The sequence below is a fragment of the Anolis sagrei genome, chromosome 6 (assembly GCF_037176765.1).
Source record: "Anolis sagrei isolate rAnoSag1 chromosome 6, rAnoSag1.mat, whole genome shotgun sequence".
Classification (NCBI taxonomy): Eukaryota; Metazoa; Chordata; class Lepidosauria; order Squamata; family Dactyloidae; genus Anolis; species Anolis sagrei.
Genome location: NC_090026.1, coordinates 28229390 through 28300514, shown reverse-complemented (window position 1 = coordinate 28300514; position 71125 = coordinate 28229390). Strand labels below are relative to the sequence as shown.

The following is a 71125-nucleotide window of genomic DNA, read 5'->3' as shown; positions in this document are numbered from 1 at the left end:
TCCGCTTGAGCCAAGGCCAGGGACCAGTAGTGGGGAAACGCTGAATCATTGTCGACCCACTTATTGCTTCGGAACAGAAATGGCAGAAAAAGCTTTGGAAGGGCAAAGGGACTTCCGATTACCTTAAAAACTTCAAAGAAGAATCCGCCATTAAGACTAAAAATACAGTGGAAACTGACCTTGAAGCGAAATTTGTTTTGGCTAGAACGAGGCTTCTCTATAAACAAATGGCTGAGTTGAGCGGAAAGATGGAGGAGATGGAAGTGCAGCAGAGAAGGGCAAAAGGAAGCCAAGAGAGCTAAGGGCGAGATTTCAAAGAGATCTCGCGAGAATACCCCCGCTCACAGCAGGATTTAAGACAAAGGAAAAGAAGAAACTGTAGAGCTAAGTAGAAGTTGAAGAGGAAATTCAATATGACGGAGTTTAAATGCCTGGTGAACAACATAAATGGCCTGAACTCTCCCCATAAAGGAAAGAAATTATTCACACAGATTAGGAAAGGAAGATACACTATTGTAGCTCTTCAAGAAATCCATATACTTGACAGACACAATGCCTATCTGATACAAAAAGAAATAGGTAAAGAATTTGTTGCATCCTCTAACGAAAAAAAAAGAGGGGTTGTGACGTACATTGATTCAAGGATTCCAGCGGAAGTCGCCTTTAAAGACCCGGAGGGTGGATTCATAGGAGTAGTAATTACAGTCAACTACCAGAAAATTTTAGAGGGCAATATTTACGCTCCTAACGGCCCCAAAGCCAAATTTGCAAAGACACTAGAGGAAAAAATTCAGGAACATGAATTCGATGAAATTATTCTGTTGGGAGATTTTAATGGGGTGTTGGATGAAAACTTGGATAAAAAAACTACAATAAAAAAACAAAGAGAAAAATGCAGGCAGATTTCCCAAAACATTTCTAAATCTCGCTAAAGAATTCAACCTTCAAGATGTATGGAGAACCCGAAATCCGAAAGAAAAAGACTATACCTTCTATTCAGATCGACACAAATCATGGTCAAGAATTGACATGGTATGGGCCACAAATAGATTATCAACAAAAAATCAGAAAATTTAGATTCTACCAACGACAATTTCTGATCACTGCCCGATAGAGTTCAAATTCACCACGGGAGACCGCACAAGAAGATGGAGACTCAACAATAATCTCCTAAGAACGGAAGAGGACATAAATAAAAATAAAGAACTCTTAAAGGAATACTTTGAATTAAATACTTCTGAAGAGGTCTCCCAGCAGACCATCTGGGATACAAGTAAGGCTGTAATGCACGACCTCCTAATTCAACAAAACTCAATTAAAAAGAAGGCTAAAAACAAGGAATTTCAACAAATAATCTCGGCAATAGACACAGCGGAAAAAGAACTGACAGCTGATATTATGAATATGGACAGATTGACCCACCTGATGAAGGCGAACCAAAAGATGAAGACAACATGAACAGACTGGTCCCCAGTAAGAGACCATTTAATTAAAAAAAAACTATAAATGGATTATAAAAATAGAATAACAAACCAAACATATAACAACATCACAACAAGATAAGATGCAAGCGGGTCCACCACATACTATTCGAATATCCAAACAAAGAGACCAGAAGCCAAAGATGGAGATGACTGTAAACCACCTACCCCCACCTACCTCTCCCCACCTACCCCCACCCCTTTTTCATTTCGCACCATATCTTCCCTACCCGAGAACACATCCCCCCTTCTTTACCAAATTCCCTTTTTCCACCTCCGTCCCCTCCCCATATCATCCCACCCCTTTTTTTAACTTCATTCTTTCCTCCCATCCCCAACCCCTACTGCTTTTAACCCTCACTGTAAAAAACTCTCAATATTTTTTTTAAAAAAACTGTAATGACTTTTGCACTTAATACCCTAGTACCTTTTATATTATGCATCAGACTAAAATATCATGTAAGAGTGGGCTTTCAGATGTTGTTGAACCATAGTTGTCATCATCTCTTCCCATTGGCTAAACTAAGCTTGGCTTGATCAGATACCACTATTGAGGATCTCAGATTGAAAATCCACACTGTAAAATACTAGCACATATTACAAGGTCATGGTGAAAACCATGAGTTTTATATGAAGTCGTATTGATAGAGGCAATGGTTACAATTTTTACTTATTTTACTCATGGCTGTTGTCCTGTGGGGTTCCATGGGGCTCAGTATTGTCCCCCGTGTTGTTTAACATCTACATAAAGCCGCTGCGAGAGAGTTTGGTGCCATCAGTATGCAGATGACACTCAACCATATCACTCCTTTCCACCAAAAGCCAAGGAAGCCACCCAGATCCTGAATCAGTGCCTGTTAGCTGTTGTGGGCTGGATGAGGATGAACAAATTGAAATTGAATCCAAACAAGGCAGAGGTCCCCCTGGTCAGATCATAAGGCAGATCAGGCTATAGGATCACAGCCAGGGCCGTAGCCAGAAAAAAATTGGGTTGAAAATTTCGGGGAGGGGTGTTTGAAACCTGCGTCCTAGCTCACGCTGAAGCAAAGAGCACAGCAGGGGGCAGAGCAGCTTTCAATAGCCTGCAACCCCGCCCCTGTCAACCACCTCCACCAAGTCTGGCCTCCTTAATGAGAGCATTCAACACCCCCCCCCCCCAACTTGGTTGCTTCACTACATCGGCTATTGCTGCAAGTAATGACAGTGTGAATAAATTGTCAATATTTGCTTGAGATGGTGCTTGCAGTTCTGAGGGGACTCTTAATTTTTTTGCGTCTCATAGACTTAGCATGGGGATTTGGTTAACCAGTTAAAATTCATGAGTAAACCAGGGTTTTTTTTAACCTGAAAAATTTGGGGGGGGGGGGGTGTTTGAACCCTAACACCCCCCTGTAAAGGAGCGTAAAACTACTGCCACCAAATTTGTGAGGAAAGCCGGGCAATGATCAATATCAGCTTAGGAGCAGGTTTATAAAGGGACTATTATTTACAGAAGTACTTATTTATTTGATAGCGCAGCGTTTAATGTCCCTGGTTTGGTTTTACTACTTATGCAGGCTGTTTGACTTAGAAGAAACTGTATCAGGCAAGGCTTGAGGAAAACAGTAACAAGTTTATTTAACAGGAGTATAACATATCCAATTGTTTCTTCACAAGAGGCACAAATCTTGATTGGTTACATTAGTAAGGTTTCATGAGTAACTTTAGGTACAGACTTTAAAAGGTTTCTGTAAGCAGATGTATCTTTCCTTAGGACAACTGTCCTAATAAAACAAATAAGCCAACTGACTTATCTAACTGTATTGGCTCACAGCCAAACCCTGACTCTAACGGTCACAAACTGTCCATTTCAAACAGCCATGCATCTAGGTGACAGTTGGCTCTACCTCCGTTGCTATGGCAACTCAGGCCAAGCCAGCCACCATCTCTAACAAAATATAATTCTACATACTTACCATTTATTAACTACTGTTTAAACAACACATAACCATAAGAATAAAAATTACACATCGTCACACACACAGCCTGTGCTGGATGGGGTCACACTGCACATATCTGCAGCCTGGAGGCACAGGTGTTGGTAGTAGCCAGGAGGACCTTTGCACAATTAAAACTTGTGCACCAGCTGCAACAATACATTGAGAATACATTTGGCCATGGTGATCCACGCCTTTGTTACATCCCATTTAGACTACTTTAACAGGCTCTACATGGGGCTGACCTTGAAAAGTGCCTGGAAACTCCCAATTATTTCAAAGATGTGCAGCCATATTGTTGACAGATGGTGGACCCAGGGAGCGTACCACCGGTGTTACAGCACCTACACTGGTTTTGACCTTTAAAGCAAACAATGCACAAATAGAGCCATGTTCTAGAGGCATTTCTCCTGACGTTTCGCCTGCATCTATGGCAAGCATCCTCAGAGGTTGTGAGGTCTGTTGGAAGTAGGAAAAATGGCTTTATATATCTGTGGAATGGCTGGGGTGGGGCAAGGAGCTCCTCCCTGCTGCAGTTAGGTGTGAATGTTTAGCTGATCACCTTCATTAGCATTTGAAGGCCTGCCTGAGCCTGGGAAAATCTGTTGCTGGGAGGTGTTAATCTGTGCCTGGTTTTTTCCTCTCTGTTGTTTAGCTGTTATAATTTTAGAGTTTTTTAATACTGGTAGCCAGATTTTGTTCATTTTCATGGTCTCTTCCTTTCTGTTGAAATTGTCCACATGCTTGTGGATTTCAATGGCTTCTCTGTGTAGCCTGACATGGTGGTTGTTGGTGTGGTCCGCATTTCTGTGTTCTCAAATAATATGCTGTGTCCAGGCTGGTTCATCAGGTGCTCTGCTATGGCTGACTTCTCTGGTTGAAGTAGTCTGCAGTGCCTTTCATGTTCCTTGATGCGTGTCTGGGCGCTGCGTTTGGTGGTCCCTATATAGACTTGTCCACAGCTGCATGGTATACGGTAGACTCCTGCAGAGGTGAGAGGATCCCTCTTGTCCTTTGCTGAACGTAGCAATTGTTGGATTTTCTTGGTGGGTTTGTAGATTGTTTGTATGTTGTGTTTCCTCATCAGCTTCCCTATACGGTCAGTGGTTCCCTTGATGTATGGCAGGAACACTTTTCCTCTGCGTGGATCTTCATCTTTACTCTCGTGGCTTGTTCTTGGTCTTGCAGCTATGTCTGAGGTGGAGTATCCATTGGCCTGGAGAGCCCAGTTGAGGTGGTTCAGTTCATCTTGGAGGAGGTGGGGTTCGCAGATTCTTTTTGCACGGTCTGCCAAGGCTTTAATGGTGCTTCTTTTTTGACTTGGGTGATGGTTGGAGTTTTTATGTAGATATCTATCTGTGTGTGTGGGTTTTCTGTAGACGGTGTGACCCAATCGTTGATCTGGTTTGCGGATGACTAGGACATCTAGAAAAGGCAGTCTTCCTTCATTTTATTTTTCCATGGTGAACTGGATGTTTGGGTGGATGTTGTTAAGATGGTCCAGGAACCTGTTGAGTTCTTCTTCTCCATGGCTCCAAATGGTGAAGGTATCATCCACATATCTGAACCATATCGTGGGCTTTTTGGTTGCTGTTTCCAGGGCTTGTTCTTCAAAGTGTTCCATGTAGAAGTTAGCTATGACCGGGCTGAGAGGGCTCCCCATAGCTACTCCATCTTTCTGTTCGTAGAATTCATTGTCCCACTGAAAGTAACTGCTGGTAAGGCAATGGTGAAACAGAGCCGTGATGTCTTCTGGGAACCTCTGGTTGATGAGTGCCATGGTGTCTGCTACCGGGACCATGGTAAATAGAGATAACACATCGAAGCTGATCAGTTTGTCGTTTGTATTTAGCTTGAGATTGCTGATTTTTTCTATGAAGTGGGCTGAGTCCTTGATGTAGTGTGTAGTGAGCCCAATATGGCTTTGTAACTGTGCAGCAAGAAATTTTGCTAGGTCGTATGTGGGGGATCCAATGGCACTCACGATGGGTCTGAGTGGGGTGGAGTCCTTATGGATTTTTGGGAGTCCATAAAGCCTGGGTGGATGGGCTTCCGATTTACATAGCTGTAAATTGTCGTATGTCAAAGTTTATGGAGGAGTTCTTAATCAGGGTGTTGGTTTTCTTGGTTATTTTGGCAGTTGGGTCTTGCTTGAGTTTTTTGTATATAGTAGGGTCCAGGAGTTTTTTTGATCTTCTCCTTGTATTGTTCTGTATGCATGATAACTGTGGCATTCCCCTTGTCTGCTGGCATAACGAGGATATCCAGATCTGAATTCAGTTCTCTGATGGCTTGTCTTTCCTTCCTAGTAATGTTACTGGAGGGAAGTTTTGCCTTTTTCAGGATCCTTGCTGTTTCTGCTCGTACTTCTTCTGCTTCCTCCTCGGGGAGGCGATAAATTGCTGATTCAACATTGGCAATGATGTTTTCTACTGGGATCCTGGTGGCGGTTACAGCAAAGTTTCCTCCTTTCGCTAGTATGGATACTTGGTCTTCAGAGAGTTGTCTGTTTGTCAGGTTGATGATGGTCCGTGATGTATCCAGTTCTGGTTTCGGCTGTTGCTTTTGGCGTTTGTGGAATTTTTGTTTTTGTCTGTTGGTGTGGACAGCCATGTTTTTCTCCATTTTCCTGTAAGTGAGGTTGTCTATTTTGTCCCAGTCCTGGGAATTCATCTTCTGGCTGCACCTCCATATCAACATCAGCCAGAAGATGAATTCCCAGGACTGGGAAACAGCAAGGATCCTGGAAAAGGCAAAACTTCCCTCCAGTAACATTACTAGGAAGGAAAGACAAGCCATCAGAGAACTGAATTCAGATCCGGATATCCTCTCCAGGAATATCCGACTCCAGGAAAGGATGGACTTTATTTTCTGTAGTCTACTGTTTATTTCTCTGTGTTGACAAGATAATCTACGTTTACTTATAATGTGCTGATAACATTCCTGTTAAACACTATAAAGTCTCAGACAATTTACTCCATTAGAGAGCATATAATCTTGATTTATATTACTTTCTTGAGAGTCTTATAAAATACACATACATACTTTCTTGTTTCTATTTGACCTTTAAAGCCCTAAACGGTTCAAGCCCAACTTACCTATCTGACCACATTGTCTCTTACCAACCTGCCCGATCATTAAGATAGTTCGGAAAGACCCTTCTCTCGTTGCCCCCGCTGTCACAAATATGGTTGGTGGCAATGAGAGAGGGGGCCTTCTCATTAGCCACCCCAGCCCTTTGGAATTCTGTCCCCATTAAGATTACAACTGCTCCTTCCTTGTTATCTTTTAAGAAACAGTTGAATACATACTTGTTCAAGCAAGCTTTCAACGAATACATTCAATTACTAATGACAGCAAGGTTGTTTTGCACTGAGCGTGAAATATACAATTTAATTGATAAGTCTTGACAATAATTGTAATTGGTTTTAAATGTTTTTAATGCTTAATACTTATTTATATGTTACTAGCTGTGCCCTGCCATGCGTTGCTGTGGCCAACCTTCCCTCCCTGTTTCTCTCCTTCTTTCCCTCTTCCCTTCCTTTCTTCTTTTTCTGTCCCTATGTCTCATCTTTCTTCCATCTCTACCTGTTTCTTTCCTCCCTTTCTTTGCTCTTTGGTTATATCCTTCCTTCCTTCCCTATCTTTTGTTCCTTCTCTCCCTTCCCTCTCTTTTTCCTTTCCTTTTTTTTATTTCCTTCTCTCCTTTCTTGCTTCTCTTTCTTTCTTTCTTTCCTTCTTTCTTTCTTTCTTTCTTTCTTTCCTTCTTTCCCTCCCTGCTTCTCTCCTTCCTTCCTTCCTTCCTTCCCTTTTTCCCTCCTCTCGTTACTTCTTGACTGTCCCTTCCATTTAATATTAATTTTATCTCTTAGAAAGAAGGAAAGGAAGAATGAAGGAAGGAGGGACAGGAAGGAAGGAAAAGAAAGGAGAGGCAGGAAGGGAGGGAGGAAGGAGGGGATGAAGAAAGGAGGGAGGGAAGGAAATGAAGGGGAAGGAAATGAAGAATGGGAAAGAAGGAGGAAAGGAAGGAGGGACAGGAAGGAAGGAAAAAAGGAGGGGGGAAGAAGGGAAGGAAGGGGGGGAAAGGAGGGACAGGAAGGAAGGGAGCAGGGAGGAGAAGGAAGGTGGAAGGAAGGAGGGAAAGAAAGGAGGGGGATGAAGAAAGGAGGGAGGGAAGGAAGTGAGGGGGAAGGAAATGAAAGGGAAAGAAGGAGGAAAGGGAGGGAGGGAGGGAAAGAAGGAAATGAAGAAGGAAGGAGGGACAGGAAGGAAGGAAAAAGGGAGGGAGGGAGGGAAAGAAGGGTAGGAAGGAAAAAAAGGAGGGACAGGAAGGGAGGAAGGAAGAAGGGAAAGAAAGGAGGGGGATGAAGAAAGGAGGGAGGGAAGGAATTGAAGGGGAAGGAAATAAAGAAAGGGAAAGGAGGAAAAGGAGGAAGGAAAAGAAGGAAAGGAAGAAGGATGGACAGGAAGGAAGGAAAAGGGGAGGGAGGGAGGAGAAGAAAGGAAGGAGGAAGGAAGGAGGGGAAGAAAGGAGGGAGGGAAGGAAATGAAGGGGAAGGAAATGAAGAAAGGGAAAGGAGGAAAAGGAGGGAGGAAAAGAAGGAAAGGAAGGAGGAAGGAGGGACAGGAAGGAAGGAAAAGGGGAGGAAGGGAGGAGAAGAAAGAAGGAGGAAGGAAGGAGGGGAAGGAAGGAGGGAGGGAAAGAAATGAAGCAAGGGAAAGAAGGAGGAAAGGGAGGGAGGGAGGAAAAGAAGGAAAAGAAGGATGGACAGGAAGGAAGGGAAGGAGGGAAAGAAGGAAAGGAAGGAGAAGGAAGGAAGAAAAGGAAAGAAAGGAAGGAAGGGGAGGAAAGAAGGGAAGGGAGGGAGAGAAGGAAGGTCCTTCATTCAAGCATCGTGGACCTTCCTCCTCCCCCTCCCCCCCCTCCTCCTCCTCCCCTTCCTCCTTGCGTGGATGCTCCGTTGCTGCTGCCGTTGCTGCTGCTTTCCCAACAGGGAGTGAGGGGGCATGTGTGTGTTTGTGTGTGTGTGTGTGTGTGCCGCGCGGGGGGGCGAGGGGGCGCGTGTTTGTGTGTGTGTGTGCTGTGTGGGGGGGTGAGGGGGTGTGTGTGTGTGTGTGTGTGCCGGAAGGAAGGGGGCATGTCTTACTGGCGTGAGTGTGTGTGTGTGTGGCAGAAGGTGTGTGTGGGCAGCGGGGGGAGGAGTGAAGGTGCGTTGTGTGTGTGTGTGTTTGCCTATTACAGGGAAAACCAGCTGATCCCCAACCCATCTAAAACACAGACATGTGCCTTTCATCTCAAGAACAAACAAGCATCCCGAGTTCTGAAGATCACCTGGGAAGGAATCCCACTGGAGCATTGCAGCGCACCCAAATATCTGGGAGTCACTCTGGACCGTGTTCTTACCTACAAGAAGCACTGCCTGAACATCAAGCAAAAAGTGGGTGCTAGAAACAATATCATACGAAAGCTGACTGGCACAACCTGGGGATCACAACCAGATACAGTTAAGACATCTGCCCTTGCGCTGTGCTACTCTGCCGCTGAGTATGCATGCCCAGTGTGGAACACATCTCACCACGCTAAAGCAGTGGATGTGGCTCTTAATGAGACATGCCGCATTATCACGAGGTGCCTGCGCCCTACAACACTGGAAAAATTACATTGTCTAGCCGGTATTGCACCACCTGACATCCGCCGGGAAGTAGCAGCCAATAGTGAAAGGACCAAGGCAGAGACATCTCCAGCTCATCCCCTGTTTGGGTATCAGCCAGCACGTCAACGACTTAAATCTAGAAATAGCTTTCTAAGATCTACAGAGACACTCACTGGAACACCCCAGCAAGCGAGAGTCCAAAAGTGGCAGGCCCAAACCAAGAACCTCAACCAATGGCTGATACCAAATGAGAGACTCCCCCCTGGGCACACAGAGGACTGGGCGACCTGGAAGGCACTGAACAGACTGCGCTCTGGCACCACGAGATGCAGAGCCAAACTTCAGAAATGGGCCTACAAAGTGGAATCCTCGACATGCGAGTGTGGAGAGGAGCAAACCACTGACCACCTGCTGCAATGCACCCTGAGCCCTGCCACATGCACAAGGGAGGACCTTCTTGCAGCAACACCAGAAGCACTCCAAGTGGCCAGATACTGGTCAAAGGACATTTAATCAACTCTCATACTAACAAACTTTGTAATCTGCTTGTTTGCTTTGTTCTGTTAGAAATGTAATATAATTTGACTGGTTGTTCTGACGCGACAAATAAATAAGGGGAGGAGTGAGTCAGGGAGGGAAGGGGTGGGGGGGAAGGAAGGGGGCGTGTCTTACTGGCGTGAGTGTGTGTGTGTGTGGCAGAAGGTGTGTGTGGGCGGCAGGGGGAGGAGTGAAGGTGTGTTGTGTGTGTGTTTGCGGCGGGGGAAGCGTGAGTCAGGGAGGGAAGGGGTGGGGGGAAGGAAGGGGGCGTGCCTTACTGGCGTGAGTGTGTGTGTGTGGCGGAAGGTGTGTGTGGGCGGCGGGGGGAGGAGTGAAGGTGCGTTGTGTGTGTGTGTTTGCGGCGGGGGAGGCGTGAGTCAGGGAGGGAAGGGGTGGGGGAAGGAAGGGGGCGTGTCTTACTGGCGTGAGTGTGTGTGTGTGGCGGAAGGTGTGTGTGGGCGGCGGGGGGAGGAGTGAAGGTGCGTTGTGTGTGTGTGTGTTTGCGGTGGGGGAGGAGTGAGTCAGGGAGGGAAGGGGTGGGGGGAAAGGAAGGGGGCATGTCTTACTGGCGTGAGTGTGTGTGTGTGTGGCAGAAGGTGTGTGTGGGCGGCGGGTGGAGGAGTGAAGGTGCGTTGTGTGTGTGTGTGTTTGCGGCGGGGGAGGAGTGAGTCAGGGAGGGAAAGGGTGGGGGGAAGGAATGGGGCGTGTCTTACTGGCGTGAGTGTGCGTGTGTGGCGGAAGGTGTGAGTGGGTGGCGGGGGGAGGAGTGAAGGTGCGTTGTGTGTGTGTGTGTTTGCGGCGGGGGAGGTGTGAGTCAGGGAGGGAAGGGGTGGGGGGGAAGGAAGGGGGCGTGTCTTACTGGCGTGAGTGTGTGTGTGTGTGGCGGAAGGTGTGTGTGGGTGGCGGGGGGAGGAGTGAAGGTGCGTTGTGTGTGTGTGTGTGTTTGTGGTGGGGAGGAGTGAGTCAGGGAGGGAAGGGGTGGGGGGGGAAGGAAGGGACGTGTCTTACTGGCGTGAGTGTGTGTGTGTGGCGGAAGGTGAGAGTGGGCGGCGGGGGGAGGAGTGAAGGTGCGTTGTGTGTGTTTGCGGTGGGGGAGGAGTGAGTCAGGGAGGGAAGGGGTGGGGGGGAAGGAAGGGGGCGTGTCTTACTGGCGTGAGTGTGTGTGTGTGTGTGGCGGAAGGTGTGTGTGGGCGGCGGGGGGAGGAGTGAAGGTGCATTGTGTGTGTGTGTGTTTGCGGTGGGGGAGGAGTGAGTCAGGGAGGGAAGGGGTGGGGGGGAAGGATGGGGGCGTGTCTTACTGGCGTGAGTGTGTGTGTGTGTGTGGCGGAAGGTGTGTGTGGGTGGCGGGGGGAGGAGTGAAGGTGCGTTGTGTGTGTGTGTGGAGGCGGTGTGACCAGGGTAAGATGAAGGAGGGGGAGGAGGGATGGTTTTGACAGGGGCTTGGAGTGGGCGTGGCTTCCGTGGAGGGAACGTTGGCTGGCAGGCCGTGTGCGCACGCGGGGTGCCATTGCGCATGCTCAGTTGTTTTGTCGTTTTGTGAGCGTGTTGCTGTGTTATTTTTCATTTTGATTCGGATTGTTTGTACCTAGTGGGTTGTGTTATGGGCATGGAAATTTTGGTTAAGTTTCGTTGGGAGGGGTTGAGTTTTGCTTCTCCGTTCGACGCCACTTTCATTTTTATATATATAGATTTCTGAATGTTATTATGCTTTGTGTGGTTTTTGTATTAAATGCGCTTTGATTTGTATTGTATTATGTTATGAGCTGCTTTGGTTTCCATTAGGGAGAAAAGCGGGATATAAATAAAGATTTATATTATATTATTATTTCTTGTGGTAGTGGAAGCATTTAGATATGAGAATTTTGAAATCAATAGTCAGTGGATCAGATAATGAAGCTGAGGTTCCAGTGCTTCTTTTTTTAGTTTGTACTAAATGACAGCCGGATGTTTTGATGTTTTACCATCCTTGCGGGAGGCTTCTCTCATGTCTCTGCATGGGGAGCTGACAGAGGGAGCTCATCCGCACTCTCCCCAGATTCGAACCTGCAATCTGTCAGTCTTCAGTCCTGCCGGCACAAGGGCTTAACCTATTGCGCCACCAGGGGCTCCTTTTACTAAATCAGGGGTCCTCAAACTAAGGCCTGAGGGCCGGATGCGGCCCTCCAAGGTCATTTATCCAGCCCTTGCTCAGGGTCAACCTAAGTCTGAAACGACTTGAATTCACACAACAACAACAATCCTATCTCATCAGCCAAGAGGAGGTCCACACTTCCCATTGAAATACTATTAAGTTTATATTTGTTAAAATTCTTCTTCATTTCAATTATTGTATTGTTTTTAATTGTTATTTGCATGACATGTGTTTTTTTCACATTATAATCCGGCCCTCCAACAGTTTGAGGGACTGTGACCTGGCCCTCTGTTTAAAAAGTTTGAGGACCCCTGAACTAAATGTGTATATGTGTATGGTTTAGCCCAATCAAAATTCTGACATTTCTTATTGCAATAGTCTTCATTCGTTTCTACAAGATGCAGATAACTGGAGTAATTTAAATGCAAATTTGCTTTAGGCATATTGCTTTGTCCATGTTGCTTTTCCATGTACACAAATTTGGAACTGCCCAGCCAAATGATCTTATCTTGGTTTATTGAGCTGAGATATGCACTACCTTTTGCCGGCAAACATAACCTTTCCACGCCTTTTGTACCACATAGTAATCAAGCCAACCAGGACATCTGCAATTACAGTAATCTTGATTTCCTATTTTATGAGAACTGGGACAACATAACTAGCAGTTTGGAACATGTAAAGATTTAAAAACACCTTAAACTGTGGTTTATTGTTCTAGTTTGCTCTAGAGTTTATAGCCACAGTTGCCTGGCTTGATTGCAGTTCATGAAAGTATTCCATGCATGGGAATTCTTGGCTTCATAAGCTTAGATCAGGAGACAATCAATGCTTTACAGTGCAAATCTGTTCTACTTCACATAAAACAGATTAAATGAGAGAGAATGAATGGTGTGCGGGTACAACTGCACCAAGAGCTCCAATTTTGTTTGCTTTGCATTTAATGTTTGTTGTAGTCCTAAGTTTCAGGGACTCTGCAGTTAGGTGGCTTCTTTTGGATGCAATCATAGGGCAAGTCACCTGTCAATTATCATTAGGTTCCCTGGTCCCACCCTCTTTTTGGGTTTTGGAGGGAATAGGAGCCATTTTGAGTTAGTCCACACAGAAAAGCTTTTCATGCAGGACATAATACCAAGAGCTCCTGTAGAAAGCTTCGTCTTCTACGGCTTGGCCGGGGAGATATACAGCCCACAGCTTGGCCGGGGTTATACAGCCCACAGCTTGGCCGAGGATTATACAACCTTACAGCTCCTTTGCTGAGGGACTTCAGTCAGCCATCACTGAAACCTGAACTCCTTTTCCCCTGGAAGTCTACAAAGCTCTGCTTGGTAAGGGTCACTCGCGGAAGTCAGAAGCAGTTGGTAGGAGGGTCTGGACAGTTTTTATAAAATCATAGTCCCGGATAATATGGTAGACTTTCTGCAGCATTTTCCTGTGTTATAACCTGCTTGTTGTGCAATAAGCTGGGGTTCAATAATAGGTCCCAATTGATTTAATAGCATTAGGAAGAACTTCCTGACTGTGAGAGCCATTCAGCAGTGGAACTCTCTGCCCCGGAGTGTGGTGGAGGCTCCTTCTTTGGAAGCTTTTAAACAGAGGCTGGATGGCCATCTGTCAGCGGGGTGGTTTGAATGCAATATTCCTGCTTCTCGGCAGGTGGTTGGACTGGATGGCCCATGAGGTCTCTTCCAACTCTATGATTCTATGATCCTCTCATATACTTTATATAGATGACATAGGAGCGAGATTGGCCGGTAGTTCCTGGCATTAGAGGTTTATCACAATCACATGACATCACTCCTCTCTTACCCCTTTGCCAGTGAGAGAAAATGGGAAAACAGTTATTTTACAAACACACATTGCTTCCTTTTATTATCAAAAAGCCTCTCCCATGGCTACCATTTTCTCTCTCCCATGAGCTCACCTAATTAATGCCAAACCACACTGAATAGGTAAGGTTGGATGGAGCTGATAATTATTAGGATTCAAACAGAGGTGTCATTGGGCATGAATTCAATCCTTTCCTTCCCTGCTATGGTCCTGAGGGGGAAAATGTCCTATAAAGCTTCTACAGTATTTCTTTACTTATCGCAGAGGTTCTGTTCCAGGACCCACCACGATAAGTGGCCCTCTGACAGGGAGGAAGGGAAAAGCGCGCCTGCCCGGCCAAGGCCTTCTCTGCCAAAGGCAGCCCTTGCCCTCCTGAGCCTGTCCCTGACCCTGTCCCCTCCGCCTCCAGCACCTTTGGGCCTTGGGCCCGCCTGCATCCCTCTTTGGGGACCAGCAGGTTCTCCTCGCTGGGCACCTTGGCCCATGGCGCAGGCAGGCATGCAGGCCAGGAGGCAAAGGGAGGGAGGGGGAATTCGCTGCAGTAGGAAGGAGGCGCGAATGGGAAAAGAGAAGGCCGCAGGAGAGGGCTCGTCGAAGGTAGTGGTGCTTCCCGTGCCCTCGGTGACGGCCTCCTCCCCTCCCCCTCTTTCCCTGACAGCAACACCTCAGCACCCTCCCTCCATCAGTGCCAATCAATGACCCACAGGCACCAATAAATTCATATTTATTTAAAAATAAATTATTTTAAAAAAACGCAAAATAGCAAGTCTGCATAAAGCAAACTGCGGGGCAGCAAGGGAATACTGTATTTACATTGGAAATTTAAAAAATCCACAAGCTTGATACTTCCATAACGTTGTTGATCTACATATTAGAGTTAGCTTTGTTGATCCATTAGAGGTGCAGTTCTTCCAGTGTGATATTTTACCATTCACATGTTCTCTTTTCTTGCAGACTGAACTTCTTGAAGGGCTAGCATTTACTCAAAAGAGATAAATTGCTCTGGCCTCTGCCCATTTACAAAATCTCAAGCATGTCTCGTTGTCAGAAACCTGTGGAAACCAAACAGACACCAGGCTGTCAATGGATTTGCCACAAGCACTTATGAAGAAACTGCACAGTTCATGCCATCTGTAGCAATCGATCCCTCGGGATTTCAGGGCTACATCACCCTGCACAGAAAGACAGTTACACCTCACTGCTGCACTCTTATCCCCACCGAATTTTTAAAACAGTGTGTGTGTGTGTGTGAAAAGCAAAATGTCCCATGTGCTTTTGCCAATGGAAAGGCAATTCTACAATGTCTTTGGGCTGTGTTAGGCCCAGTAGATAAGCACTTTTCAAATCATGAAGATACTTAGAGCCCCCAGTGGCGCAGTGGGTTAAAAGCATGTGCTGGCAGGACTGAAGACCGACAGGTCGCAGGTTCGAATCCCGGGAAAGGTGGATGAGCTCCCTCTATCGGCTCCAGCTCCTCATGCGGGGACATGAGAGAAGCCTCCCACAAGGATGATAAAACATCAGAAATCATCCGGGCGTCCCCTGGGCAACGTCCTTACAAACAGCCAATTCTCTCACAACAGGAGCAATTGCTCCTGACGCGACAAAAAAAAAAAAAGATCTATATGAACTCCAGTCCTGATTAAAGACATTTAGAATCAAATACCCTCATCTACACACTCCAACCTTCACTTGAAAATTTGCTACCTAGAAACCAAACATGCAAAAACTAAAGGATCATTCTGTGTATGTTTCTGATGGACCATTCTAAACATCTTATGTTTGGACGGAAGGAAGGACTATGAAGTAACTCACATGCTGCAAAAACCCTGTTCTTTCCATTTCTGCAATCAAAACAAGACTGATCTACCTCCTCTAAAGGCTGCTGTGAGAATAAATGTGATATAGACAATTTAAAACCACAACTCAACACAACAGCAGTGCAATTGAATGAATATGTATTCTTGTCTGCTTGCCTTTTGTTAGATTTTCTTTGACAATGTATAATTTATATTTGTGTAATATGAATGAGAATGACTGAGGATCTAAGGGCACGTATCTTTGTGCTCAGAGAGTATCCAGTTCAATGCCTGGTTTCTCCTATAAGAAGTAGACATAGTAGATGAAGGAATGTCAGAAATGTAAGATGAACTCTGCTTGATCAGATCAAAGGTCTACACAACAGAGCATTTTGTTTCCTACGGGTAAGCCAGATGTCTGAAAGGAAAGCTTAAAAGGTGGGACAAAGCACATGCAGCTCAAACCATGGCCAATGCCCTTGTGTGTAGTATGAATCACACCAGGTCAGTCTTTCCTAATCTGATGACCTTTAAATGTATTGGACTGCAACATTCCATGTTGGGAGAATATCCAATTAAAAAATCTAGAGTACACAACTACTGGATCATTGGTTTGACCTAGGCCCCTTCCGCACAGCTGTAAAAAAAACCCACATTGAACTGGATTATATAGCATTGTAGACTCACATAATCCAGCTCAAAGCAGATATTGTGGATTAACTGCCTTGTTATTCTGGTTTATATGGCTGTGTGGAATGGCCCTTAGAATAATAGAGGTGTAAGAGACCACATGTGCCATCTAGTCTAACCCCTTGCCACAATCAAAGCACCCCTGACAGATTGATATCCAGCCTCTGCTAAAAGCCTGTAAAGAAGGAGCTTCCAGTGCACTCCGAGGCAGATCAGGAAGTTCTTCCAAATGTTCAGGCAGAATCTCCTTTCCTATAGTTTTAATCCATTGCTCCGAATCCTAGTCTCCAGGGCAGCAGAAAACAAGCCTGCTCCCTCTTCCTTTACAACATCCTTTCAAATATGTATGCATGGCAGTCATAGGCCCTTCCATACAGCCGAATTTCCCAGAATATCGAGGCATGAAATCCCACATTAGTGTGGGATTGAGTGTGGACTCAGGTAACCCAGTTCAAAGCAGATATTGTGGGATTTTCTGCCTTGATATTCTGGGATAGGGGACTGTGTGCAAGGGCCCCATATCTCCTGTTGTAAAGAAGCTTCCCGTGTTTCTATGGCAATCCACACAAGCACCTCTGAAAATATATGTGTACATAGCCCAAGTTGCCATTTAAGCACAACTGCCTGGCCTTTGATACCTAATCCTAAATTTGCTACTCAGACAGCACAGCAGCCATGGCAACCTCATTGTGACAGGAAGATGCATTGAATGGGGACTGATTAACTGACTGGAGAGCATTATAAGGGAATATCGCAGTGAGCAGGAATTATTGTTAGCTCAACTATTGCCTTCTATTTGCCAATATTCTTGGAAAGGACCTTGGTTGGATCAGGTCCTTTGCAAGCAAGGCAGTTCAAAAATACTCTAGGATCACATAACTTGGGACCTCATCACATGTGCCTTTTGAAGCATCGGGAATTGTCTACTTAGCAATGGAAATCAAACTCCAGTTATATCTTCACTGTCAAGTCACACTGATTATGTCCTTTGTGCCACATTGGTGGACCACTGAGATCATAATTTTGTTTCATTTTGAAGACCACATAAGCCTGAAGTTATCCTTCTTCTAGAATGAATCAGAGAGGAAGCTACACATCTTTCTGTTCATGGTTGGGGATCATTCCCCAATGAGCCAAATACTTTAGGGCTCCTCCTACAGTGCCATATAAAATCCAGATCATCTGCTTTGAACTGGATTATGTGGCAGTGTGGACAAATATCCAGTTCAAAGCCGATAATGTGGATTATCTGATTTGATAATCAGGATTATATGGCAGTGTTGAAGGGGCCTCAGATACAAATTACTTTTTTTCTAGTGGTGCTAGTGAACTCTTATAGAAACAAAAAAAAGGGGGGAAACAGTAGCAAATAGCAGAAGCAAGAAGTCGTGTTATTTTGTTAATTTTGATATTCTGTAAAATATTATTTTTGAAACATTGAAATAAAGTATTTACCAAAAATCAGGATCCTTGAGACGTGCAATGTTTCAAAACAAGAGTTTTCAGTGAGCACTATGGAGGCCCAGATATCTGTAGTGGCCAGGAGGGCCTTTGCACAATTAAAACTTGTGCGCCCACTGTGCTGGTTTCTTGAGAAGCCAGATCTGACCACAATGGTACACGCCTTAGTTACATCCCGTCTGGATTACTGTAACACGCTCAATGTGGGGCTGCCTCTGAAGAGTGCTTGGAAACTTCAGCTGGTCCAAAGAGCTGCAGCCAGGTTGCTCACTGGGGCTGGTTACAGGAAGCAGACAATCCCCCTGTTGCAGCAGCTCCACTGGCTGCCAGTTTGTTTCCGGGCACAATTCAAAGTGCTGGTGTTATGACCTTTAAAGTCCTAGACAGTTCTGGATCTGCTGTTGAAGGAAACAAAGCAAAAGCAATGTGGAAGACTTTTGTCCCATGGATACCTATGATGCCCAGAAGGGAAGTTTGGGTGGCAGGCTCATGGCCTCCTGCTGTGTTCCCGTTAGGTTCTTTGTTGCCCAGATTATGTCCCATCTCTGGTTCTCACACAAGGCGTGGAAGGGGTATCTGGAATTGCTCAAGAGATTGCCCAAGAGGTTACTGCAGTTCATGTACATTTGCCTTCTATTTCATATAGTTCAATAATAATAATAATAATAATAATAATAATAATAATAATGTTATAGTTCATGTGGTTCCTTTGATATAGGCTTCTAGAGGGAAAGAGAGGTGAAATCTTCAATTGAAGATTGGTATCTTGTACAGTTCAAACCCAAGCAAGTGCTACTAACTTCATCTGCTGCTATTTCTAATGGTGGGAAATGGCACCCATAGCATAGGCCCTTGCCTCTCCCAGTCTCCCCCTGTATCTCAGTAATGATGGTCAGTTAGCTGACTCAACACTCCAGAACAGTAGATTGGATGATGGTTGGTGTGGTTATGTGGTTGCTGATAACAGTGATCACAGGGCCCCCAGAGATGCGTCCCCCACGGCATTCCGCTGTTCCCTGCTTCACTGGACAGTAGTGAGGTCAAAGATCCCCTAATGGCCTACCGGTAATCAGAAGTCCCAGAACAAGATGATCTCTGCCGAAGTTCTATTGTTTTGGCCTACAGACCTCCAGCACAGAGTGTCTACACTACTTTAATCCTTAGCTATTGCAGCTGGCTGTGCAGGAGCCAAGGATGAAATGTCCTTCTCGGCATGCGACCCCATACTTCTCTGTATGCAGCCGTATACGGCCACATGTCATTGAAAATGGCTACGCATGTCAGTGCTGATACGCATGTCATTGCTTCACCATCATGAATCTAGGCCAACCCCATCCTCCTTTCCTCACCATCAATGCATAAAGCTCTTTCTGGTTGCATGTGGAGACTTCATTCAAGGAGGCGAGGGACTCGCAGGTCTCGGCCAGGCCACCCTTCAGTTCAACCAGGCCTTGGAAAAACTGGGAGACTTTCACATCCAAGTGGTAGAACTGTGCATTAAGACAGTGGACAGCCACATCCAAGCTGTTCAGACAAGGGATGGGGGAGGAAAAAGAAGGCACCATATAAATTGTGAATGTTCTTGAAGAAGGCGGAGGGTGCATCTACGCTGTAGAATTATAGCGGCTTGACAGCACTTAACCGCTATGGCCCAATGCTGTGGAACCGGGGGATTTGTAGCTGGATGAGGTACCAGCACAATTTGGCAGTAACAGCTAAAGACTTGATAAAGGTACACCTTCCATGAGCCATGACAGTTAAAGTGATCTCAAACGGCATTGATTCTATAGAATAGATACAGCCTGAAACAGAAGTGGGGGGGGGGGGGGGGGAGACTATAGTGTGAAAAAAATGAACAAATTCCTATGCATACTGCACAGATTTCATTTTGTAGTGTGAAGAAACATGAACAAACAATCTTTAAAATGAAGAACAATTTTTTGTTGTCTCTCTTCAAGTCATTTCAGACTTAGTGCAATCCTAAGCCTAAAGTTTAGTACAGGGAGTGGATAAATGACTTCGGAGGGCCACATCTGGCCCGCAGGCCTTAGTTTAGGGATCCCTGCTCTAAACCGATTTTGCAATGCAGAATCCACACAATAAAGGTGTACCAAACTGTGCCTCTCCGGATTTGCTTCCAAATCAAGAAAAATGCATGTAACTCTCTTCCATCTCTTAAGGATACAGATGACATAAGGGAGACATTGGTCGGTAATTCTTGGCGTTGGAGGCATCTTTACCAGGTTTTAAAATGGCAATAACCTCAGTTTTCCTCCATCGTGTGGGAATGTTTCTGTGCCAAGCATTGATTGTAAACGGCTGCTTCCACTGTTTAACACTATTGAGATATCGCAATCTATCGTTCTCAGACTTTATAAATGGGAAAGTATCCATCAGTACTGGACAAACAGGAACCAAGGTTAGATTCACTGGAACTGTATATTGGCAGCCCACCTATAGCTCCATTAACAACACACATTGAAGGGTTGGGCCCAGCCTCCAAGGAGTTCCTTTGCCAAGAGTCATTGCCTCATGTAAGCCGTCCTGAGTCCCCGTTGGGGGAGATGGTGGCGGGGTATAAATAAAGTTGTTTATTATTATTATTATTATTATTATTATTATTATTAAGTGCTGACAATATATTCATCTTTTACATCCATCACAAGGTCAGTATTACTTTTTTTTTCAATCAGAGGAAACAACAATATCCGAAAATCAAGAGATCCCTTGCCCTGCCCTAAGCCCCTTACCTTAAAGGAGATTGACACCAGTTTAAAATTATTATTATTATTATTATCATTATTATTATTTATATTCCGCCCTATCTCCCCAAGGGGACTCATGGCAAGTCACAGTACACATTGTCAGGGCAAAGACAGACAGAACAAAAAGGAGGCATGTTGTGTTGTGTTGAATCTGGCTTTTTGGTACCTTTGGGAGTTAGGCTCGAATCCAGCCACAGGGGGGTGCTGTCGCTCCATCCTCAATGACAAAGAGCCATCAGGACTTCCTCCTTCCTTCTGGTCCCTGGCATTTTCTGATATTTTTACTTTATGGTGTTGTAAAACCACTTTTTTCTTGGGATCTTATGGTTCTGTCCCAAATCACAGAGGATGCATGAGAAAGTGATCAAAGCTAAAACCATTGCTTTCCATGGGATCCATGCCTGCTCCAGGTGATTTATTGCTGTTTGGTGTTTGATTGTTTTGGCAATGAGTGTTTGCCACTTGGTTCTTTTGTCTGTAAACCGCCCTAAGTCCCTTTGGAGAGATAGGGCGGTGTATAAATAACGTATTATTATTGTTGTTGTTATTATTATTATTGCTGGGCCCTGGTCAGAGTTCCCTCCTTTCAGGAGATATTGGCCTTTTTCCAACCCTGGAACATTTTATGAGCTCAGTGCTTCTCCATGATAGGAAAGAGGCTGGGGTGCCCTGTCAAGGGGAAATTTCTCAATGTGAGGAGGTGGTTAGAGGATGAGCCATACTCTCCCAGCCTCAGAGAAAGGCCATGGAAAAGCTCCCTAAGGAATAGGGTCTAACCCCCCCCCCCCTTCAGCCCTGGATGGAGTTGGGCAGGGCACACACTCTCTGTCTCAGAGGAAGGCCATGGCCAAACTCTGTAAGGAAAAGTGACTGAGCACACCCTCTCAGAGGATGGGACCCCTAAACCCCCTGTCACTATCCCTCCTGCCGCATCACAATCACAGCCAACCCCCCTCCCTCAAAACCTCTCCTCCTTGTCATTTCAGTCTGCAGCCTAGTCAAGGATGCCTCTGATATCCAAACCTTCACCACCAAGGCGGCCCATATGGGCCCCTGGAGAACGGGGCGCTCAAAGGGCATCGGAGAACCGGGCCCTAATTTGGGCCCGGAAAACAAATGAGATAGTGGCCCGCAAGGAGCCCCAGTTTTTGCAGCCCCGCCTGTTCCCCGCCCTGGGGGAGCCCAACCCAGGCGGGAGCAGGCCGGGGCTGCCTCGCACCCAGCCCAGGAAACAGGGCCCCCTCCAGCCTCTCCTCCTGGGCAGGAGGAGGGAGGCACCAGAAACTATAGTAGATGTAGGTGGGGCCAAGACCAGGGGCGGGCCACAAAAAGGGAGGCGGCGTGAGCAGGGACCTCTCCGGGCCCTCCTGGCGGGGAGAGAGGTCGAGGAGGGGGCACTGCCAGTCCTCCTCCTCCCCGCCCCCGAGGCCCCTCCTCCCCGCCCAACCAACAACTGGGGCCCGGAGGCACGATCCCTGCTCCCGGCAATCCACCAGCCCGCCGCCACTCCCACCCCGCCCTGGACCCCGCCGATGACCCCATCCAGCCTCTTCTGGTAAGTAAGTACGCATGCGCAGCATTCCCCCTCCCCCTTTTTTCGGGCCATGTTCCAGAAGCATTCTCTCCTGACGTTTCGCCCACATCTATGGCAGGCCTCCTCAGAGGTTGTGAGGTCTGTCAGAAACTAGGAAAACAGGGTTTATGTATCTGTGGAATGTCCAGGGTGGGAGAAAGAACTTTTGTTTGTTGGCGGCAAGCGTGAATGTAGCAATTGGCCTTGATTAGCATTTAATGACCTAGCAGTTTTCAAGGTCTGGCTTCTTATTGCCTCGGGGAATCTTTTGTTGAGAGGTGATTAGTTGGCCCCAGGGCCATAGCCAGAAAAATTTCGGGGGGGGGGGGGGGTTAAGATGGGGGAGGTGAAACCTGCCTCCTAGCTCACGCTGAAGCAAGGAGCACAGCAGGGGGCAGAGCAGCCTTCAATAGCCTCCGGCTCCGCCCCTGTCAACCACCTCCACCAAGTCTGGCCTCCTTAATGAGAGCATTCAACCCTCCCCCCCCAACTTGGTTGCTTCGCTACATGGGCTATTGCTGCAAGTAATGACAGTGTGAATAAATCAATATTTGCTTGAGATAGTGCTTGCAGTTCTGGAGGGACTCTTAATTTTTTGCGTCTCATAGACTTAGCATGGGGATTTGGTTAACCAGTTAAAATTCATGAGCAAACCAGGGGTTTTTTTAACCTGAAAATTGGGGGGGGGGGGGGGGCGGGGGTTGGCCTTGGTTGTTTGTCTGGAATTCCTCTGTTTTTCAGTGTTGTTCTTTATTTACTGTTATGATTTTAGAGTTTTTTAAAATACTGGTAGCCAGATTGTGTTTGTTTTCATGGTTTCTTCTTCCTTTCTGTTGAAATTGTCCACATGCTTGTGGATTTCAATGGCTACATTCACACCTACCTCAAGCAGACAAGAGTTTTTTCTCCCACCTTGGACTTCCCACAGATATATAAATCCCATTTTCCTAGTTTCTGACAGACCTCACAACCTCCGAGGATGTCTGCCATAGATGCAAGTGAAACATCAGGAAAGAATGCTTCTGGAACATGGCCAGACAGTGCAAAAAACAACAACACAACCTTGTTTTGTGTCCACAATTCCTATATAACCTGCATTCGTGATTCCTACAAAGCAGTTCCCTGATCCACTTCCTTAGAGACAATTCATGCAAGGCAATTAGCTTTCTCAGCTGTTAGACCAATATACCTAGATATCTCTTTGTACTGTTAGGAACAAAGATATGCCAATGCACAAAAACAGCAGTTTCTGTGCTTTCGCGCGCTGGGCCTATGACAATGTCTGTTTATAGGACGTGCTTTCTGTATGCCTAACGGGACGCTGGGGTGCCTCAGCTATTATTATTATTATTATTATTATTATTATTATTATTATTATTATCTTTATTTGTACCCCGCTAGCATCTCCCGAAGGACTCGATGCGGCTTACACGGGCCGAAGCCTCAAAACACAATACAATAGAAAACATAACACAACAATAAACAAAGCAAATCAAACAGTTAAGCAAAATAACCACAATAACAATACATCAAGACACTATTAAAACTGGTTCGGCCAGCGCAATGGGGTACAGGGTTAAAAGTGCTGAGATGGCAGGAGGAACGTAGGATTAAAGTGTGGTGTGCAGCAGCATTGGTTGTGCTAAAGTGCTTCTAGGACTTGGGGTGGGGATTCCTAATCTACGAAGGCACATCGGAACAGCCAAGTTTTTAGATTCCTTCTGAAAACTGCTAGAGTAGGGGCCTGACGAAGCTCTTTTGGAAGGGCATTCCAAAGTCGGGGGGCCGCCACAGAGAAGGCCCTGTCCCGCGTCCCCACCAAGCGCGCTTGGGACGTAGGTGGGATCACGAGCAGGGCCTCCCCAGCTAAAGGGTCCCTTAGGTTTCCCAAAACAAAGTTCTGTAGAGGCTCAAAGTAAGTCCAACAAAGTTCTTTATTAAGGTTTAAATTTTCGAACAAATGAATAAAATGCCATATAATCTTCTAAAACTAGTAGTTTTCTTGATCTGCCAACAAGAGAAAGGCAACTGCTTGATAAACTGCTCCTATCTTCTTTAGGGAAACCTTCCGACCCCTCCTTGGGCAATCTTTCTTAACCGTGCTGGCATGAGGCCCCAACTCCCGGCTCCAAGTTGCATTATGGATAGCTCGAGTGGTCCCTTAACAGGCAATGGTTGTTGCAGATCTGCCAAGCTGGTGTCCTTTTAGCTTCTCCACGAAGGCTATGGAACTATTTCTTTACTCTCCAGCAAAACTGTAGAGATTTTCCTTTTTTCCCAGCAAAACCTGGCTGTAGTTCTATATCTTTGGCCCGGCAGAGCTTGCTGTAGATCTGTTTCTTTAACCCCAGCAAAGCTGGCTGTAAACCTAAACCTTTTACCCCGGCAGAGCTGTAAGAAGCGAAGGTGGGGTAGAGAGAAACCCACATGTCCTACTGTAAGGCTTCAATTTGTGAGATGGAACTGAAAATCCCCTTTTCCCTCCAAAACCTGGGGAAAGGGGCAGATATAAAGGCTCTAATGATGATTGATAAGTTATTGGCCCTGATTGCAACCTGGGGAAAGCTACCCAATTGCAAAATGCATGGCCCAGATGAAATTCAAACAAACCAACAGTGCAAGAAAAGACATTCAAATCTCCTGGCACAGCCGTGCCAGCACAGTTTCAGAAGTGTTATTTCAGTTGCCCAAAAACATATACTCTCCCTTAAAACATCTTGGTTTAAATCATGCTCTCAAGAGACCAGGTCTACACAGCAGAGCATTGTATTTCCCAGGGGTGAGCCAGATGTTTTAATGGAAAGCCTAAAAGATGGAACAAGGACAAAGCACATGTAGCTCAAGCCATGGCCAAGGCTCTTGTCTGTAGTGTGAATCACACCAAGCCAGTGCGGTATGTGATCCGCACTTCCAGCATTTGTTTTGCGCTTTCTTATACATTAGTCCTAGTTTCTGAGGTGTCATGTACCACCTATAGAACATTTTCAGCCAGTTTTCTTTCAGGTCAGTTGAGTAGGTGTATTTTATCTTTTTGAGCCAGATCTGTTCCCATTCTCTAAATTTTATGGGTCTACCTATATTGGCTGCACATTTGGTCATGCATACTGGCACGTTTTTCCTATGGTGGACATGTACCAAAGCAAGAATATACTGGAAATCAGTACAAGAAGAATACTAGAAAATGCTGAAGACGAACATTCAGAAGAGACCAGAATATTTCCTTCTAGGGATAACAGATGAAGATACGGATCTAGATCAAAATAAAGGCATTCTGTTCACATACCTAATGACGGCAGCCAGAACGGTGTACACGAAAATCTGGAAATCAAAAGAACTTCCATCCAAAGAAGAATGGCTAATTAAAGCCAGCAAAATAAGAGACATGGACAAACTGGCCTTCTGTCCCAAAGAATCAAAAGGAAGATCAATAAAGAAAACAGATTGGAAACTATTTGCTGAGTCGAATACCCGACTGAAGATTAAGAGAGGATCACAAAGAAAGGTGGCTACAATTGAAACTAAAGAAGAAGACTTTAAACTGAAGAAGAAAACAGAGCAAATTTGATTATTAGCAGGAGAGAAGCCGAAGATATAGAAAAGAACTGAGATTTCTACTCCTACTTCACCAATTTATTTCCTGGCACACGTGGAGAATTAGTTTGGGAAGTCAAGATGTTCCCTCCCTTTCCCATAACCCTACTCTCCCCTTTGTGTGTACCCCCTCCCCACATATAAGTCCCCATTCCTTCCCCAACCATGAGCCTTTCCCACCCCCATAACCTCTCCCCCTCCCTATCATCTATATTTTATTTGTAGAACCAGAAAAGCATTCAATAAAAATCTATATTAAAAAAATGTATTGGACTGTGGCCAGATTGCTAACAGGAGCTCCGTACAGAGAGACATCCACTCCCATGTTGTGGCAGCCCCACATTACCTTGGTCATCACTTTGAAAGCTCTAAATGGCTCGGGTCCATCTTGTCTTACAAACCAGCCTGGGCACTCAGGTCATCAGAGGAGGCCCTGCTTTTGGTCCCACCCCCATCTTAAGCACAGCTGGTGGGAATGAGAGGGCCTTCTCCGTGGTTACTCCCCACCTCTGGAACTCCCTCTCTATAGAAATAAAGTTGCCCCCTTCCCTCCTCTCCTTTAAAAACCAACTGAAGATCTACTTTTGCATACTAGCATATGGAGAGGAAGAGGATTAGATGGTTGAGAGATCATTGCCGAGCCTCTGGTTGAGAATTATTTTTATTTAGGCTTCACTGGTCCACACCAGCCCAACGATCACATAACCAACCTGCAGTTTTTGGTGAACCCTTGATGGCTGTTGTACATTGCTATGGATGTCTTGTTTAGATCTATATTATTATAGAATTTTGTTTGACTATGTGTAATTTAATTTATTGATGTCAAGTTTACGTTACTGATGCTAGGTTTTTAATTTGATGTTAGGTTTTAATGCTATTTTTTATGGCTGGGTGGTTTCGTTCGTTAATTTCGTAATTCATTAAAAATTCGTTATTTTTTTTATAACGAATTGATAACGAACCATTCAGGAGCAACTAAAAATCGAAACGAATTTTTCAATTCTTTTCGTAATTGTTTCGTATTCGTTTCGTATTCGTTTCGTTATTATTTCCGCATGTCTGGGGCAAGTTTTATAGTTGTTGTTTGTTTAATCAGTGAAAAAAAAATTATAAATATCACACCAACAGTCAACAACAGAGGGAGAGGGAAGTTTCAGAAGTTCCCCCTGTCCCATTTGGAGGTTTTTTAGCGTATTGCGCGGTCGCGTCCGCCATTAACGAATCGATTCGTAATTGTTTCGTAATTGTTTCATAATTGTTTCGTAATTTCCGAAATTAAAGAAAAATTTCAGAATTCTTTTAAAAATCGAAACGCAAAAACCCCCCAAAAACGAATCGAGTTTAGAAACAAATTTTTCCGTGTTTGGCCAGCCCTACTATTTTTATATGTGGGGGTTTTTCCGGGATTTTATTCCGAATGATGAGAAAAAGCCTATATATACCTCTACCTGTTGTCTGTCTTGTCATGGTGTAATCAGTGTTGAATGTTTACCGTAGGTGTGTTCTGTGATCTGCCCCAAGTCCCCTGCAGGATGAGAAGGGCGGAATATAAATATTGTCAATAAATAAATATATAAAATGCTAATAGTGTCAACTGTCCTTTTTCTTTCTTCTTGACAGAAAGTGAGACCACCTACCACTTGGGAGCTGAGTTTGGCTGTGGCGGGGACATTGACAGCACTGAGGTATTCCGTGTGACATTCTCGGATGTGAGTCTACAGGGGAAGGGACGGGAAGAAATGAATACTCTCTCCCCCTCACCCCTTTACTGCACTCTCTAATGACCTTCTTAAACTCTCAAGTTCTAAGTGTTGTTGCCCTTCTTCTTCAGAGAGAAGCTTGTGAGGAAGATGGGCCAAGAGAGACTTGAAATAGCCTCTGCTTTGCGTGAAAACATATCATAAAAACAGTGTGAAAGGAGATGAATATTATACACTGGAGCTCCACACACAAGGCTTTACTCTGAGACAGAGATTTACCTCACACTGACTGAGTTCTCAACTGAGACAAACGAACACTAACAGGCTTTGGCCTACTCACTCTTTCAGGGCTTGACTTGTAATCAAAAACACCCAGTTAATATTTAATATTTCTGACCATGTTCACTGTTGTTGTGAATGAGAATTTTTGAAGTGAATGTATAAGGTTTAAAGAAAGTAGATATTAGGCTTGTTTGATTTAAAAAACTTGTTCAAAACTCGTTTCGGATATAAAGGTCGCAGGTGGTTTGATTCGGAAATCAATTTCGATTTTCATAGAAAAAAATGTTCAAAACTTTTTGAAACTTCCGAGACTTCCGAATTCTGAATAATGGGTTGAAAGTCTTATTTCCTGCTTCAGTGAGTGGTCTTTACTTTGAAAGTAGTTGTTTTACTCCAGAAAAGGGGGGGGGGGGGCAAAGGGAGGAAATTCATCCACGCTGGTTTAAAATGCTTTCCAGACTCCAGGCAGAAGCGAGCAGAGAGGAGAGAGAGAAGAAATTCACCACTCTGTTTTAAAACGCTTGCCCAGACTCCAGATGGTCACCCAGCGTCAATAATAATAATAGCGAGGAAGAGCTGAGAAGCCTTCTAATCAAGGTGGAAGAAGAAAGCGCAAAAGCTGGGTTGCAGTTAAACATTTCAAAAAACCAAAATTATGGCAACCAGACTGATTGATAACTGGCAAATAGAGGGAGAAAACGTGGAGGCTGTGACAGACTTTGCATTTCTAGGTGCAAAGATTACTGAAGATGCAGACTGCAGCCAGGAAATCAGAAGACACTTACTTCTTGGGATGCGAGCAATGACAAATCTCGATAAAATAGTGAAGAGTAGAGGCATCACACTGGCAACCAAGATCCGCATAATTAAAGCAATGGTATTCCCCATAGTCACCTACGGATTTGAGAGCTGGACCATAGGGAAGGCTGAGTGAAGGACGATAGATGCTTTTGAACTGTGGTGCTGGAGGAAAGTTCTGAGAGTGCCTTGGACAGCGAGAAGATCCAACCAGTCCATACTTCAGGAAATAAAGCCTGACTGCTCATTGGAGGGAAGGATATTAGAGACAAAGTTGAAGTACTTTGGCCACATCATGAGAAGAAAGGAAAGCTTAGAGAAGAGAATGATGCTGGGGAAAATGGAAGGAAGAAGGAAGAGGGGCTGACTAAGGGCAAGATGGATGGATGGTATCCCCAAGGAGCTGGGGGAGGTGATGGCAGACAGGGCACTCTGGTGTGGGATGGTCCATGAGGTCACGAAGAGTCAGAAGCGACTGAACAAATGAACAACAACACAACAACAACAACTAATAATGATAATAATAATACGAGTTTTCACAACCTGGCCCCAGAAGTTTAGGCAGGCAGGAAGGCAGGCAGATCACTATGAGCAGAGGTCCTTCTCCCCGCTGCATCCTCCATGCTCAGTGCAGGCCAGTGTGGGGAAGGAGGCCAAAGGCGACCTTTGGGAGCGACGTGGCATAGGCCAGACGCTCCGTTTGGACCCAGGAAGGATGGAAGAAGCATGAGGAAGGAGATGGGAAACAGCAACGGGCACACTCGCCAACCGCTTCACTCAGCCAGAGGTGGCTTCACCATGTCAGGTCAACTGGCTGAGAAGGCCTAGTGGCCGGGCAGTAGAGCAGGGCCCCTGGATGCACACTGCCAGGGCCTCTTCCTGCGCGCACTTCCCAATGCTGGGAGAGAGAGGCGTCCTGGCATTGGCAAGCACGTGGAGGAAAGAGGGCTGAGAGCACACACCCGGTGAAGCACTCAGAGGAGAGAGAGAGGAAATTCACCATTCTGTTTTAAAACGCTTGCCAGAAGCGAGGGGAGAGGAGAGAGAGAGAGAAGAACTTCATCCGCTTGAGCCAAGGCCAGGGACCAGTAGTGGGGAAACGCTGAATCATTGCCGACTCACTTATTGCTTCGGAGCAGAAATGGCAGAAAAAGCTTTGGAAGGGCAAAGGGACTTCCGATTACCTTAAAAACTTCGAAATTGCTTCAAAAAGCAAATCTTTCAGAATTTATTCCGAATTACGAAGATTCTGATCTACCCTAACCATTTCTAGTAGATATGCTGAACCAGAATGCATTGGATAATGTCTGTATATGCCATGTGTACACTAACTATAAACATAGAAATGTGTCAGAAATATTCAATATTAACTGGGTATTTTTTATTACAAAATGTGAATCAAACACTGAAAGAGTTAGGCCAAAGCCTGTTAGAGTTAGTTTTGCCTCAGTGAGGGAACTTGTCAGTCTTTTTGAGGAGGCATCTATATGAGAGTGAAGCCTACTGTGTGGAGCTCCAGTGTATAAAGCCTGCTATGTGTATAAAGCTACTATGTATTTGTTTATTTGTGTTGTGTTAACCTTGTTATTGTAAACAGGGCAACTATATTTTTTACTATGAAGAAAAGCCACCTTAGGAAGATAATTGGTCAGTGTCTTCAACAGACCTCCCAAAAGTAGGACTGGGTGTAGAAGCCAGGAGTAGGGTAGAAGGGAACTGAAGAGATGGACAGGGTGAAATCAAGTGAAACCAATCTGTTTCTGCCCACTGTCAATTTTGACTGTTTTATACATGCATTCCTTCCCATCCCTGCATTGATCTGTGAACAAAGAGATATGCACAAACTTTTCCATTTACACACAAATTTGTTAACTCATTACCTATGTCCTCCAACACAATGCTATGATAACTTCTAATAGAAGTTGTTCATTTCAATAAGGTTTGCTGTTATCCGTAGTTTCCTACATCCTCAGTAAGTCCAAGAATCTATTGCCTGCAGGTATGGGAATTGTACTGTACGCACTTGTGACTGTTTTGTGTCCACAATCCCTATTTAACCTGCATTCATGATCCCTACAAAGCAGTTGACTCATCCACTTCCCCTTTTATGACCAATCCACAGCACAAGGGGGAATTATGGTTTTGAGTGTTTTATACAGTTATTTCTTCCCATCCCTGCATGAGTCTGTGAACTTTGAACAAAGAGATATGCACAAACTTTTCAATTTATACACAAATTTGTCAACTCATTTCTCATAAAATATGCATTTATCTCTAAGTATCCACACCTTAAGGGATTCAATCCTAAAATAAACAGACCAAATCCTGATGAGCAGTTATGAATGCAGTACGACCTCTGTAACTGCATCTGGTTGAGAATTATTTTTATTTGGGCTTCACTGGTCCACACCAGCCCGACAATCACATAACCAACCCACACTGTTTGGTGAACTCTTGTGGCTGTTGTACACTACTTGGATGTTTTGTTTAGATCTATGTTATTACAGAATTTTGTTTGATTATGTGTAGTTTAATTTATTGATGTCAAGTTTAAGTTACTGATGCTAGGTTTCTAATTTGATGTTAGGTTTTAATGCTATTTTTATATGTGGGGTTTTTTTCTGGAATTTTATGTCAGTATCATGGATTTTATGTAGGCATTGAATGTTTGACATTGTTATGTTGAAATCCGTCCTGAGTCCCCTTGGGGAGATTGGGCAGAATACAGATAAAGTTATTATTATTATTATTATTAGTATTAGTATTCCATGTTGGGAGAATATCTGATTAGGGAAAGCTATAGTACACAATTACTGCATTATTGGTTTGACCTAGGCCCCTTCCACACAGCTGTATAAAATCCACATTGAACTTGATTATTTAACAGTGTGGACTCAGATAACCCAGTTCAAAGCAGATATTGTGAATTATCTGCCTTGATATTCTGGGTTATATGGCTGTGTGGAATGGCCCTTAGAATCATCTATATAAATAAAAATATGTTTGTTTGTGTGATTTACATAACTCAAAAACTATTGGAAAAATTGACATGAAATTCGGACACAAGACACCTCTCAGTCAGGACACAAGACACCTCTCAGAGGTAGAGAAGAAAGGAAGGAGAGAAAGAAAGGAGGAGAGAAAGATTTGATTAATCGGATAGCGGCAATTGGAGAAAAGACCTAGGATATTAACGACATTGAATCTGCCTAGACTTGGATTTGGTTTTACCGACATGTATAATCTACTATTTATTTATTATTTATTTACTGTATTTATACACCCCGCTCTTCTCAACCCCAAAAGGGGCTCAGAGCGGCTATCTAATGAATTGTATAATGTGTTTTATTGATTTTTCAATGTTTTAATGATTTTTAATGCTTTGTTTACTTGCTGACAGCATTGTATGATGCTTGTGTGAGGCTGCCCTAAGTCCCCGGGGTGAAAGTGCATTAAATAAATAAATAAAGAGGGAGGGAAGGTTGGCCACAGCAACGTGTGGCGGGTACAGCTAGTAGAATAATAAAGTTGGAAGAGATCACATGGGCCATGTAGTCCAACCCCCTGCCATGCCGGAAAAGCACAAAGTATCCCTGACAGATGGCTATCCAGCCTTTGTTTAAAAGTTTCCAAGGAAGGAGCTTCCACCACACTCTGAGGCAGAGAGTTCCACTGCTGAACAACTCTGACAGTCAGGAAGTTCTTCCTAATGTTGTGGTGGAATCTCCTTTTCTGAAATTTGGACCCACTGCTCCTAGTCCTATTTTCCAGGGCAGAGGAAAACAAGCCTATTCCCTCTTCCTTATGACAACATTTCACATATTTATACATGGCTATCATATCTCCTCTCTACCTTTAAGACGCTCCTCATTAAGGAATGGTTCATTTTTGTAGCGGCCCCTTTAAGACCAACTGCTATTTTCAGAAGGACGTAATTCATTTGCAGCATCACAACAGAATAGGAGTTTTGGGTTACCCAGCGTTTTGCACTACATTTCCCAGAATCCCCTACTATGGATCCTGCTGGCTAGTGCTTCTGGGAGTTGAAGTCCACAGTATCTAGAGGCGCCACAATTTGAGCATCGCTGCCAAAGAAGTCTCGACGCCATTTTGCGCCCATAGAGAATGGCGGGCTAGAGTGGTTTCGAGACCGCCCGAAAGATCACGTGGGTTTCGGCGCCAAGCCACCCTTTGCGGTGACGCGCGAAGCCGAGTCGTTTAGGCCTCTTTCGCTTCCCGTAGACGTGAAAGAAAGTAAACACCCCCTTTTTGGATTCGCAGTCGAAGGAAGAGAAGCCAAAGAAATGTGGGAGTCTTCCACTTGAAAGTGTGGGAAGGGGAGTCAAGGCTCCTCTTTTCTTTGAACAGTAGGGATTGAAACTTGGACTATTGGGGATCTTATTTTTCTTATTATTGTTTGCCCAGCCTTATGGATTGTGGAGTTCTTAAGGTATATCTTCACCTTAATTTAATACAGAATTGCTATTTCACAATTATGGGTACACAGCATATTCCTAAAATGTGGAATTTAAGCCAACCTATGTCTCTTATGGATTTTGTGTCCATTCCTATAGAAGTTAATGGAGTTTCCTAAAGGATTGTTATAGGTTTGCTTCTAACAGGAGGCCCAGTGTCCTATCTAGACCAGATATGGGCAAACTTGGGCCCTCCAGGTGTTTTGGACTTCAACTCCCATCATTCCTAACAGCCTCAGGCCCTTTCCTTTTCCCTCTCAAGCGGCTGAGAGGGAAAAGGAAAGGGCCTGAGGCTGTTAGGAATGATGAGAGTTGATGTCCAAAACACCTGGAGGGCCCAAGTTTGTCCATACCTGATATAGACTCTCAGTTCACTGCACTTTTAAATTTGGATATGTTTTGAATTACTTTATATGGATCTAAATTGTGAATTTTTAACACCATTGATATTTAATCCTGTTTTAATGTTTGTATATTTGCAGATTTTAATTTGTAATGAAATGCCTTTCATGTCTATATATATATATATATATATATAATTATAAATATTATTTGATACATCTCAACAATTAACCAACTTTTGCCATACAGGACTGATTTCCGTATACGTGATTCCAAAAGTAAATCTTCCTTAAATGACATTTTATACATTCCTTAGTTATGTATCACCCATCACCCCCGCCTTTCCTCCCCCCATCACCCCCCCCCCCCCCGGGAACAGCAATTCTAAATTATGTCATTGCATCAGTGGAAAGCCTGGATCAAAATGCTATATCTGTCGTCTCCGTCTATTTTGTCAGTTAGCACAGACCCCTGAACCAGTATTGTTCTTTTTGACTATTTATATACTTGTTTTTTCTTTGATTGATGAAATCATTAATTATATATTCTGACTAGCCATCCCCTGCCACGTGTTCTGTGGCCAAGTCTGTGTATATGTGTTTGCGTGTGTATATATGCATATGTGTGTATATATATTTGTGTATATGTGTACAGTCACGAAGAGTCGGAAACGACTGAACGAATGAACAACAACATGTGTATATATGTGTGTGTTTGTGTATATATGTGGTTTTGAGCATGCATTGTAATGTATTTTTTGGTTTTTGGCTTTTAACGTCTCTTCCGCTGTGTTTTTCAGTGTTTTTATGAGTAATGGTCACTCATTGGCAGGAGAGGTGTCTTGTGTCCAAATTTGGTGTCAATTCATCCAGTGGTTTTTGAGTTATGTTACATTTTTATTTATATAGATAGATAAGCCCACCAAGTTTCTAAATGTCATTTTGTATCATCTCTCCATCCTCGGGCTATCGTGGCTTGTATTGAGGCTATAATATATTTAAGGATTTCTTTCCAATTATTGTTGTCTTCCTTTGCCTTTATTGTGAGAGACAAGAATCTGGCTTTATCCCACATTAATTCTTTCCCTAATATTTCTTCCATTACACTTCTTATTTTACTATAATAGTTCTGAAATCTTCTACAATCCCACCACATGTGGGAGAATGAACCTATCCCCTCACAGTTGTGCCAACATTTGTTTGAAATATTTCCCATTATGTGTGCTAATTGGAAGGGGGGTGGGGTTCTATACTATTTAGAGATTATTTTCCTTTGGGTTTCTTTGATTCTCATATGTTTAATTTTATAAATATTGTCAATGCTCTGAAGCTCCTTTGTAGAGAGAAAAATTGGGGTGTAAATAAATATAATGATTATTTTAATACTAAATAAACAACAACAACAACAATAAAACAACACCCTGGGTGCCAGATAAATGAAGTTTGGTTGTTTGAGAGTTACTATTACAAATAGGTCTGACTAATACTATATCATAAACTCTGTACTGACTTGCTATTAATATTGAATAAAAATAGATTAAGGCAAATAAGGCAAGCTTGGTATAACACGGTTTTATTGTGTTGTGAAAAACACCTTTGTGAATTTAAAGTATTCTTTGAAAAAAATGCTAATTGCTTGAGAGTTTTTTGTATATTTATTTCCATGTGGCTTTTTTTTTTTGCCTTCGCATATTTTTCCTATCTCTGAAAATGGAACGCTCCTAATTTCGATATCTTTATACTTCTGTAAACGAGAAGTATCTAATCACTTAAGACGGGATGGGATGAGTGTCTTCGGAAACCTATCCTTGAATATAGTTGATAGAGATCCCCAAGGGCCATCCAGGCAAACACAATCAAAGCACCCCCAACAGATGGCCACCCAGCCTCTGCTTAAAAACCTCCAGAAAAGAAGATTCCACCACACTCCCAGACAATGTTTTCCAATGTCAAACAGCTCTTACCATCAGGAAGTTCTTTCTAATGTTTAGGTGGGATCTCTTTTCCTGCAATTTGAATCCTTTGCTGTGTCCTAGTCTCCAGAGCATGATGCTATGCTGTCTATAACAGAAATAATTCCTCCTTCAGCGCCAGCTTACCCTGTGCCATGCGGTGCCTCCTCATCAGCCAGGACAAGCGTCATGATCCCATTGTGCTGCCGGATGGTGCCACAATAGTTCTGGGCAGGGGCCCTGAATCTCGAGTCACTGATAAGAAATGTTCTCGAACACAAGGTACGTAACCTGATGCTGGATAAAAAGGAATGCTTCTGGTACAATAACGAAAAAGGATCTCCACTGGTCTCTTTGCATTATATCTGATAAAACTCTATTCCTTGTATTGTAGAATTAATCTAGTTTGATGTCTCTTTAACTGCCATGGCTCAATCTTTGAAATCATGGGAACTGTAAATTTACAGGTTTGGTGAACACCTGTCAGAGAGTGCAGGTGTTCACCAAAATACAGATTTCACAATTCCAAAGTACTAAGCATAGCAGTTAAAGTGGTGTCAAGCTGGATTTATTCTACAATGTATATGTACACTTAGTTGAAAAATAATATAGGCAGACAAAATGTTGTGCCCTAAAACAGCTCATTACAAAATATTGGTATTAAGATTGGTGAGCACTCAGTGTCCTGCCCTTAGGGTACTAGTTTTTGCTCTGACATTCTTGGAGAAAAACAGCCATCAAATGATTTCTCCCTTTAATTTTTTATGCCTATTACCTATTGATGTCTTTCTTAATTTAAAAAATAAAATTGCTACCATCACCACCTCTAATTCTTCTAATCTAGTGCTAAAGGCCTATTAACCTGCTCTGTCTGAATTACTTTGCATAGGAAGTTGAAATTTCTTGTATATAACAAGCCCTGTTTTCTCTTTCCATTCACTTGCAGTGGAATTGCTGGCAAACTATGCCTACCGATCAGTTCGAGTCACACAGGTAAGATGGAGGAAATTCTAGATTTTCTGGTTCTGAACAAGTGATCACATGGAAATCTTTGGTCTAGGACAGTGGTTCCCAACTTGTGGGTCCCCAAGTGTTTTGGCCCACAACCCCCAGAAATCCCAGCCAGTTCAACAACTGTTAGGATTTCTTGGAATTGAAGGCCAAAACATCTGGGGAATAGGTTAAGAACCACTCGTCTAGGAGGAACAGAGAGTTTTCTTTTTATTTATTTATTTATTTTTGTGAGTTTTTCCTTTAACAGTGAAAGAGGGGGAACAATCATCATGATAGAAAGGTAAGAAATTGCAAGACAGGTGATGTATAGGGAAGTAAAAAAAAGGGGGAGGTAGGAAAGAGGTTGGGGATAGGGGGGTAGTGATAGAGGGGATCAGAGGGTAGAAGTATGTGTATTGAACTCCCGTTCAGTCTGCAGAGGGATGGTCAGCAAGTTGTACAATTTGAATGCAATATTCCTGCTCCTTGGCAGGGAGTTGGTCTGGATGGCCCATGAGGTCTCTTCCAACTCTTTGATTCTATGATTCTCATAGCGTAGTATGATCCATATTCGATCTTATTCATAGTACCTTAAATGTCCTTAAATGTCCAGTTTAATTTTTCCTCTCAAGTACTCTCCCAATTGGTTCCAGTTTGTTTGTTTGTTCTTGCTTTGCTCCTCTAGTAGGTTCGAAAGTCTGTCTAGGTCCCTAAATTCAGTTATTTTTTAATCCAGTCTTCATTGGTTGGGGTTTCCTTGTTTCTCCATTTTTTGTGCAATTAGTATTCTTGCAGCTGAGGATAAATAAAAGAGGATCTTTTCTTCATTTTTCTTTAAGTCCAAATCTATTATATTCAATAAGTAATACTCAGGTTTCATATCAAATTTAGTTTTAATTATATTTTGAGTATGTTTGTGCACCAATAGCCAAAATGTTTGGATTTTCTTACAGCTCCAAAATAAGAGTTTTCTTTTATCTTGAAGGTGTTGCTCACTCTCGATGACAGGTGGACAACTTTAAGTGCCTTTCCACACAGCCATATAACACAGAATATCAAGGCAGATAATCCACAATATCTGCTTTGGGCTGGATTATCTCAGTCCACACTGCCATATAATCTAGTTCAATGGGGATTTTATACCACTGTGTGGAAGGGGCCTTGGTCTGAGGGCTGGGCTGCAACTGCTCTGATGCCTCACCATTGATTGTTCTGGTTTGGGTTCATGAGAGTCTCGGGCCAAAAGGATTTGGAGGACAACAGTTGTCCACCTGTCTCTGTGGGAGATTACTTTGGGGTGTAGTTCCTAATGCAACTCATGTCTTGTCAGCGAGGGGTGAACCCTACATCAGTGGAGGAAATACACCTGCGCTGTGGGGACAGCACAACGCTCCAGGAAGGAGAGACTCTGTTCTTGGTGAATAGATTGTATCCATACCACGTCCGTTTTGAGCAAGATCCCAGCTCCCCAAAGAAAAACCTGCTAAATTTCTTCAGTCCCAAACGCCCCCTGAAAGAAGAGGAGGAGGGGGAGGAGGAGGACAGGAAGGCCCAGACAGCCAAGCGGATCAAGTCTTCCTCACCTTCTGAGGATGAAGAAGAAGACGACGATGACCCCTGTGTGATTGAGAAACTCAGGCAGTTGCAGGAGACGGCAGCTCAGGCCGAGGTGGCCTATCCGCCGCCCCAGAAACAGCCTGCCTCCAAGATGGCTCCCCAGCCCCGTGACTCCTGGGAGGACCATGGCAAGCTCCTTGTCTTTACAAAGAAAGGAGTGGTGCCAAGCTCCAAAGTAAGGCCTGTTGCTCTTTTCTCTGGGGGCTTAGCTGGGGGCACTATTTGTTTCTTAAGGAGCATTGGAAACTACGGTTGGAAAACTGTTCCTCAAACTCATCTCCAGTCAATATTGACCAGCATAGTGGTCAATTGGGATGTGACTTGTAGTTCAGCAACATCTTGATGATTTGAAATTCCTAATCTACAACATAAAGAGGAAAAGTGCCAAAAAGTGTGTGTGTTTGTGTGTGTGTGAGTGTGAGAGAGAAATTGGGTTGTCATACTGCTGGTTTTAGTTCAACTTGTTTCTGTTGGGAGCTTGATAGATAACATGTGGAAATGATTTCCTTGGAAGAAAAAAAGATTAACTGCTCCATCTAGAGAGAAGCGTTTCTCAACCTCAGGGTTGCGAGGGGTCACCAAAGACAATCAGAAAACACAGTATTTTCTATTGGTCATGGCGGTTCTATATGGGAAGTTTTACCCAATTCTTTCATTGGTGGGATTCAGAATGCTCCTTGATTGTAGGTGAACTATAAATCCCAGCAACTACAACTCCCAAATTTTCTGTTGTCATTGTCATTCACTGCACCAAATTTGGCACAAATACCTGATATGCTCAAATTTGAACACTGGTGGGGTTGGAGGAAGGATTGATATTGTCATTTGGGAGTTGTAGTTGCTGGGATTTATAGTTCACCTACAGTCAGAGAGCATTCTGAACTCCACCATCAATAGAATCAAACCAGTCTTGGCACACAGTATTCCCATGACAACAGAAAATACTGGAAGGGTTTGGTGGGCATTGACCTTGAGTTTTGGAGTTGTAGTTCACCTACATCCAGAGAGCACTGTGGACTCAAACAATGACGGACCTGGACCAAACTTGGCATAAAAACTCAATATGCCCAAATGTGAACTCTGGTGGAGTATGGGGGAAACAGACCTTGACAAGTGGGAGTTGTAGTTGCTGGGATTTATAGTTCACCAACAATCAAAGAGCATTTCTGATCCCCACCAACGATAGAATTGGGCCAAACTTCCCACACAGAACCCCCCAAGACCAACATAAAATACTGTGTTTCCTGATGGTCTTTGGCGACCCCTCTGACATCCTCTTGTGACCCCCCCAGGGGTCCCGACCCCCAGGTTGAGAAACACTGCTTTAAGACAGATAAAAACCACAACACCCTGAAGCCATACATAACTGACTAACCTCAGGACACCACCCCACTATTAGGGACAACGTCAGCATGACAGAGGATAAAAAGTCCCACTCTTGCAGTTTTTGCGCATCAAAGAGCATATAGGGAAATGCCATTTATAGTTGTCCTGTGGCCTTTCTTTACGGACTCCCCAAGGTGCCTTGTGGGCATATCCAATGGGCCTGTTTAGCTGGCCTAAGTCATGAAGGTTAGAGATGACCTTTTGGGGGCATGGTAGACCACAGGAGTTGTCTGATAAGGCTTGGGGCCAAGCTAGTTGAGACACCATGGTCTGATCCTTTGTTGCCTTTCTGCCCAGGTGGCAGGCTTTGATCTGGATGGGACTCTCATCACTACTCAATCTGGGAAGGTGTTTCCAACCAGCCCTGATGACTGGAGGTAAGCACCCAGCTACATAGTAGGGTATGGGGCGCTGGAGGTGGTATAAGCTCAGGTGTTGTAGAGATTCAATCAAGCTGAGACTTGGGTTTAAATTCTCATTAAATCATCAAGCTGATTCTGTCCCAGCCTCACATACCTCAGACATATATAGAAATACATTAGAAGGATATGGTTGTTATTTTTCTATTCTTTTATTATTGAGGTAAAGATAAAGATTTCCCATGACATTAGGTCTAGTCGTGTCCGACTCTGGGGGGTGGTGCTCATCTCAATTTCTAAATCGAAGAGCTGGTGTTGTCTGTAGACACCTCCAAGGTCATGTGGCCAGCATGACTGCATGGAGCACCGTTACCTTCCCGTTGAAGCGGTACCTATTGATTTACTCACACTGCATGTTTTCGGCTGAAGCTGGGGCTAAGAGCGGGAGCTCACCCTGCTCCCCAGATTCAGACTGCCAACCTTTCAGTCAGCAAGTTTAACCCACTGCACCACCAGGGGGCCCATTATTATTATTATTATTATTATTATTATTATTGCATCTTATTACATAATATTTATTATCACATCTTGAATTTTTAATGTTTTAACTTGTTCATCATGAGGATCTCTTAGCCACCAGAGAACATCTTTTTGATGGAAACCTATATCAGTCAATTAAAATGAGCCAATGGTCAGGAGTTAAGATGACAGTTTAGGATAATGTAGGCTTGAGGTTCTCTCCATCTAGCCCACTGTGTGACATTGCGCCAGTCACTTTTCTCACCTTTTTCTGCCTCACAGGATTGTTTTGATGTTTAAAATAATTGAGCAGGCAAGCACCATGTGTTGCTCTATCATCCTCAGAGCAAGCATGCAATAAAATATAATGAACAAAATTTAAGAATGCTAGTGATTCATCCTAGATGTACAAGAAGACATAAAATTTAATACTGTCTGAGAACAAAAAGGCCAAAACTGGGATTTGGGTGTCATGTCACCATTTTGTGCTTTTCTTAATATTAGCGATACTTGTATTGTGTCCATATAGGGGCCAAAAAGTGTGTAATGATTGGTTTCAACCACTTTTGTAGGATCCTGTACCCTGAAGTCCCCCGTAAGCTGAAGCAGCTTCAGAGTGAGGGTTATAAGGTACAGTCCTTTTGCAAAATGCTCCCTTCCCAACCTGTCTTCGTTGCTGTTTCTTTCCTGTTGCTCAACTTCACCCATTTCTTCTCTTCTCTCTTCCCTGTCACATGAGCAGCTTGTGATCTTCACCAATCAGATGGGCATTGGACGTGGACGTCTAAGGCCTGAGGTTTTCAAAGCCAAAGCAGAAGCTGTGATTGAGCGGCTGGGGGTTCCTCTACAGGTGAGTTGGCTGTTGACATGATGCATCTCCCAAAAGGCTTGGCAATGCAAGTAGCAGAAAGGAGATGCTGGCATCAGATCCCTGTGGCACAGACAGGATGTGAAATAGGTACTGCCTTCTATAACCCTGAACTGTGATCATTTTTTTAAAAAATGGGTTATATGTATATTCAATTGGTCCTCCACTTTTGTGGGACTTTCAGGCTCAAGACTCTTGTGAAAATGGAGGAACTGTGACTATCTCTAGATCTCACCCTCTCAACTAATTTTATGCTAATTTTAGGAACTGTCTCCCTTAAGAAATAAAAGCACCTCCTTTAAGAAACTTCTGAAAATGCACTTACGCATCTTAGTGTATGGAGAGGAGGAGGACTAATATACTTTACTCCACCGGAACGTTGGCAAACCCATTTGCACTATATGACTGCTACTATATGTTTTTTAATAAACACCTCTATTAGCCATTTCAAGTGCAATTTATTTTAACTGCTTTTTATGATATATGCTTAATATTCATTCATGTCTTTGTTTTATTGTATTAACTGGTTTATTGCTACCTAGTTACAATTTCAATATTTATTTTTTCATTATAAGATTACTATTGTTATTGTGCATGATTTTGTATTATTGCTGATGTTACTTGTACTTTGTAAGGCATTGAATGTTTGCCTGTCTCTGTGGGTAAACTGCCCTGAGTCCCTTTCAGGAGAGAAGGTGGTCTAGAAATAAAGTTGTTGTTGTTGGTGGTGTTGTTGTTGGTGTTGCTGTTGCTGTTGCTATTGCTGCTGCTGCTGTTACAGAAGCTTTAGGGTGCCACAATGGGAAAAATGGTCAGTTGAAGCCAAATTATGTGATAATGATAATGGAAGCAGGGACAAAATACAAAATAAAGAGAAAACGGAATCTGGAATAGATGTACCATCTCAAACGGGGGCACAAGGAGCCCACAAACTGCATTAAAAGAGCAAAAAAAAATCCCCCTCTAGAAATTGTTGGGGTAATTTTACAAGTCCCCTTAGGCAGCTTTGGGTCCAGGAGAAACTTCTTTCAAATTTGAAAATGGATCAGAAATTACCTTGGTGACCTCAGGAGGCATTTGAAGGCAAATTATTGGAATTATTTTATTGGGAAGGGGGCTCAAATGTGCGGACCTAGTGATATGCCTCATGGCCAACAGTCGTCCAACCCTATGTTGAAACTTCCCAATTTTTCCTTCACTAACAATGCTTATGTATCTCCTCCTTGTCACCATCAATCAGGCATTACTTGGGGTTTATTACTGAGAAACAGATTTGCCAGATGTCAGCTTAAACACAGACTTTACTTAGGGTCATAAATTAAGGAAATGCAGAGTAAGTGTCTCGTAAATAAATGAATAAATATCAAGGCAGGCAGGCAGAGACAGCTGGGTCACCTTCTTTCTTTCCTTGCAGGTTTTTGTGGCCACTAGTGCTGGCATTTACCGTAAACCTGTCCTTGGCATGTGGGATCATCTATGTGAGAAGGTACCTTTGGTTTGGGGAAGAAAAAAAGGAACAAGGAGGTCTGCGGGGCTGCATGTCCTGACTCTACTTTTCTCTTTCCCCCTAAAGGCAAATGGTAGCTTAGCAGTATCTTTGCAACAAAGTGTCTATGTGGGAGGTAAGTAACATAATTCAGTCAAATAATGTATCTAATAAACAGTTGGATATGATAGTATTGGACCTGCATTTGCTTATTTGGTCATAAGAAACAATAAAGTTTTCCCCTAACAATAAGTCTAGTAGTGTCCGACTCTGGGAGTTGGAGCTCATCTCCATTTCTAAGCTGAAGAGTCGGCATTGTCCATAGACACCTCCAAAGGTCATGTGGCTGGCATGACTGCATGGAACGCCAAGGCGCTACCTATTGATCTACACACATTTACATGTTTTCGAACTGCTATATTGGCAGAAGCTGGGCCTAACAGCGGGAGCTCGCCCTGCTCCCTGGATTCAAACCACCAACCTTTTGCTCAGCAATTTCAGCAACTCAGCGGTTTTACCTGTTGCGCCACCAAGGGGCTTCATTGGCCACCAGGGGGCCCAATTTGGTCATATTACAATGAAAATTGGTTTCCTTTTTGCAACAGACAAGACCAGCTGTTTACAAGGGACAGTGATCTATGATTTACAGCACAGATCTTGGAATATCTTTTTAAGATTATAGATCTGAGAATCCCTCCAATTAGAGTGTCTTTACAAGCAGGTTATTTTAAGTAATGCAGGTCAAAAGTGCCTTTTCTGAGTTTTGGTCATTATTTGCCACTTGAGCATTTGTTTTCTAGCTCATTGTCATAGAGTTGTTCATGTCCTCCTTCCTGCTCCCCATAGATGCAGCTGGGCGTCCACCAAATTGGGCTCCTGGACATAAGAAGAAGGATTTCTCTTGCAGCGACCGCCTGGTATGGAATAAATCTTACTGATCTCTTGGCTAACTAAGGGCCCTTACACGCAGCAATATAACCCAGAATATCAAGGCAGAAAATCCCACAATAGCTGCTTTGAACTGGGTTATCTGAGTCCACATGGCCATATATCCCAGTTCAAAACAGAAAGTGTGGGATTTTATTCAGCTGTGTGAAAGGGGCCTAAGAGTTGTGCCACACTTCATGTGTACAGGATAATGTGCTTGGTTTGTATTTGGTTTTGGAATACAATAACCTAGAGACATAGATATATTTTTCTTTTTAAAATACTTCTTTGAAAAGGAAGTGTTTGTAGAGAAGTGGATGAATTAAGACAAATGAACAAACAAATGCAAACTGCATGTCCTCCATGTACTTTGCCATGGGCACAGAATGCTTCTGTTCTGGAACAAGTAGTCTTCATCTGTTCGTATTTCTCTCCGGCTTCTTCCTCCAGATTGATATCTCTCCTTCTGTTCATCCTTATAGTTTGCTCTGAATATTGGGCTGCCCTTCTACACTCCTGAAGAGTATTTTCTGGGCTGGAAAAAGGCACAATTTGTACTCCCCAGTTTTGACCCGGTAAGTATTTTCTCAGACCATGCTTCCCTCATTTTTTGCCTTGATTCTCGTAAACTTCTTTTGACTGGTCTTCCATTATCTCACTTTAGTCCCCTGGTTTCCCTCCAACATCCTGTTGCTAAAACTCTGTTTGGCCTATTGTTTTCCTTACCTTTATTATTATTTTAAACTCAGTTGAAACTTTTGTTGTTTTCCAAAGCTTTATGTTATTTTGTTTTATAGCCCTTATATTTTGTGTGCATGAATTTATCAGTTAGCCTTACATTACATTGTATTTTTGTACTTGATCTGGATATTTTATTTTATAATTGTATTGTATACTTTTATATTTATTCCTTCCCTGTGTGTGTTGCAGATTGGTAGGGCACACTGTTTTTAGCTGTTTTGCTTATAAAGGGCCATGTACATTGACAGTCCTATGTAAATACTTGGAATGTTATGAGAATTGACTATGGACAGGCTTTGAATCGGGTCTTTGGATGCTGGATCAGACTTGGAAATGACTATATGGTTGATAATAATGTTTTAAATTGATTTTAACCTAATGTTTTATTCATTGTGTAATTGCTCTGTTATATTTTGTTTTTGTATGTGCGGCATCAAATTGTTGCTGGTTGTAAGCCGCCCTGAGTTCCCCCTCGAAGGTTGAGAAGGACGGGATATAAATGTTTCAAACAAACAAACAAACAAACAATAAAAACAGTCACTTCTGTAACTGGACTCACCTTTGAATATTCAAAGCACTTCCTGTGTGGTATTTTTGTGTAATCGGTTCAGCAATATTGTAAGGGAAATAAACATAAATTTTGTGGTTGCTATTTAGAGAATGTTTAAATCCTTCTCTTCAGCCACAAAGATACTCAAAACTGTTTATAAAATGTTAATTTAGGTAAATAAGATGTATTACATAAGGCATGATGTAGTGGCTTCCTGCCTCCCTCCCCACCCAGTAGACAACAGAAAGGCAGTTGAAGGTGTGTGTGTGTGTACACATATACACACACATAGCCAGGGCAAGGATTACTATATCACCAAATTCATGGTGCCTTCAATCTGTTTCTGAATTGTTGTTGTGTTGTATTGATACCTTATGATCATACTCGCGTTCTTCCCACCCAGAGGACTTTGGATCCCAAGGCGCGCCTTTATGACCCTCCAGAAGCTAGCCTGACTTCATCCTCCTCAGAACTGGTTGTAGCTGTTGGCTTCCCTGCTGGTGAGTAACAACTTCATTGTGCTTTTTCTTTTAGCTTCATCCTAACTTGTCATTTCCCAAACCCTGTTGTGCTTGCACTTTCGGGTCATGACCAGCAACCTTGAAGTTAATTTTTCCTCTAGCATCAGAATTCCAAGAAGGTCCTCCATTGTGCATGTGGCAGGGCTCAGGTTGCATTGTAATAGGTGATCTGTAGTTTGCTCTTCTCCACACTAGCATGTCATGGACTCCATTTTGTAGCCCCATTTCTTAAGGTTAGCTCTGCGTCTTATGGTGCCAGAGCACAGCCTGTTCAGTGCCTTCCAGGTCGTCCACTCTTCTGTGTGTCCAAGAGAGTTTCTCATCTGGTCTCAGCCACTGATTGAGGTGCTGGGTTTTAGCCTGCTACTTTTGGACTCTCGCTTGCTGAGGTGGTCCTGCGAGTATCTCTGTGGATCTTAGCAAGCTGTTTCTTGATTTGGGATGTTGGCATGCTGGCTGATATCTGAACAGGGGGTGGGCCGGAGATGTCACTGCCTTGGTCCTTTCATTGCTGGCTGCTACTTCCCGGCAGATGTCAGGTGATTTGGTACCAGCTAAACAGTGTAATTTCTCTAGTGGGGTGGGGTGTAAACATCCTGTGATAATGTAGCATGTCTCATTAAGAGCCACATCTCCTGTTCTAATGTGGTGAGATGTATTCCACACTGGTTATGCGTATTCAGCAACAGAGTAGCAAAGTGCAAGGGCAGAGGTCTTCACTATCTGGTTGTGATCCCTAAGTTGTGCCAGTCAGCTTTCGTATATTATTTCTAGCACCCAGTGCTTCTTGTAGGTCAGAGCATGGTCCAGGGTAACTCCCAGGTATTTGGGTGCGCTGCAATGCTCCAGTGGGATTCCTTCCCAGGTAATGCTCAGAGCTTGAGATGCTTGTCTGTTCTTAAGGTGAAAAGCACATGTCTTCATTTTAGATGGATTAGGAATCAACAGGTTTTCCCTGTAATAGGCAGTAAGAGCACCTAAAGCTTCGGAGACATAATGTTACCCTTTTCTCATCCAATTCCAGCTGGCAAGTCCACTTTTTTGAAGAAACATTTGGTCTCTGTTGGTTATGTCCATGCCAACCGGGTAAGTTGATAAACTTTGATCCAGCCTTTCTCAAATATGTCAGACCAAAGCTAGCATCCTCTGCAGGTATAAGTCAACCTTACACCTGGAAGTAAGTGGTTGGTATTCCCTCCCTCTCACCACAACTTGCCATAGAGCCTCTGCAACTTTTCCCATGGTTGTTCTTTGGATGAGAGGAAGGGATAGAATGGAATAGAGAAATGTCTAGCTATGTCAGATGTGGAACAATTACATCATCTACAGAGACCTCCAGAAGATCCTGGTGGATATCAGTGGATGATGTAATCATTTCATATATGACTACTGGGTCATATTTGTCTCATTGTTTCATCACCAAGCAAATGGTGTTGAAGGAAAGGACTGCAGCACCTTACAGTTGAAACAATGAATGACCAGTTATAATGTATTATTATTTATATTAACTATACCCCCATTTTTCTCCCCCATCTTTCTCAAGGCAGCTAACAATCCCACACTTTGGCCATAACAGGAGCTTTGCGTCTCCTTTGTGGAGAGAAAAAACAGACTATAAATAATAATAACGATGATGATGATGATGATGGTGGTGATGATGATGATGATGATGTAATAAGCCATACAGGATTCCAGCCAATGTCTCCAGTTATTCCCAGTTAGTATGGCTTGCTGTTCAAGCAAGGAAAGACAGGAAGTTTAGTTCATTTCACCTGGAGAGAACAAGATTGGAGAAGGCTGCTGTAACATAAAAGTGGGTGACATTTCACCCTCCAGATGTATTTTTCCCCTCCAGATGTATTATACTTTCATCTTTTACAGTTCCTTACCTTTGGCCGTGCTGAATGGGAGTGGAGTTGTAGGCCCCAAAATCTGAGGATATGAAGTATCCCTTGGCTTTACTCTATGAGACTATTCTGTTCTTGTAACCTGTATTCTCATTCCACACAGGACACACTTGGTTCCTGGCAGAAGTGTGTAGCTATGTGCCAGGCGTCACTGCAAGCAGGGAAGCGTGTAGTAGTGGACAATACCAATCCTGACCTGGAATCAAGACAGAGGTGAGACTCCATCTGTCATCAGATAATTAGGTTACTAGTTCTGCTACCACAGGGAAATATGCCTCCAGTTTTCTGAAAAAAAACACTGTTTCTTTTCTCCACCCAGGTACATTGAATGTGCCAAGGAGGCGGGTGTTCCCTGCCGCTGTTTCCTCTTCACTGCATCTTTGGAACAAGCTAAGCATAACAATAGAGTAAGTATCTTGCAAGAGGACATTGCTTTTAGTTCCCGTTATACCAAAGGAGAGAAACTAGGGTCCGTTCCAAACAGGCCCTATATTCAAGGATCTGATCCCAAGTTTTCTGCTTTAAACTGGATTATATGAATCCACACTGCCACATAATCTGGGATAAACAAAAAAAACAACAACCTGGGATCAGTTCCTGGGATATAGGGCCTGTCTGGAAGGGCCCTAGTTTACTTGGCTTGGAATCATATCGCACACCCTTCCATTATTCTAATTTAACCTCTAATTTCAGTTCTGGAAAAATGAATTAAAATGCAAAGGAATCAGTGCCTTCTCATATTGTAGATGAAACTTACAAACAAAACAGATGGGTTGCCAACTTTAATGAGAAGCCTCTGAATCTATGTGAAACAAGGAATAAATCATATGTATACATAAATTAAGGGCTTTCATGAGTTATGTTATGTCCCATACATTTTGTTATTATGTTTCTGAATCTTTTGTAAGAGGTTGATTCAATCTCCGGTTTGCTAGTAAAACTGAATTACTGTGTTGCAAAATGATGCATGTCTAAAATGTGTGTCACCAACATGAAATGTTTGGAAAGTTCTGTTTTAGACCATGGATGAAGCCTGTTTCTCTAAGACAAATGTAGGCAAAATGCGATCTCCATCCTAAATTTTAACATGAAAATGGCCAGTAGTACTCTTAATAGCTTTTGCAGGGGGAAGAAGAGATCCCATTTGAAAGTGCTGTATAAAAACCAGACATGATCACAAGGTTCCTCATTGGTGAGGGATTATGGGAACTGTGTGTTACCCTAATTTAGCTCAGGCATGGGCAAACTTTGGCCCTCCAGGTGTTTTGGACTTCAATTCCCACCATTCCTAACAGCCGATAGGCTGTTAGGAATGGTGGGAGTTGAAGTCCAAAACACCTGGAGGGCCAAAGTTTGCCCATGTCTGACTTAGCTTCTTCTCTAGCTCAGTGGCTTGATTCCAAACTTGCAAAATTGAATGCACACAGCATTTTATGGCTGTGACATTGCACTTTTTTGTTGGTAAATTTCCTCTTCAGACAGAGGTGGTGGACCTAGGGTAGTACATCTTACACATTGTATCTAACAAACTAATTAGATTATTCCATTTTCTAAATGTTTTCTAAGTAGAGATTTCCTATCATATAAAAAAATTCTGCATGCAAAGCCCATAAAGAAAGCTCTTTGATTATTTTTTTTTTAGTTTCGGGAGATGACGGAAAAGGGACACGTGCCTGTCAATGATATTGTTCTGAACACATATAAGTGAGTTTCTATATGTCCTATGCAGGAGAGGGTGGTTTGCAATGAAATGGGAGGTATAGTTTCTTAGGATGTGCCCCCTGCATAATTAGAAGAGTTGCTCTGGAGTAAAGAGTTGCTCCCTAGAGTTGACCAATTCTTGCAGAATACCCTCGGAAGCACTTTATTCCTCCTGTTAGTGCAATCAACCCTACTTTATCCTTTGGTTCCCCTATCCAGAGATATTCCATTGTTGTCTCACCCAGTGTTTTAATTTTTAATTCCATTAGAATTGGCCCTGCCCAATAGTGTTTGACTTTTGTGTTTAAATGTTGTGATTTTATATTGTTGATGTGTTATTTATAATTGGTTTTGTATTATATTTTATTTTTACATTTTATTGCTGTGTTCTGTTATATTGATGTATTGTATTGCTGGGCTTGGCCTCATTGTGATGGAGCGTGATATAATTGTGATGTAGCGGCCTTGTACCGTTACTAATGTAAGCCGTCCTGAGTCCCCCTTCGGGGGTAGAGAAGAGACGGGTTACAAATACTAGAAATAAATAAGTAATAAATAAGCCGCCCCAAGTCCCCGTGGGGAGATGGTGGCGGGGTATAAATAAAATTATTATTATTATTATTATTATTATTATTATTATTATTATTATTAAGCACCCAAGATGTATATTTGCAAATACTGCAAAGTTAACAGAATTATTCTGATTTCTCCAACAACCAACTAATTCCTATGGCCACAATCCAGTTTCCCCTGAATAAACATAATTAGGATATATAAAGTTTCATTGTTATCTAGGAGGAAAAATATGCATCAGGTTATAGCTGATATCTGTGTGTAGTACACCTTACACAACTCTCTGAAACAATGATAATGTCATCCTGTCATGTACCATTATGCACCACTTTGGGGCCATAATCTGCTATTTTTAAGGAAAAGATGATCTGTACAGGCTCCATTCAGTACTGAAACTTCTTAACTGGCCATCTTTCATTTTGACAGGAGCAAGTATGTGGAGCCATCACTAGAAGAAGGTTTCTCTGAAATCCTCAAGATTCATTTTGTACCTCAGTTTGCAGATTCTCAAATGGAATCACTTTACCGTCTATTTTCGGAAGGATGACAGCAAACCCACAGGACATCAGCACCCTGGCCCCACCACTGAACACCATGTGGGATCTGGTTTTTTGGAAATGCACTGCCTTTGTCAGAAGGCATGCATCTGGAGTGTTTGAGCTCCCCCTGCTGGTCAGAGGGCAACCCCTTGGTTTAAGCATGATTTTTTTGAATATTTTTTGGAAGTAATGCAAAATAAATGTTTTGGAATCCAAATAGTTGTCCTCTTCTTCTCAGTGCATTTAAAAAAGAACTCCTCAAAAACATCACTGTAGTTTTTGCTTTAGGGAAACAACCCTGATCTAGGGGCACAAAATAGACTGGAATGAAGAGAGGGGCCATGAAGGCAGTTCCATTTTGTCTCCTGAACTGTGCTTATTATATAATATTATTATAAATATTATCCACAGCCACCCATGGACCCACCAAAACATTACACTTGGAAAGCCATCATCCTCAGACAATGGGGGATTGCCTAAGTAGGTACACTGGCAAACTTCTAATTGTTCAGAAACGAATGCCGCTTTTCCTGCCTACCATTATATTGGTATGAAGAAAGACAGTTAAATAATTATGACATCTCCCTTTAAAAAAGGGAAGGTTCCTAGGAGCAACAACATACTTAACTGTACAACAGTCATTTTCCCCAAAAGGTTTATTTTACAAAACAAATTAATAATAAAAGAACATCCATTCTCACACACTCAAACAAAATCAGGTATGCAGAGGCCCTCAAGACGTGTCCATGGTGTCTCCCTCTGAAAAGAAACAAAACAAATGAGGTTTAGAAAGGGAGGAACTGGGTATGAATGATCATAACTAGTTCTTGCTGTACATAGGATTTTTATATACATGTCTGGGAAAGGAGCAAACGTCTGGGAAAGGAGCAAACGTGGCAAGGGAGGTTCAAATATAGCCACAGGAATTGAGGCAGGATATTTAACTGGTTCTTGTCATTTTTGGCAAAAACATTTATGATAAACCTCAAAAGCAAAACTAAGAACTCAACTGTCGTGTCAGTGAAAAGCCACCTTGTATATTTTTTGATAAAGCGGGGTCTTTTCAAAAATTTTGGTAATGCTTTCTGTACTCCTTGACTTTGCATCAAAAGCAAAAGAATGGCCTGGCTGACCCCAGTGAGATATGAATCAATTCTCCTTCCCCACCCTCTGTGGCTACAAATTTACTCACTGACTTCGTTGAACATAAAGGCATCCTGGTATTCTTTCATGTACTGAGTGGAGCGTGACTCGTCCAGGAACAATGAGTACACACGCTTGATGTCATCCACTTGAACCTCAGTCCCCTGTGGATGAGAAGGGAGAGAGTTAGTGCTCCCTGCAGAAATGGGACCGGCCAATGAAGGTCCTCACGCCGACTCCGGGGTAAAAAGAAAGAAAGCTTCCATATTCCAAGGCAGAGAGCAACAACTAAAGTGAAGACAACAGAGCCACATACTCTCAGCTTCCAAACATTCCTTGCTTTCTATCCCTCAGCTCACCAAGAATTTGAAGATCCTTCTATATGTCTAGTTTCAACATATACCCATAATCTATCCAACAACTTACCAGACACAGTGAAGACATCTGCCCTTGCGCTATGCTACTCTGCTGCTGAGTATGCATGCGGTGTGGAACACATCTCACCATGCTAAAACAGTGGACGTGACTCTTAATGAGACATGCCACATTATCACGGTGTGTCTGCGTGCTACACCACTGGAGAAATTACACTGTCTAGCCGGTATTGCACCACCTGACATCCACCGGGAAGTAGCAGCCAATAGTGAAAGGACCAAGGCAGTGACATCTCCAGCCCATCCCTTGTTTGGGTATCAGCCAGCATGTCAACGACTTAAATCAAGAAATAGTTTTTAAGATCTACAGAAACACTCGTTGGAACACCCCAGCAAGCGAGAGTCCAAAAGTGGCAGGCTCAAACCCAGAACCTCAATCAATGGCTGAGACCAAATGAGAGACTCCCCCCTGGGCACACTGAAAACTGGGAGACTTGGAAGGCGCTGAACAGACTGTGCTCTGGCACCACAACATGCAGAGCCAATCTTAATAATCAACTAACAAGCTTGCAAATTCTGTGTTTTGTCTGTTTGCTTGTTTGTTTGTTTTTGTTAAAAATGTAATACAAATGTCTGGTTGCTGATGACACGATAAATAAATAAATATCCAACAACTTGAGACCATTAACAAAAGTATCAAGTAGCCTTGCTATCAATTCTAATCTCAGTTTCTGACCAGTTTAAAGAATATTTTTACAGGAATACTTATTTATTTATTTACATTTATATCCTGCCCTTCTCACCCCGAAGGGGACACAGGGAAGCTTACATAATTGGTATTAATCCATGTCAGACATTCCCAAACTGCGGCCCTTCAGCTGTTTGGGCCTCCAACTCCCAGAAGCCCTAATGAGCTTGTTCAATTATTAGGAATTCTGAAAGTTGAAGGCCCAAACAGCTGAAGGGCCGCAATTTGAAGATGCCTGTTCCATGCCCAAACAACAACAATTAAACAAGATGCTCTTGGTATGTTTGCACAGTAAGACATTCTTGGGGTCGCAGGTCAAGCTGAGAATGGGGGAAATCATACAGGTTACTTTGACATATAGATAACCAGAATGCTGGAAACTGGTCCATATTTTTAAAGTTCCTTAAAGGGCTACTTTCCCATAGGACTCTCCAGGATCAGAGCTCACCTTTCTTTTGCGGCACACCAGGTTGGCTGCTGTGATGAGCTGGATGGCGTAGCGCAGGGAGGTCTCCAGGCCAATCCGAGTGAGCACTGTGTAGGCATCTTCATTCATTTCAACATCTTCCTCTTCACATCTGCAAGGAAAAAGGGATAGCACTTAAAAGCCTCCTCTCAACCCCACAGAAGACACCAAGGAACAAATAGAAATAATAATTGTGAGAAGGAAGATGGATGTCGTAAGGGAATGGAAATGCAAAAGTTCCTTTTCTTGGCAGAAAAAGTACTGTACCAGAACCAGTGTAACATTGGATTCAGACAATGGAGGCTAAGGTTCAAATCTCCATTCAGCCATGGAAACTCACTGAATAATCCTCGATAAGTCACACCCTTAGCCTCCGAGAAGGCAAGGTAAAGCCCCTTGCAGCAAATCTTACCAAGAAAACCTTATGACAGGGTCACCTTAGGATCTCCATATGTCAGAACTTTTGGAAAAATGGCATTCATAACTGTTTTGAAAAGAAAAATGATGTCATATCCTTTTGTTAATTGTGAATCTCCATGAATATCTGGAGACTACCTTTTGAACACCACTAGTCAAGGAAAGGCATGACCCTGTTAGAAATCAACCTTTGAAAAAGTGATGTGCACAAGCATTCATGTAATGGCACACAGGTAACTCAGCTGTTAAACTGATAAACCACATCTTTGAACTGCCAGGGACAAAGACATGCCAGTGCACAAAACATATATATACTTAACTAGCAGTTTTGAAAATGTTTTTTTGAAGTTGCCCAAAACATATGCTCTCACTTGAAACCTCTTAGTCTAAAAATATGCACCCAGAGTTAAAAAAAAAGGCTTCTTTTAAAAAAAGCCTATCTTGTTTACTCACAAACATCTTGTATTAATTCAGCACACTGGCACATTTTTTTATTAAAGTTCAGTTATAGACAGGATGTACTTTCTCTGTGTTGAGAACACAGGGCATCATTCTCAATCAATAGACCATGCTCCAAGGTCTTTTGTATACATCTTATAAAAAGTCCAAACTGTATAGCTGTACTCACTGCTTCTCAAAGCAAACATATAGTAAACTGTTACTGCATAAGTCCAAAAGACATCTGATTCCACTGAAGTCCAAAAACATACAGATAAAATGGGACTCTTGAGTCTGAACATACTCACTACAATCACATGTCCCTCCCACAACAAAGAGGTCAGTCAAACTGGTAAATCAATATATACATACAATACAATTTAGCAAATATATACATTAACAAACAAATAGTGGAGGCTTGAAAGATTGCTATTCCAAATAAGAATTGTCTTAAAGGTATACAATAACTGTAAAGCCCTTACCGGATTTTGAGGATCTGTTTAGTTTCCTTATCACTGTAGGGAGAGGTTGAGATGATGAGCATGCGATCCAGCAAGTCAATAGGGATGCCATGAGGGCTCTGATAGTTGGTGCCACGAATCCTATGCCAAAGAAGAATGCAGTGAAGGAGGGACAGCTGCAGGGCCATTAAGCCAGAGTGAAGCATGGGAAGTACAGAAATCTTTTAAAAGAAAATACAGGCACATAAGGCGAGACCTCAGCATTTGTGGTCATGTTCAGCTCTATTCACAAGGGGGCACGTTGCTGCGAAGGTTGTGGATGGGATTTTGGGGGGAATTGAGTCTTTTAAAATGCATTTTAATTGTATTAACTGTATTTTAGCTGCATTTTTAACCTAACACACACAGTACTATTTAATTGTTTTTATTTTTGTATGTGCTTTGTTTTAAACTGATTGAAGTGTGTGGCTCTTTGCCGCCTTGAGTCCCTTCGGGAAGAAAGATAGGATACAAATAAAGCAAATCAATCATCACCCTCATGATCATCATGCCTCTAAAACCCATTACACATTACTGTTGGAATACAGTGCGCCATAACCCTCTGCTATGATGGCTACTAATTTATTGGACATTGTGGGATTTATATTATCAACACAGCTAGAGGGTTTTTTCTTGGAAAAAACTAAAATATATCATGCTCATACCCTAAATACCCTTCCCCTAATTACAGAGAAAGGAAACATTGCTTCTTTGAATTACAACTCTCTACAACTCAATATGGCTACTGTAATCAAAACAGTAACTGCGCAGTTGCACCCAAGCTGCTTCAAATGTCTCTTTAGCATTAACATGTCCTAACTTTCTGTCAGCTGGGGGATGCTGGGTTGTCTTCCTGTTTGAGCAAGGAACCCCACAGAATTAATGTCCACGCTATTGCTTCAGAGAAATGGTACTTATTCATTTACTGGTCTTGCGTCTATCTCTACCCAGGTACGAACTTGATTTCCCAACAACAAAGTTCATATTTAAAATTTGAAGGGTAAGTGATTGCTCCTGAAGCTAGCAGTAGTGGATAGTTTCTGAGGAGAATAGATGAGAGTTTTCTGAAGGCTGACAGGCTGGAGGTTCGAATTTGGGGAGAGTGTGGATGAGCTCCCTCTGTCAGCTCCAGCTCCCCATGCAGGGACATGAAAGAAGCCTCCCCCTAGGATGGTAAAACATCAAAACATCTGGGCGTCCCCTGGGCAACATCCTTGCAGACGGCCAATTCTCTCACATTAGAAGCGACTTGCAGTTTCTCAAGTCAATCCTGACACGAAAAAAAATACAAAAATAATAACCATAAACTTGTGATAAAAGAGAAATTAACAATAAAATGAGGACCAAACACAAACAATTGAATATATCTAATTATACCGATAACACAAATTAACTATTTAAACATAAAGCCTAGAAAAGGCAATTAAAATACATTAAAATGACTATCAAGGTTGTTCTAAGTGATGTCAGGCTCTATGACGGGGAGCCATGATTACAGCAGGATTTTCAGTAGTGAAAGGAAGCATTTAGGTGTCTGACACAGCTTATTCTGTGGCTGATGCACAACAGAGAAGAATATGCCAAGTCATGTATCTTGGTGCAGAATTCGTTTCTCGAGACTATAGCCACTTACACTACTGGTCCCTCACATCCAAACGGCATGTTGTGAAAATCTGTGCTATAGTGATCAGTCTAACCTTGTGATGCCTCGATTGGTAGCCATGATGAGGACAGGTGCCATGTCACTCTCCAAGGCCCGGTTGAGAAAGGAAAAACACTCAATATCCAGCATGTGGACTTCATCAATAAACAGAACCTGAGGGGAAGGGAGAAGAAATCACACTGAATGGAAGAAAAGAACCCTTACAACCCTCCAATCAAAGTGGTATGGAAAAAGCGGGCATACGAATATTAATGTGCCTCAAAACATAGAACTCACCCCTGGGATCACCTCAGCCTTGCCCTCCTCTCGCCACTCAGCTACTTTGGCATTGATCTGCTCCCGGACCTCTGACTTTATTTCTCCGGTATCACCTAGGGACACACATAGGGTAGGATGGTTATGAGAAATGACTTTCCCACATTGTCAATATCTCCCCCTTGCAAATATAATCCCTAAAGGTGAGAAGTCCAAAGGTTTTCCCATGCCTGATATAATGCCAACATATATATCCCACTTCTTTTCGCTGACACAACATATCCAATTTTCCAACCTTATCCCTTTCTCCCAGAAGTCCTTCCCCATCCTCATACCGGAGAATAGGGCCAGGAAGCCTTGCGTGCGGCTGTTGATGACATCAATTTCATGCAACGAGACTGTGTGCACCACTTCCTTGCGCTTCTGCAGCTCTCCATCAGGACATTGCACAAACTTTGTCTGACAGAGAAAAATGCAATTAAAGGACTGAAGGCACAGCTTCCAAGCCTGTAAACTCTGAGCAGCATCCAAAACCCTGTTTCTTGACATTGTGCCACAAAGCCATTACATGTTTCTTGGTGAGAAGGTTGGCTTGGAGGACAGTCTAGCTACATACCCCATAACCAGACCCAAAAGGACTACAACAATCCTGAGATCCACTGCTCTCCTCCCAGGGTCACAACTCCATTGTAAATCATGCCATATCTAATTATGGGGAGTTTATACAGATATGAGAGAAATATTCAAAATTAACTAGCTATTTTTAATTACAAAATGTGAACCAAGCACTGAAAGGGTTAAAGGGATGCAATGACTCAGCAAAAGCTGTATTTCTATGTAAGCAGGTGTGCCTGTAGCTTAGTAGCCCTCAGTCTGTGAGAGGTCTCTGTGGAAGAAGAGCCTCAGTGTTAGAAGGCCTCAGTGTGAGAGAGGTGTCAGTTTGAGAGAACCCTTGTTGTGAGAAGGCCTCAGTGGGAGGTAGGCCTCAGTGTTAGTAGGTCTCAGTTTGAGAAGGCTTGGTATGAGAAGCTTTGGTGAGAGAAGTCCCAGGTTGAAGGCCATCATGTGTGAAGCTTCAGTGCGTGAAGGCTGCTGTGTAAATTCAGTGTGAGAAGATAAAGTTCAATATAAGCAGGTGCATCTGTAGCTTAGTAGTCCTCAGCCTGTGAGAGGTCTTTGTGGAAGAAGGGCCTCAGTGTGTTAGTAGGCCTTAGCATGAGTAGGCCTCAGTGTCAGTTTAGTGTGAGAAGACGCTCTGTGAGAGCAAAATTGTTATATGCATGAGAAAGAATCCCAGCATGGAAACAAAGAAGGAAGTATACAGAACTTTATTTGTGTTATGGAAACCTTGTTCTTGTAAATAGTGCAACCATATTATTTTACTACAAAGAAAAGCCTTCCATGGAAGATATAAAATTGGTCTGTGTGTTTCTGTTATTTTGTCACTTTTGGCTACTGGTGCTAATAATTTACTCTGCTGTACATTTATGAGGAGGGTCTTTTGTTAATAAACCCACTTGCCCAACAAGACACACCTCAAAACCTGCCTGCTTGCTGTGAGACATGAAATGGCTGTACAGGACAATGACAAGGCTGAGAGGAGGAGTATATGGCTCAGCATAGCATAGATTTATATGCCAATATTTATACTATGCTGAGGGGATGCTGTATTGAGGCCTAAACCACTCCCCATGGAGATATTTGGGGATAACAGTAATACATTTTCGTTACCCGCCTCCCTTCATGGCTCAAAGTGGGAATGAAATAAAGATAGCCTGCATGCAAAACAGATATTCCACCATTCAGTTATGAGTTGTAAAGGCTGCAGTCTGCCACATTTACAGCTCAACCTTGGGATCAGTATATCTTAACCCCACTACCATACCTGTGAACCCATGGCATCGTAGTCTCGTGCGCGAGTAAAAGAACGTCCAAGTTTAGTAATCTTCCCAGTGGCTTTGTCGATAGTGATTACATCTCTGAGGAACAGAAAAAGGAAGCCTTAATACTTTTTTCCCCCTGGAAGAAAGATAACTACAAACTCCAAATGACGACTCCAGAAAAAGAAGGTAAGTTCTCAGGAACTTTAAAAGAATGTTTTGAAGGGTTCACTCTTTTCCCATGTCTGATTTTGCATCTGCATTAATTAGGCTCCCAGAGCACTTATGGTAACAAACCCTCTGTGTCTGGCTTCAGCATCAGGTGATGACAAGCCCTTTGCTATAGAGAATTCAAGAGTCCCGAGACCTGTATATCACCCACTTACCCAGCCTGCACTTTTTCTTTGGTCAGTGACTCAATCATCTTGGTGCCCAAGTCATAGATTGTTTCCATTTCAGTTGTTTTCAATGTAAGTTTTCCCACCTTTGCACCCTGCATGTGGAGAAGGAGAACAATCTCTTCTAATAGCTGTTATTTTTAATAAACAGCATGTTGAAGATAGTGCCATCATTACTAGTCAAATGGACATAGCAAAGTCTGTCCCAGACTCTACTTACAGTACCAGTTGCTGGGCGATCTATTTGGATCTCTACCACTTCACTTTCAATTATTTCTGTTTCCTCCCTGTAAGTATAAAAGCACAGATTGTCAAACCAGTTGAAGGAGATAAAAGGTAAAGTAAATAATAGTTCAAACCAGTTAAGACCCTGCTCCTACAAAGCTGGAAATATAACTGAAAAAGCAAGTACAGTATAACCCTTCAGTATAAACTTTTTCAGCCTTTTTTTAAGGCTGAAAAAACCCCCTTTGCTTTTACTCGAGTCAAGGTTATTCATTATTTTACTCTGTTGTTGTTGTTGTTGTTGTTAGTAGTAGTAGTATTACATTTATTATTTTACTCTCTTTATTATTATTGGAAGGATACATGAGAACATTTACATTGAAGGTTAGAATAATGGTTTAATCCGAGTTAGACAGTCCTCTCTTATATTAGTTTTATGTAAATATTCAAAAATATTTAACCTACTGATACCTCAAATTAATGTAATTTTATTGGTATCTATTTTTATTTTGAAATTCACCAGTAGCTGCTGCATTTCCCACCCTCAGCTTATACTCAAATCAATATGTTTTCCCAGTTTTTTGTGGGAAAATTAGATGGCTCGGCTTATATTTGAGGAAAATTAGGTGGCTCGGCTTATATTTGAGTAATATTTGGGTAATCATGCAAGCATTCATTCCTACTCTAATCCGTGGGCGTACACTATTTTATCTGCAATTTTTCAATCTATTATAATCACTTTTATCTATCAAAGTAACATTAAGGACAGCATATACAATTTTACAAAAGTTGAATGCTAGAATACAAGCTATAAACATGTTTTTGGTCAACTGCCAAAATCTACTAGTTTTCCAATGCTCTAAGATCCTGGTTGTTCATTTCCTTATTTCTGGTTTAATTCACCTAGTTCCAGTTTCAACTTCTCAGCCCCTTTCTTTCTTACTGAAGCCACTGAACTAGGAATTGGGATGCGACTCTGAATATTGTTAAACTTGAACACATATCACTTACAGCAGTATAGTCAATGGTGAGAAGTAAAGGAAAAACCTATTCAATGTTTTCTAGAGAGCCACATCTTTCCATATTCGTACACTAAATGCCAAGCCACCCATAGAGAACAAAGGTAACCCAGACACTTCTCACTTGATGCGGACACCAATGGAACGGCGAAAGGCCTGAGTCAGTGCTTCTGTCTTGCTCATCTCCAAGGAGAAGATCTCGCTGCCAGCAATGGCTGTGAAAGGTGTGTCAAGGCCCAGCGCCTGTGCCATTCCTGAGAAAGGAGAGCAAAGTTTGCTTAACACAGAGATACAGCTGAGAGCATTCAACTCGAGAAGAGACACCAGAATAGGAAAACCACAAATTTGCAAAGCTATTCCTATGCAGTAATCAGCAAACCTCTCCGGGATTCTGGCATCAGATCCTTACCCATGGCAATGGCAGTTTTTCCTGTGCCTGGCTGCCCAGCAATCAGGACAGCCCGACCAGCAATTTTGCCCTCCTTGATCATTTCCAAGATCACACCAGCAGCGCGACGAGCAGCTAATTGACCGACCATTCCCTGTGATACCTAGCACGGGAAAACACAGAAGGGGAAGTGGAGAAATAGGAAGACAAAGCAGTACCACATCTTCACCCATCCTCATTTCTACACCAAAAACATACATTCCTCCTACTGGTATACAAAAGTCTTTGTCCTTTTACCCTCACTCTCAATTGATCGCTCTCCCTATTTTCCTCACCTTGCCAATCTACAATCACCAAGCTGTGTAAAAAATTAAGAATCCTTCATGAATACCCATGCCTTTCGTTCTAGTTACTGAATTCATTTTCATTCCCCTTTATATCCCCATTTACACAAATGCAGTTAGAGGGGCAAATCTGTGCATTTTCCAATGTCAACTAGCCTTTTAAGCAAACTGGCTGGAATAAGATAACCCTCTGTAACACCATTTTTGATTCCTGAGTTATGAATGTCATTTCCTAATAGGTTCTATTGTTTAAAAAATGGGGAAAAGTTTATTAAACTGCACAAACTTTCTTTTTTGAGGGAGGGACATTTTGCTAGAGTTTTCCAATGAGTATCTCACAGATTCTCAACCAATTCAACCTAGTTTGTGGAAGCCACAAAAACGAAGTTTCTGGAGTATAACAAATAATTTCAATGTAAGTACCACTCAATTAAGCAGGAAATAACACTTTCAAACCAGGAACAGGAAATGTTTCAAATTTTGTTACATAAACAAAGAAATGTAGAGTGTGTAAAAATCAGAACCCAGAAAGTTATCTCTTCCACGCACAGTAGCATAGGAATGAGTGACTACAAGCTCCCATATGTTTTTGGTTTACAATCTCCATCAACCCTATTTAGCTAGTCAGTTGTAAAGGATTATGGAGGACCACAGTTGTTTATCATCTACAGTCGGAGACAGGAAAGGCAGTTAACTTCCATGGGATAAACTAAAATATACAGTAAATTCATAGAGAAGAAATCTCTTAGATATTTCAGAAAAGGTCACCCTTAAGTTGCATATGTGTACTTCCTTCACACAAACAACAGAGAGGTCTAAGGTTCTCCATGCTGCTTGTACACCTGGAACCTCCTAGCTTTCTCATCTGATCTGCTCTTATTAACTATATAGGTCCTAATCCAGCATGACACCAAAAGTTACTTCTTCTAAGTACCTGTCGGGGTTCCAATGTGTCATCCAAGCCAAGCCCTCTGATGTGGGAGTGGGCACCTAGAGACAAAGACATGACACTGAATGAGGGTGATGAATCAATATGCAAATAGATTCAGAACTAAAGCCACATTTAGTCTTATGCTGCCCTTTCACCATGAGCTGATCTTAGTTATCCATTTCCATGGAAGCATTTGGGGGCAAACCCAAGAACAGAAGACCATGGAAACTCACCAATGCGTTCAATTCGTGTGACATCTCGGACTTCAGGGACCTTGGTTGCCTGAGGAAGGAGCGAATACTCAGTGAGATTTACCAAATCCCTGAAGTTTATTTCCCCCTATCCCCATGTAAATCAATTTTTAAGAAGAAACAATACATATCCACAATTAATATCAAATGTACACTCTGGAAAGAAGCTAAACAAAACTACTTTCCCAGAGTCAATAGGGCATCCCTTTCAGTAGCTCAATAACACAAATTTTGGTAGACGTATGTGGAAGCATATAAACACAGAAACACAAACAAACCAGGTTTGTGTAGTGGTAAGAGCATTGGTGTCTAGAATTAATGTCAGATAAGGCTTTTCCGTTCTCTGCAGAATTAATGCCATTTCACCCCAACTGAACTGCCGTGTCTTAATGTTATGGACTCATGGACACTGCAGTTTTACAAGGCCCTTAACCTTCAGTGTCAAAAGATGCTGGTACCTCCCCAAAGCACGATTCCATAGCATTGAGCCATGGCAGTTAAAATGGTGTCAAACTACATTCATTCTAACTCAAACCCATCTTCTTAGGCTCCTTCCACACAGCTGTATTAAATCCACATTGAACTGGATTATATGGCAGTGTGGACTCAGATAACCCAACTCAAAGCAGATATTGTGAATTATCTTCCTTGATATTCTGGGTTATATGGCTGTGTGGAAGGGCCCTTAGATGGTTTAAAACCGGACAGCAGGCTTTACACTTGTGGGTCTACTTTAAATGTTAGTAGCATCTGCAACACTGCTGCTGAGAGTCAAGTGCAAAAGATATATTTTTGGATGAATGAATTCTGAATCCAGAAACTTGATTTTTTTTCCCAAAAGAAATGAACCCACTGATTATCTGAATCCACACTGCCATGTAATCCAGCTCAATGTGGATTTCACACAGCTGTCTGGAAGAGGCCTGGGAGGACTAGACAAGTATACGAACCACTTACGCTATAATATCTTCCTCTTTGGAAGAATCTATTATTATTATTCTGACACAAAAGCACAGTATGTCACAGCAAACGAGATCTACATGCTGGATTTCGTATCAAAAATCACAAATCGAACACTTCCCAAGTGTCTAGGACTGTGTGATGTATTTTCGAATGATGCACACAGATCCAAGTAAGGTGGCCTTTTGTAGTTGATAGATCGTGATTTTGTTGATGTTTATTGTTTCCAAATGCCGGCTGGGATCTTTTGGCACGGCACCCAGTACGCCAATGACCACTGGGACCACCTGTACTGGTTTATGCCAGAGCCTTTGCAGTTCAATTTTGAGGTCCTGAGAGTGGCAGAGTTTTTCCTGCTGTTTTTCCTCAGTGTAACTGTCACCTGGTATGGCGACATCAATAATTCAAACTTTTTTCTTTTCCACAATCGTGATGTCAGGTGTATTGTGTTCCAACACTTTGTCAGTCTGGATTCGAAAGTCCAACAGTATTTTTGCATGTTCATTTTCCACAACCTTTGCGGGTTTATGGTCCCACCAATTCTTTACTGCTGGCAGGTGGTACTTGTGACATAAGTTCCAGTGAATCATTTGGGCCACAGAGTTGTGTCTTTGTTTGTACTCCATCTGTGCGATTTTCTTGCAACAACTGAGGATATGATCTATGGTTTCATCAGCTTCCTTGCACAGTCTACTTTTTGGACCATCAGCTGATTTTTCAATCCAGGCCTTAATTGCATTGGTTCTGATTATTATTATTATTATTATTATTATTATTATTATTATAAAACTACATTTATACCCCACCCTTCTCTCCCCAATTGGGGGACTCAGGGCTGCTTTCAGACCATGGCATACAATGCCGCATTACACATATAAAATATATCAATTTAAACAATTAGCATATCAATTATCAATTAAAACATACGGTACTAAACGTGACATACCAATTAAACAATTCAAATATAAATACAATAAGAAGCTTCAAAGCAAACATTCAATCCCAACCAAAGTGGGCTGATGACATATCAATTAAACAATTCTATCAAAATACAATAAAACATCTTAAAAGTAAACATTTAATCCCAACCAAAGTGGGCTGATGGAATAATAATAATAATAATAATAATAATAATAATACTTTATTTATACCCCTCTACCATCTGCCAAGGGACTCGGTGCGGCTTACATGAGGCCGAGACCACAATACATCAATACAAGCAATAGCAATTACAAAACAAAACAAAATACAAATACTAATACAAAGCAATTAAAATAAATCTCATACACAAAACAGCATAAACATTGAACAGTGGCACAAAACACATTTAAAAACTATGGCTGGGCCAAATGTAATTAAGTTAAAAATAATGCTGGGCATGAACAAGGTAGAGGAGGTGGGGCGTTGGGGAAACGTACAAGCAGTCCTAAATCAGTATAAAGTGCTTTGGAGGACATAATGCTAAGGCAGGGGTCTTCAAACTTTTTAAGCAGAGGGCCAGGTCACAGTCCCTCAAACTGTTGGAGGGCTGGATTATAATTTGGGGAAAAAAATGAATGAATTCCTATGCACACATCTTATTTGTAGTGCAAAAAACCCACTTTAAAGCATTACAATAATTAAAATGAAGAACCATTTTAACAAGTATAAACTTATTAGTATTCCAGTGGTATGTGTGGGCTTGCTTTTGGCTGATGAGATTGTTGTTTTGGCGGGTTGTTGTTGTTGTTGTTGTTGTGTGCTTTCAAGTAATTTCAGACTTAATGTATTGTCGAAGGCTTTCATGGCTGGAATCACTAGGTTCTTGTGGGTTTTTTCGGGCTATATGGCCATGTTCTAGAGGCATTTCTCCTGACGTTTCGCCTGCATCTATGGCAAGCATCCTCAGAGGTGACCCTCACCTCTGAGGATGCTTGCCATAGATGCAGGTGAAACGTCAGGAGAAATGCCTCTAGAACATGGCCATATAGCCCGAAAAAACCCACAAGAACCTAATTTCAGACTTAGGTTGACCCTGAGTGAGGGCTGGGTAAATGACCTTGGGGGGCCATATTCGGCCCTCGGGCCTTAGTTTAAGGACCCGTGTGCTAATGGTTCATTATTCTGTGAAAGCACACTGGAACAACCACGTCTTCAAGCTTCTCCTAAAGACTGCCAGAGTTGGGGCATACTTGATGTCCTTAGGGAGTGAGTTCCAGAGTCGAGGGGCCACCACCAAGAAGGCCCTCTCTCTTGTCCTCACCAATTGCGCTTGCGATGCAGGTGGGAGCGCGAGTAGGGCCTCTCCAGATGATCGAAGAGATCATGTGGGTTCGTACACAGAAATAAGTGGCCACAAGCAGCAGGCAATCTACACAGTAGAATTAATGCTGTTTGACAGCACTTAAACTGCCATGGCAATACTGGGAGTTGTAGTTTGTTGAAGCAGAGAAGTCTAAAGGACTTCTAAAATGACAACGACGAGGATTCAACAGCAGTGGGCTGTGGTTGATAAAGTGGTGTCAAACTGCATTCATTCTACAGCAGGCATGGGCAAACTTGGGCCTTCCTCCAGGTGTTTTGAACTCCAACTCCCACCATTCCTAACAGCCTCAGGCCCTTTCCTTTCCCCCCTCAGCCGCTTAAGCGGCTGAGGGGGGAAAGGAAGGGGCCTGAGGCTGTTAGGAATGGTGGGAGTTGGAGTCCAAAACACCTGGAGGAAGGCCCAAGTTTGCCCAAGCCTATTCTAAAGTATAGTAATACACCTACAACACTGCAGGCCTCTGATAAACTACATAGCCAAAGATAAGAGGTGATGATGGGAGTTACACTCCCAACAAAACCGGGGAATGCTTGCTCTGGCATTCCTCTCACAAGTTAGAAGAAAAAGAAAGTAATCAGATGCTAAACTCGTATAAAAGAAGGATGATCCGGGTATTTTCAAAGGAGGGAAACAAGGCTGTCGCTCACCGACACCGTTGCCATGCTGCTGCTCCCGCCGTCTCTCGCGCCGTCTCTAAGCGGCAGCCGGCCCTGCCTCCTCAGCACCGGAAACAGGAAGCGGCCTCAGCTTTCAGGGCGCTCTGTCCGAGGCAACGTCTATGCTCCCTCAGTCCTCCAGTAGTCCTTGCTGTAGTAATAGTCATTCCAGCTCAGCTGTGTACAAGGTGTCTGTGAAGTCTCTTTACCAGTTTATTAAAAGAGGCTTTAAATGTTGTTATGTTTATTTACCCTGATAATTAATTAATGAGTTAAATATCTAAGAAGCTAGACATAATGCAACCTGTCTAATTATGTTAGAGCAAGCATGGGCAAACTTGGGCCTTCCTCCAGGTGTTTTGGACTGCAACTCCCACAATTCCTAACAGCCTACCGGCTGTTAGGAATTGTGGGAGTTGCAGTCCAAAACACCTGGAGGAAGGCCCAAGTTTGCCCATGCATGTGCTAGACTGCTGGGATTTGACATCCACATTGTTGCCCAGGCCTGCTTTCTCCCTTCTCCAGCTCTGAGAAGGCCCATCTCACAATTTTTCCATGGCAACAGTAGACATACTCTATTTGCAGCTTCCCTCCTTCCTCCATCTACCTCATACAGCTTCTCACCTCTTCATTCTTTCCTCTCTTCCTTCCTTTATCCCTTCTTGTGTCCAATTCTGGGCACCACAGTTTAAGGGAGATATTGACAAGCTGGAATGTGTCCAGAGGAGGGCGACTAAAATGATCAAGGGTCTGGAGAACAAGCCCTATGAGGAGCGGCTTAAGGAGCTGGGCATGTTTAGCCTGAAGAAGAGAAGGCTGAGAGGAGATATGATAGCCATGTATAAATATGAGAGGAAGCCACAGGGATGAGGGAGCAAGCTTGTTTTCTGCTTCCTTGGAGACTAGGACGTGAAACAATGGCTTCAAACTACATGTCCATCTGAACATGAGGAAGAATTCCTGACTGTGAGAGCCGTTCAGCAGTGGAACTCTCTGCCCCGGAGTGTGGTGGAGGCTCCTTCTTTGGAAGCTTTTAAATAGAGACTGGATGGCCATCTGTCAGGGGTGATTTGAATGCAATATTCCTGCTTCTTGGCAGGGGGTTGGACTGGATGGCCCATGAGGTCTCTTCCAACTCTTTGATTCTATGATTCTTTCTTCTCATCCTTTCTCTTTCCTTTCACTTCCTTCCCTCCTTTTTCTTTCACCCTTTCTTTCCTTCCTTTCCCTTCTTTTTCTGCTACCCCACTTTTTCTCTACAAGGAGACTCATGTTCAAACGCAAACACATGTTCTAACTGTTTCTATGGCGGTATATTTCTAGTTATCTACTTCTAACTCTTTGCTTTACTGGGAAATTTATAGTGAACATTGCTATTTTATGACACCATACTTTAGGGTTCTTTCTGCCTTCATTTCAGTTGAAAACCACTTCAAAAAAAGTCCTGTTTAAATATAGTTAGCCATACGATAAATTTTATATGAAAGCATGCACAAAGCAAAAGGAAAACTGATGTGACAAAAGGGGAAATTATCAAGAATGAAGCAACATCTACCAATAAAAGTTTTGAGGATTTTTTTCAGATTAAAATATTTTATTTTAAAATAAACAGTGCTTCAGAGAAGCTTTCGGCATTTCACAGAAACACACCCAAATCCCTGAGTTTGTGGGATAAATTAAGAGATTTGCAGTAAAATTCTGTACATTTTCACACTGTGTTTTCACATTGTTTGTAGCTTGCAAGTACATTTTGAACAGGATACATTTTCCATGTATAGTAGGACCCCCATATCCACTGGGATATAACCGAATGCCATTAAATCACATGACTTCCATATCAAAGCGATGCACTAGAGCAGTGGTTCTCAACCTGTAGGTCCCCAGGTGTTTTGGCCTACAACTCTCAGAAATCCCAGCCAGTTTACCAGCTGCTAGCATTTCTGTAAGTTGAAGGCCAAAACATCTGGGGACTTACAGGTTGAGAACCACTACACTAGAGGATCTAGAGATTCCTATAGAAGAGTAGTTCTCAATCTGTGGGTCCCCAGATGTTTTGGCCTTCAACTCGCAGACATCTTAACATCTGCTAAACTGGCTGGGATTTCTGGGAGTTGTAGGCCAAAACACCTGGCAAGCCACAGGTTGGGAACTACTGCTATAGAAATATAATCTCTAGGAATTCACTAGGTCCTCCAATGCAACCCTATGGTAACTTCCAGGGAAAGCATACTATAGAATCACCTGGAAAACCTAGCAAATTCCCAGAGAGAGACCATTATTCCTCTGCTGTGGATAAGTGAAGCCATGGATATAAGTTCCATGTTTATAGGGATCTTACAGTATTGATTCCACTTTTCAAAAGCTCCCATAAAATCAAGAAAATTAACAAGCAATAAAACAACACAATAAATATATATATATTTAAAAACAGCAAAACAAAGAAAAGTCACACATAGAAACCAGAACTAACTCTTATAAAAAAAAACTTGGGAAAGCAACAGTTGGCACATGTAAAATAAAGTGAGCACAAAAGCCTTACTTTGAGCTACTGCTTATCCTACTGCCATAAAACAGCTTCTAAGGAAAGCCTCAATTTCCAGAGATATTTATCACAGAACAAGGTTGTAATTTAAGGTCCTCTTACATTACAACCCTTTGCATATTTCCTTGAGAATAAGGTAGCATTTGGAAATTAGTTACACAGCAACATATTGCACTGTCCCAAAAAGCAATGACATTTTCATGGGTGAGGAGAGGACTATGTCCTTCCTTTTAATCCTAGAAATCTCAATGTTTCATTTCCTTTTTTTTTAAGTACAGCTTTCCCTAATCTTTTGTCCACTAGATCATCTGAAATGCAACTTGCATTAGCATGGAAAACTTGGCCTATGGTCAAGGAGGGTGGGAGCTGTACAGTCATCCTTTCACATTTGCTGGGGTTAGGCAAAAGTGAAAAATAAAAATAAATGGCTTTTTTAAAACTTCAGATAATACCTCTCTAGGAATTTCGATATCCTCCAGCATGACACTATGTGAACTTTCACTATGTGAAATTGACCATAGAATCGCATGGAAGACCTACAGTTTGTTTTTAGAGAGGTGTTCTCTGTATGACTCTCTGAGGTCACATTTCAAACACAAGGCTTGCGGGCTGAATCTGGCCCACCATGTCCTTTTATGTGGCCCTCCAGAAGGTGGACTACAACTCCTGTATTCCGTACCATGAGACATCATGTCTAGAGTTGATGGGAGTTGGGATACAGCAGCATCTGAAAGGCTGCAGTTTGTCCTGTTGAGTCAGGAGAGTGGAGTTTTAGATACAAGGCCTGTGGATATAATGCCCTTTAACCTTTCCAACCTCAGGGTGACAAGTGCTGTTGGGTTGCAATCTCCATTATCCACAGTCTGTATAGCAGATAATCAAAAGTGATTATAGTTGTTCAATAACATCTGACAACCCAGACTGGGTAAAAACTAAAGAGCACTAACCAATATGTGTGTGTGTGTGTGTGTGTTTGTATATAGATAGATAGATAGATAGATAGATAGATAGTGTTGACACTATATATGAATGAATTCAACACCCATGGATTCAACAGCCCTTTGAAGGCAACCACAAGGCTGATGTGGCCCTCGATGAACCTCAAGGCTGATGTGGCCCTCGAGTTTGACACCCTTGTTCTATGTCAGGCATATGCAAACTTTGGTCCTCCAGGTGTATTGGACTTCAATTCCCATCATTCCTAACAGTCTCAGGCCCCTTCCTTTTCCCCCTACATCTAGAGGGCCAAAGTTTGCATATGCCTGTTCTACGTCCTCCCAACATGACTCTACAGTCAACATCCAACAAAGTTAATCACAGAGTTATACTGGAGGATGGAGAGAATCCTAGAACATTTTAATCAAATCCGCAAATGTCGGATCCACAAACGTGTAGGGCGACTGTAATTCAGATATCTAAAGGGCACCAGGTTGGGGGAATCTGTCGCAGAGAATAAACCAGCACATCTAACAAGTCCTTTTTTTTTTACATTAGCAAAGTAAAATTTCATGCAATTTGTCTGACTCTTCCTTTCTCCTTCATTTAAAGTGTCATCATCAAAAATAAAAACCCAAATTTTACAAGAACTGTCTTGTCTTATATACACAGTTCGTCAAGTAGTGCAATTGTTGATGTCATTCACAACGGATCAATGCCGATTTCTTGATCCCAGAAGTACAGTAAAAGCCAAACTCTACCTAGTGTTCATAAGACAACTTCTTTCCTTGATTGGCTTTCACTTTGGAAGAGGAGGAAGTGGAATCTTTCTTGAGGATTTTTTTAATAAAAAAAGCTAATAGTTCCACCAGCAGTCATTTTTTAAAAACAAAACTCCCAAAGGCTCTTCTGTCTCCCATCTTTGGCACTGATTGAGAACTAGTCGAGCTGCAGGTCAAATATTTCTTCTTGGTTTACAATTTTCTCCTAAAGGGAAAGAAATACATATTATAATTGCCAGTCACTTCCACAGCATCTCAATATAACATATTCTGTGCAGTCTTTGAAACATTCTTCAGTCAGGCAACAGCCCCTTCAATGTAAAAGGAAATCCTGAAATTGGGACCTCGGGATGCAACCTGCCCTGAGGAATTAGCGTCCTTTACAAATGGCATGACACAAGGGCAGAATCAAATGGGAAGACACTGAATTCTAGAATCTAGGCTAACTCTTTAAAGTTTTCATAATACAGAAAAGGGGAAAGAAACTCTACTCTGGGCAAATCTAGCATGGGGTTCTCTTGACAAGACTGTCCAAAATATTAAAAATTAGCCAGGTATTTTTAATTACAAAAAATGTGAGTCAAGCACTGAAAGGGTTAAATGGGTGCAATAACTCAGCAAAAGCTGCAGTTCAATATAAGCAGGTGTCCCTGTAGCTTAGTAGCCCTCGGTCTGTAAGAGATCTCTGTGGAAGAAGGACCTCAGTGTGTTAGTTCGCCTTAGTGGGAGAAAAGCCTCAGTGTGAGATGGGCCACAGTGTTAGTAGGCTTCAATATGAGAACGCCTCAGTGTGAGAGGAAGCTCCAGTGTGAAGGCTGCTGTGTTTAAAAAGCTAGTGTGGATATAAATATTTTTTGCTAAGTATGGGCTCTTCTTTACAGTATCTATTAGAAATACATAGGGATATTTGAATCTACAAAGAATGTAAATGAGACATGCAGCGGACCTTTTTTTCTTTTTTCCCCCTCTTTTTCTCTCTCTTTCCCCTCTACGTTTCCTACTTTGCTATCTCCCAATTGTTCTCTCACTTTCCATGTATAATAACAAACTTTTTCCCCCTTTTTTTGGAATAATAAAAATCTATTTTTTTTAAAAAAGCTACTGTGTGAAGCTCCTGTGGAAGTTAGTTCAGTGTGAGAAGAGGCTCTGTGAGAGTGAAGCTATTTATCTGCATAAGAAAGAAGCCCAGCATGGAAGCAAAGAAGGAAGTATAAAGAACTTTGTTCATGTTATGGAAACCTAGTTTTTGTAAATAGTTCAACCATATTATTTTGCCATAAAGAAAAGCCTCCTATGTAAGAGATAACATTGGTCTGTGTGTTTTTGTTCTTTTTATCATTTCAGGCTACTGGTGCTGGGTCACGCTGCTATTAATAAGTTACTCTGCTGTACATTTATGAGGAGGGTTTTTTTTGGTTAATAAGTCCACTCACCCAACAAAGATTTGTTCAGAAGAGGCTTGCCCTTGCCTTTCTCTGTGGCTGAAAGAGTGTGACTTGCCCAAGGCCACCCAGGATGTTTCATGTTTGTGTGAGGCTTTGAACCCTAGTCTTCAGAGTCATAACCTTATGCTCAAGTCACAGGATAGATACAAAATGAAGTAGACAGGGCCAGGTGCCATTTTTACCCATTTGGAGATTTCCTCTCCAGCCCCACAGTCCACTCTATGCATGTCTACTCAGAAGTAATATTCCAATGCAATAGGTTCACTACCCAAAAAATCAGAGCTCAATTCTAGCCATGTTTGCACAGGAGAAAATCCCAGTGTAACAACTCCTGCTGTATAA

The 71125-nt window shown here is 42.7% G+C and overlaps 3 protein-coding genes and 1 long non-coding RNA gene across 7 annotated transcripts in view; 1 reads left to right on the top strand and 3 right to left on the bottom strand.

Annotated features, from left to right (window-relative positions):
- Positions 1–17457: 17457 nt before the first annotated feature.
- Positions 17458–32390, bottom strand: LOC137097359 (uncharacterized). Of its 2 annotated transcripts, none has more exons than XR_010910153.1 (3): positions 32119–32390; positions 18906–19080; positions 17458–18132 (listed from the first exon to the last, which is right to left on the bottom strand). It is a non-coding gene; the product is annotated as an uncharacterized lncRNA (long non-coding RNA). The 2 variants fall into 2 exon arrangements; XR_010910154.1 differs by lacking the exon at positions 32119–32390 and adding an exon at positions 20488–20975.
- Positions 21688–49937, top strand: PNKP (polynucleotide kinase 3'-phosphatase). 2 transcript variants are annotated; one of them, XM_067469981.1, is made up of 18 exons: positions 21688–21876; positions 27106–27194; positions 35170–35315; positions 35980–36026; positions 37357–37818; positions 39327–39406; positions 40480–40537; positions 40650–40757; positions 42190–42261; positions 42349–42397; positions 43108–43178; positions 43671–43763; positions 44883–44979; positions 46025–46086; positions 47011–47120; positions 47227–47314; positions 48550–48611; positions 49608–49937. In XM_067469981.1, exons 3-18 carry the CDS (start codon positions 35189–35191, stop codon positions 49726–49728), a joined length of 1707 nt encoding a protein of 568 aa, XP_067326082.1. In that variant the 5' UTR covers positions 21688–21876; positions 27106–27194; positions 35170–35188; the 3' UTR covers positions 49729–49937. The 2 variants fall into 2 exon arrangements, with proteins under 2 accessions (XP_067326082.1, XP_060636699.2); XM_060780716.2 differs by lacking the exons at positions 21688–21876; positions 27106–27194 and adding an exon at positions 32413–32715.
- A 421-nt stretch (positions 49938–50358) lies between these two features.
- RUVBL2 (RuvB like AAA ATPase 2) lies at positions 50359–65150 on the bottom strand. The gene is made up of 15 exons (XM_060780718.2): positions 65070–65150; positions 61143–61191; positions 60913–60968; positions 59656–59797; positions 59371–59500; positions 58223–58289; positions 57991–58097; positions 57610–57703; positions 56060–56183; positions 55746–55840; positions 55504–55622; positions 53789–53908; positions 52434–52563; positions 50913–51027; positions 50359–50479 (listed from the first exon to the last, which is right to left on the bottom strand). The coding sequence occupies exons 1-15, from the start codon at positions 65082–65084 to the stop codon at positions 50454–50456; spliced, it is 1389 nt and encodes a 462-aa protein (XP_060636701.2). The 5' UTR covers positions 65085–65150; the 3' UTR covers positions 50359–50453.
- Positions 65151–67555: 2405 nt separating this feature from the next.
- The window catches only part of BCL2L12 (BCL2 like 12), a 16973-nt gene continuing 13403 nt past the window's right edge, over positions 67556–71125 (bottom strand). For both annotated transcript variants that reach the window (XM_060783127.2, XM_060783126.2), the window contains exon 7: positions 67556–69543. In XM_060783127.2, the coding sequence (XP_060639110.2) occupies positions 69496–69543 (48 nt within the window). In that variant the 3' untranslated portion in view covers positions 67556–69495. The remainder of the gene's footprint in view (positions 69544–71125) is intronic.

Bases quoted from the DNA above. Each gene is read 5' to 3' on its own strand.
- PNKP (XM_067469981.1), top strand. From the start codon at position 35,189: ATGCGGTGCCTCCTCATCAGCCAGGACAAGCGTCATGATCCCATTGTG. The intron at 40,538-40,649 runs GTACAGTCCTTT...TCACATGAGCAG, and splicing joins TTCAGAGTGAGGGTTATAAG to CTTGTGATCTTCACCAATCA. The intron at 47,121-47,226 runs GTGAGACTCCAT...TTCTCCACCCAG, and splicing joins GACCTGGAATCAAGACAGAG to GTACATTGAATGTGCCAAGG.
- RUVBL2 (XM_060780718.2), bottom strand. The intron at 57,704-57,990 runs GTAAGTGGGTGA...TCTGTTCCTCAG, and splicing joins AAAGAAAAAGTGCAGGCTGG to AGATGTAATCACTATCGACA. The intron at 55,623-55,745 runs GTGAGTTCTATG...CCTTCCCCTCAG, and splicing joins AGGCTGAGGTGATCCCAGGG to GTTCTGTTTATTGATGAAGT.